The 60,948-nt window shown below is 39.9% G+C and overlaps 4 protein-coding genes and 1 non-coding gene across 14 annotated transcripts in view; all 5 read left to right on the top strand.

The window, feature by feature from the left end:
* Positions 1-683: 683 nt before the first annotated feature.
* Positions 684-12,811, top strand: LOC108435244 (calcium-independent phospholipase A2-gamma-like). 4 transcript variants are annotated; one of them, XM_037541214.1, is made up of 10 exons: positions 684-1,032; positions 3,449-4,907; positions 6,201-6,350; positions 6,438-6,595; positions 7,622-7,716; positions 7,902-8,073; positions 9,773-9,830; positions 9,916-10,110; positions 10,237-10,432; positions 11,921-12,811. In XM_037541214.1, the coding sequence occupies exons 2-10, from the start codon at positions 3,648-3,650 to the stop codon at positions 12,181-12,183; spliced, it is 2,547 nt and encodes an 848-aa protein (XP_037397111.1). In that variant the 5' UTR covers positions 684-1,032; positions 3,449-3,647; the 3' UTR covers positions 12,184-12,811. The 4 variants fall into 4 exon arrangements, with proteins under 4 accessions (XP_037397111.1, XP_017566433.2, XP_017566435.2 ...); XM_017710944.2 differs by having other exon boundaries at positions 3,449-4,934; positions 11,912-12,811; XM_017710946.2 differs by having other exon boundaries at positions 11,912-12,810.
* trnak-cuu lies at positions 6,692-6,765 on the top strand. The gene has a single exon. It is a non-coding gene; the product is annotated as a tRNA-Lys (tRNA).
* Positions 12,812-13,693: 882 nt separating the features above from the next.
* On the top strand, positions 13,694-38,709 carry nfascb (neurofascin homolog (chicken) b). 6 transcript variants are annotated; one of them, XM_017710937.2, is made up of 28 exons: positions 13,694-13,843; positions 18,881-18,947; positions 20,271-20,415; positions 21,003-21,108; positions 22,514-22,704; positions 23,162-23,284; positions 23,425-23,595; positions 25,168-25,279; positions 25,486-25,670; positions 26,055-26,186; positions 26,531-26,674; positions 26,760-26,871; positions 26,959-27,122; positions 27,327-27,474; positions 28,413-28,537; positions 28,615-28,716; positions 29,676-29,888; positions 30,004-30,080; positions 30,854-31,079; positions 31,244-31,359; positions 32,727-32,937; positions 33,033-33,155; positions 34,697-34,870; positions 34,984-35,115; positions 35,441-35,507; positions 35,763-35,774; positions 36,059-36,094; positions 37,589-38,709. In XM_017710937.2, the coding sequence occupies exons 3-28, from the start codon at positions 20,322-20,324 to the stop codon at positions 37,815-37,817; spliced, it is 3,525 nt and encodes a 1,174-aa protein (XP_017566426.1). In that variant the 5' UTR covers positions 13,694-13,843; positions 18,881-18,947; positions 20,271-20,321; the 3' UTR covers positions 37,818-38,709. The 6 variants fall into 6 exon arrangements, with proteins under 6 accessions (XP_017566426.1, XP_017566431.1, XP_017566427.1 ...); XM_017710938.2 differs by having other exon boundaries at positions 13,695-13,971; XM_017710940.2 differs by lacking the exon at positions 13,694-13,843 and adding an exon at positions 18,388-18,802.
* A 9,575-nt stretch (positions 38,710-48,284) lies between these two features.
* On the top strand, positions 48,285-55,596 carry LOC108435245 (acidic mammalian chitinase-like). Its single transcript, XM_017710948.2, has 11 exons — positions 48,285-48,372; positions 48,481-48,507; positions 48,904-49,108; positions 49,376-49,432; positions 49,520-49,685; positions 49,856-49,980; positions 51,719-51,842; positions 51,960-52,142; positions 52,700-52,816; positions 52,900-53,032; positions 54,886-55,596. Exons 1-11 carry the CDS (start codon positions 48,348-48,350, stop codon positions 55,185-55,187), a joined length of 1,464 nt encoding a protein of 487 aa, XP_017566437.2. The 5' UTR covers positions 48,285-48,347; the 3' UTR covers positions 55,188-55,596.
* A 4,363-nt stretch (positions 55,597-59,959) lies between these two features.
* The window catches only part of LOC108435246 (acidic mammalian chitinase-like), a 10,102-nt gene continuing 9,113 nt past the window's right edge, over positions 59,960-60,948 (top strand). Inside the window, exons 1-3 of one of the 2 annotated variants that reach the window (XM_037541037.1) lie at positions 59,995-60,104; positions 60,397-60,452; positions 60,557-60,583. In XM_037541037.1, coding sequence (XP_037396934.1) covers positions 60,431-60,452; positions 60,557-60,583 — 49 coding nt within the window. In that variant the 5' untranslated portion in view covers positions 59,995-60,104; positions 60,397-60,430. Of the gene's footprint in view, positions 60,105-60,396; positions 60,453-60,556; positions 60,584-60,948 lie in introns of both variants that reach the window. The other variant, XM_037541036.1, reaches the window with a different exon arrangement.

Here is a 60,948-nt window from a genome sequence, read left to right as displayed (position 1 = left end):
TGAATGTGAAATGTGCAATTCTGAAGAAATGTACCAATTCAGAACTGTTCACAGTAGTGGTGATAGGAACCAGACGTTCAGAGTGTTGACCTCTAAATCTGCAACACCTTATAACGCGAAAGGGTTATGACTGCATTGCCTGATGTCCGAGGCATTGCGTTTAAATCTTTTTGAGATAAGCAGTTGGGCCGTAACATATTTTTAAAATGCATTCATGGTGGAGAGGTACATGCAGGATGAATGTGTGGCAAAATAGTTTTCATTAAGAAAACGCAATTCAGATTTTCCAGTAATTCCTCATTGTCAACAATACATGTAAAATCTCAGAAGATGTGTAAGGTCACTGGTCATTTTGGATAGTAAATAAAATATTTGTGTTTGGTTTCTATCACCAGCAGTGTGAAAAAAACCTGAGGTAGAAAGTTTCTCTTCAGTGCACCATTTCACATCAAACCACTCTGAATGCGAGAGAATAGATGAGTTCTGCTGACTTGAAAGTCATTGCGGAGTTAGGATCAATGCATAATATCTACACAATATCAAGTAAAGTTTAGAAACTCTTCTTGAAACTTGATCTGAAACAAGTGCAGTGCTTTGTGACTCCCACCTCACCCAGCGGCACTAAAACGTGTCTGAATTTCCAGGAAAGTACGGAATTGTGTGCGTCTGTCAGCCTACAGGCTGTGCCCTCAGAACATTGAGGTACACTCACTAAATATAGAACGCACATAGACATGCATGCCTAGAAGCAGATGCTTATTTTGCACAGGAGAAAGGGGATTGGTCCATTGGAGTGTCACTTGGTTCTGCCCTCAGTCAGAAGAGCCAATACTATTGAACCCCTCAGTAAAGGTGGCTGTAGATTAACAGCGTCAGCTTTGTCACAACAGTAGCCAGTGTAAACACAACAAGAAGAAGGCTTGTAGTAGACTAAAATTAGGAAACTCTATATTGCAGTGTATATGACCTGTGAAGAGCAAGTGAGCAGGGCTTACATCAGCTTAAACTCTCATTCAGGAGGACAGTACACAGGTAAAATAAAGTTTCTCTGTGATTCTATGACCATGAGTCAAACTCAAGGTTAAAACTGAATAACTGGTCTGTGCTGGTAGAACCTCAAAAACATGGTGTACAACACCTGCTGTTTGTAAGAAAACCAAATCTCATTTAAGGCCATTTCCATTGGTCCATTCATCATGATTTGTTCACACAATGTAAACAGCAACATGCAATTACAAACAGCGGCAAATGGTATGTGATGTGAGGTTTTGATACGACAGTAATGACATGCAGTGATATATACTTGGTCATCGAATAGCCTTTTTTTGCTGAAAATGTGCTAATTTTGCTTTTTAACTTATTTCTTTTCTGCCTTAATGTTGCTTGTGTCTATGCAATTTGCCTACTCCATCTAACTTCACTGAATGTGACAAAGTGAGGGCATTAAATTAACTTCATATTACAGATACAGCATGCTGGTTAAAAAAAACTACCAGCTCAAAAAGCCAATTCTGTGTATTAGACCCGAATAAAACCTGAACAAACTTTGAATTCTTTATCATTCTGAGGGGGTTAATGCCATATGCCCAGTTCTCTGTTCTAGAGAAACTTCGAGTAATTCCTCTAAAAGCTCCCTCACAGAAAGCTATTCCATGAAATAGTTCTGAATACGCTGCCTGATGCCTGAGACGTCGTTTATGATAGTTTTGAGATAAGCTTTTGGCTTGAATAGTATTTTTTTTCTTTCTAAAAGACATTCACGGTGGAGGGTTACATTAAGGGACTGGTAAGGAAAAATAGTCTCTAAAACAAGCTTATTTTTCTGATCTACCACTATTTTATCATCAACAAATACGCATAAAAACTCAGAAGACACTTGTAGGTTAACTGATCACTTTCCTGGTTCCATCACCACCACTGTACAACGTCAGTAAGCTTCTTCCCTGTTACTGTTTTTAAAACACTGTGTGAACTATGACACTGTCATTAAATAGGACCTCTCCAGGGTGTCCTGCCTTCCACCCAGTGGCTGTTGGGACAGGCTCCAGCTCCCCCCGTGACCAAGAAGTATAAGCAGCTTAGATGTGTGTGTGTGTGTGTGTGTGTGTGTGTGTGTGTGTGTGTGTGTGTGTGTGTGTGTGTGTGAGTGAGTGAGTGAGTGAGTGAGTGACAGACAGATCATATCATAAATATCCTTCAAGACTAACAAAATTGTTCATGTTGCTTAAGAGGATTAAAGAAGAATCCCACTTTTTTTCAACACTTCTGTATAATTCACTCATTAAGATGTAAACAAAGTCAATTTCACATCAAACCACTTTGCATGACTTTGTTTACATCTTTTAATGACTCAAATTTTGGAAAATAGTGGGACTCTCATATTATTCTTAAGCAGTATAAAGACTTTTACCAGTCTTGAAGGATATTATACACACACACACACACACACATACACACATACACACACACACACACACACACATATATATGTATATATATCACTGCTGTCAGAAGAAAACTTCGTATCTCCATTTTTGTCATTTTTCAGTTTTTGATATAATTTGAAAATACCTGTTGCCCTTTACAATGTGTGTAAATTTCATGAAGAATGGACCAAAAAAACGTCCCAAAATGACTTGGAAAGATGTCTGGTTCCACTGACTTAAATTGAAAGTAACATATGTTTTTTCCTTCTGCTGTAAATTACACTGTGACGTGTGTTGGAGCTGTGAGAGGTATAGAAGTCTTTTCTCCTTGTGATTCTCCTGACGTCAGCTTTCTGTTATGTAGAGAAGCATGCTTGCTTCCACGTGGGTCAAAATATGGCAACAAGGCAGTGATGGGACAGTTTGTACACACACGATCAGAGACAGTGACCCAACAACAAAGATGAGAGGAGGGATCACATGTCCACTATGTGACCTGCTGTAGCAGAAATATAAGAGCTCTGAAAAGGCTACCTTGAAGACTTTGTTGAACTCTGGTGTCATGTTTCAGAGATGGGTCGACCACAGTTGCAACAGTTTGCTTCAGTTTTATTTATTCATATACATGAATAACTATTTCAGATTCTGACATAGTTATGTATGTATGTATGAAAACATCCCAGTTTCTTACATTTCTGCAATTCTACTATTGGCAAAAAAAGATTTATTCAAAATGTGTTCAGGAAATTATAAATCAGGATCTTACTTTAGCCAGGAGGGGGCAGCAAAATGCTAGCTAATTCCAAATAGGCCATGTGTTAACAAGTCACTTGACTCACCTATATTCAACGTAGGCCTACCAAGGCCACTTTCATCCAGTAACATTAACTATAAGAAAATGAATAGGATTAAAAGGAAAGAAAAGCCATATATCAGGCTCTGATTATGTACAGTGATTTTGTGCATCTTGAACTGACTGCAGAAATACAACTTTAAACATTCTTGTCTGTTTTGCTTTTTAGGCATCCAGTGGTTCAAGTTATTTGGCCCGACTCCATCCAGGCCCAGTTTCAATCCAGTTGTGTGTGCATAACATCAGTATAAACCAAGGTGTACCTCAGGGTGCGCCTTAGGGGCCAAAGAGGTTTCAGATACTGTACAGGATAAGGAACCTGGTTAGTAGCATCAGAAATTTGTCTCACCTTGTTAGGAATCGCTCCCATGAAGCCTTACTGGTCAAACATGAGCAGTTGCCTTTCACCCTGTAATTCTGCATGGACAATTTCTCTTAAAAGGTCAAAGTTGAGGCCACTGAGCTGCACCAATATCAGTCTAAAACATGGTGCTTATCTATGCTATGCCAAGGCTTCTCGGATTTATTCCACATCCAGCAGGGAGACATTTAAGGTGGAAGCTCCTATCGGAGTTTACCAGGACAGCAAGGCTGCTTTTAAGATACAGTTATTGCGAATGAGACTTGGGAGCTCTTTCAAGCGCCTATCTAGGCACATCAATGTGCATTTTAAGCAGAAGGAGATGGATGCATCAGTTTTTTCTGGTCAGGCTAGATTTGTGTCTGCAGTACAGGAGCCTGTCTCTAGAGTGCATAAACAAGCACAATGTCAGAGAGCACTAAGGGATAGGGCCTATATAGTGAGAGAGCCTAGAGAGGAAACCCTCATGAACCAGTCTGAGGAATCACCATTATTCTCTGCATACCCTAGCCTACAGCTGTTCCATATCAGCTCTTTAGCAACCAGGTTTGGGGAGTCCTATAGCTATGTAGCCAGTCACATAAATTCTGTGTTTTCTAAGAATCCAGTAAAGCAAGCCTGTGAGGTATTGCCAGCATCTGAAGATATAATGAGAACAACAAGAAAGAGAAAAGTTACCAAGCATCAAAGCACCATCAGCAAACAAAATACCCTTTTAGAAACTGGCTCAACTCTTTTTAATGCAAACCAAGCAGCAGCTGAAGAAGGAAACAACCCAGATCTTTCATGTTCCTGGGAAGAAGGGTACTTTCACTTTGCTCGTCATATCAACCAATACTTTGGAGCAAAAATGACAGATGCTGTTGAGGAATCACAGCATAGTCAAAGCGCATACTCTGCAAAACATGAGCAAAGTTGTGCAGCATCACAAGGCAGTTCTCCCTCAGAGAGCACACAGAACTCTTTACCCCTCAGACCTAAATCCCTCTTCCATATAAGCAACCTCACTACATGCTTCGGGGAAAACTATGCCTATATGAGCACACACATCAATCACTACTTCAAGGGCTCTGCAGCCACAGAAGAGGAAGTGGAGCGAGATCCATACAGAGGGCAGCCCGAATATAGTGTCGCTCTGGAGAGAAAACCTCTGTCCTTTTTCCAGTGCCTTCTAAACCCCTCAGCCATCCCCAGCACTGTGGGCAGCTACCTGGGAATGGCTTCCAACAGTCCAGCCAGCGCAAGCACTGCCCCTTTGGACAGAGTGGTGAGTCCTACTCCAGCGGATTCAAGGGTGAGGTTTCCCCTTACCCTAAAGACCCCAAAGAAGGTTTGGTGTCTGAGGTTTGCTTCTTCAGTTTTGCACTGGAGCTATGAGACTGAGGTAGCTTTGCTATTTCAACACTGTCCATCAGGGCTGATTCTGGTGATAAATCGCTATTCAGGGCCTAAAAATGTGGATTTAAAATGTATTTAATATTATTTCTCAAAGGCCTAGTGAGTCCAAAGACTTTCTTACATTGTTTCCTTATCCAGCTCTTTCAACTCTTTATCTTGTGTACAGAGAATATTATATATAGCATAGGATGTCACCTAACCCCCCCCCCCCCCCCCCCCCCCCCCCCAAGAAAGCAAAATGGACAAAATTTTATCTTGAAAGTGGTTTTTCTACTGTTTTTAACAATATGGCAATTCTGTCCATTTTGGAGCTGACATAGAAACCTAGTTACGGAACTAAGCAGCACAGAGCAGAGTTGCCTTCAGGCTCAGCTCATCTCTGGCTGTTCTAGTAAGGAGCTCGTCCCCAGAATCTCCTTGTGTGCTAGAACTGTGTAAAGATTTACAGCAGTGGTTCAGCCATTTTCCTCCTCATTTCTCACCTCATTTTACCAAATGGAGTCAATCAGCCAAGACATGCTTGCTTCTTTAGTTTGCCTTTGGAGCTATGAGGCTAGCTGACAAGGCAGATGTTTATAGCTACCTGTTTGCTTAGTGCAAAGTCATCATACCTTTTTTTCAAATTGCTTGTTGATCTTAAAGAGACTTATGTCTGTGGTTTCAGACACTGTATGACACAGTCATCTGACAAAAAATGGACAACATCACAAATGAGATTCAAACGTCAAAATGGGCTGCTACTAGCACATTAGCTAAGTGATGTACTTTCGTCCATTTTTAGGTAATAGTAGTACAAAGAGTCTTATAATCCACAAAAGCAAAGCTATTTGAGATGACCTATTATCTCAAGGTGGTCTAAAGCAGGTATGGGACGATTTAGACATGACGTTGTGTAGAAATGATGGCTGTAAGCTCTCAATACTTATAGCTACATTAGCCTCAGTGCAATTATAGCTACATTATATTATAGCTGTATTAGAATTATAGCTTCATTAGCCTCAGCAGCTCCAGTGTAAAACTAAACAAGCAAAGTACAGACACCTAAGATGTCTTGATTAATTGACAATATTTGGAGCAAGAGGAAAATTAAATGAATTTTAATTTAGCATGCTCATGCATACAGTATGAGCAATCAGATTCTGAGAGTGAAACTGCTCTGCAGGCACTGGGAAGGAGGCTGGCAGAGGAGAAGTCTCGAGTTCTGCTGGGCAGGCTGAAGAAGGCCAAAACACGCTCATCTATCAGTTCCTGTGTAGAGGAGTTGAACGCTCACCTCATTCTGCACCCAGCATGCAAGGCTGTTGTGTGGCAGGTATAAATCTCCTCTTCCTTTCCTCAGAATTCTAGACTCTATTTGACTCTTAATAGATTCAGCCTAATCGAATGCAACTGCCTCCAGGAAAAGGTATTGCTGCAAATGTTGAAACACCGGCAGATTTTTTGGATGGATGAGAAACTCCAAGGAGCGATCAGAGAAACCCTGGCTCTGATTGGCTATGTGGATCCACTTAAAGGTTGTGGAATACGAGTGCTGTCCATCGATGGAGGCGGCACGAGGTAACAGCAACTCTGAAAATCATAATCTCTCGTGTCGTGTTATTTTAAAGTTATTTGCAAAGAAATTACAGAATACAATTAACACCTAGAATAAGCGCCCAGCCAGCTCAGTTGATTAGAGCATGAGGCTCTTAATCTCAGGGTCGTGGGATCGAGCCCCACGTTGGGTGCGACTTGTAATCATTGTATTGGGCATTTGTGGGCTGGAGCTTTGGGAACCAGCCTTGCGACACTGAGCTGACAGTACATGACTGTAGTACCCTTGAGCAAGGCACCTAACCCTCAACTGCTCCCTAGGCACCATGGAAAGGGCTGCCCACTGCTCTAGGCAAGTGTGCTCACTGCCCTCTAGTGTGTGTGTATGTGGGTGTTTCACTGCATGGTTAGGTTAAATGTGAAAGTCAAATTTCCCTGTTGTGGGACTAATAAGTAACTTAGTTTCCTCATATTTGAAAAGTGGTGATCAAATCTCAAGACAGACGAAAATGGCTGTGAATAGATAATTACAGTACATTGTTTATCATTTAATAATATTGGTTTTTAAATACTGTTCCAACCAGACTGCACTGAGAATACTGTAAAGCACAGAGGTGGAAACATCAAAGTCTGGGGCTGTTTTTCTTACAGTGGTGTTGGTGAGCTTGTGTTCATTGATGGAATCATTAAGTCAGAGTGTGTGAAGGTATTTTAGAACCTGCAGAAGTCTGAAAAGAAACTGCTCAAACAATAAAGAACTGAAACTCAGGATCCTTTTTAAAGAATAGTTTTACAAACAGAAAATGACGGTCTGAAAATGATCTGAGTGGTGCAGTGGGTAGCACTGTTGACTCACAGCAAGAAGGGCCTGGGTGTGTGTGTGAAAATGGTTCGCTGGTTTGACATTTTGACATTTACTTACTTTATTTTGACGTTTTGTTTCCAAACACAATGAACTTCATATATTTTTAAGAATAGTACAAATGTGCAATACACTGTATGTCCTAGAGTGGCATGAGTGTGTCCATGTGATTAACCCTTCTGTTACAGAGGGATAGTCCCACTGCAGGTGCTGAAACAGTTGGAGGCCGAGACGGGACAGCGGGTGTACCAGCTCTTCGATTACATTTGTGGAGTCAGCACAGGTGACCTACTGTATGGCTAGCTAAAGTTCACAATTTAATTGAGCCTTTCCGCAGTTGGGATGCGCATAGTGGTCATCCATAAACACAGTAGCACAAATTGTAATGAGAAATTGGAACGGTCATCAGAAATGGCCTTTAACTTTATTGGAAGTCTCAGACTCTGCTCTCTCTGTTTACTCCACCAGGAGCTGTTTTGGCCTTCACTTTAGCCTTGGCTCGCACCTCTCTAGAAGAGTGTGAAGAGATGTACAGGCGCTTTGGGTCAGATGTTTTCAGACAGAACCCCCTGGTTGGCACTGTGAAAATGGGTTGGACTCATTCATACTACAACACTGAGACCTGGGAGATGATTCTGAAGTAGGCTTTTAAGCACACTAACAGAACCAATACTGTTTTCCAACACAAGCAGGAGTCAACATTTAAAGCAATTATTTAGAAACATGTCCCCCATTTCTCCCTGAAATCTTTGTGTCCAAAGTTTGCTTCTTTAGTTTTGCATTGGAGCTACAAGGCCAGGGATGTGGAAAGGGTAAATTGGGGTTACTGAAATTTTTACTTTACTGAACTTTACTTAAGTAGTATAAAGTATGTGATGTGAAAAATGACACCAAGTAAAATTATTAACTTTTTTCATTTGAATTTTTTTTGCTAATTCACATTAGAATGTGTCATATAGTGCTGTAATGGGATGAGAGAGGACAATATATACACATAACTAATACATCAAACCTCTGAAGCACACCACCACACTGTTCTTTAATTCTGGATGAATTTTATGCAAATGAGCTGAATAGCAACCAATCTGATTGTTGATATGTGGTGCAGAAACCAATTGTCTCATGCCCACAGTCACACAGTTAGATTTAATACCAGAACGCACACCAAGCAGGAGATATAAAAGTTGATAAAAATTTCATTATTACTTTTTTTTCAATAAAAAATATATTAGCCTGCTTTGGGGCTCACAACTAGCCTATAACTTTGTGTAGACTTTTTCTCTTTGCAACTCAACCTGCATGTGTCTTAGTGACAAGCCTGCAAAGCAGCCAAAGCTGTCAGCTCAATGTCAGGGCTACTTTAGATTTAGAAAATAGAAAAATAAGAAATAAAAACACAAATTCCACTCAAAAACAAGCACACGTGGGTCTCTATTATGCTCAAATTATTATAAAGTTCAGAACTTTTTTTATTATTATCATTATTATTATTATTATTATTATTATTAGCCGTTGCAATCCTGAAATCTGTGGGTGCTGCAGTCCCTTCAGCACCCGCCTTCCCCTGTCCCAGTACAAGACTCATATAGTTAACAAGTAATGGAAGCGTACATAGTTGCATGGTCACATTACATGTTTTATTGATTTTTTAGGTAAAAACAAAGTAACACATCCTTTAAAGACAACAATCTTAACTGTGGCACTTTTTCTGCAAAGTTTAGTGCACAACTAAAATTAATTAAAATTAATGTGCCATAACTTTTGCACAGGCCACATTTCATATTTTATTTTTATGTTACATTTAGTAAACACACAGTAATTGTATAATATTAAAATATAAGATGTTAACTTATTTTCACTTAGAAAATCAACAGAACATGATATTTGACCAGAGGCGCCCAAACCTTTGCATACAAATGTGTGTACCATTACGTACCATGCATGTTAACACTGTATAAACTACATGCCTATAGCATCACATACTTGCCTTCAACTGTGTTGAGTTAAGCAACCTCCAATTGATTTGTTTAAGTGGTGTCTGATGCTGTATGACATACTGTTATCTAGAAAATGGTTACGTAGCATAGCTAGCAACACTAGTTGTAGCCATTGTGAAGTCTGAAATGAATCCGCACATTTCTCTATTTTTATAGATAATGGTGTACCATGAAGTATCGGAAACCACATAAGCAAGGCCTCATGGTTCCAATAGAAAGCTAAGGAAACAAACACGATTTTTGCTGACTGACTTAATTTGGTGGAAGGGGAAAATTGTTTCAGTCTGATTTATGGCCAAACCTTCACTTTAATACTTTGCTCAATTCTTGACTGGCACACAGAGAGAAGATAGGGGACAGGCTCCTTATTAGAACAGCCAGAGATGAGCTGAGCCCCAAGGTAATTCTGTTCTGTACTGCTATGTAGTTCTGCCGCTAGGTTATGTCAGTGACCAATGTGCTAAACTCTCTCTTTATCCCTGCAGGTGTCTGCGGTCAGTGCGGTGGTGAACTGGGGGACCAGTCCCAAACCCTTCATCTTCAGAAACTACAATCACTCTCCAGGCCGCCTCAGTCGATACGCAGGGGGGTCTGGATATCAACTTTGGCAGGCAGTGCGGGCTTCTTCTGCCGCTCCAGGATACTTCCAAGAGTTCCCTCTGCACAATGATATACATCAGGTCTGACTGCACTTTGATTGCATAGTGTGAACTCACCTCGAACAGGGGAAAATCTGCACAAATACTAGCACCGTGTTCAGCACTGGTTCAGGTAAATTCTCAGTAACCTCCACTGCTATTTTCCAGGACGGAGGCCTCATTCTGAATAATCCCTGTGCCCTTGCTGTTCATGAAAGCCGGCTGCTGTGGCCCAATCAGCCATTCCAGTGTGTTCTGTCTCTAGGAACCGGTCGATATGACAATGCTAGAAGGGGGCCGGCCACCTCCACCAGCCTGAGAGCCAAAATCAGCAACCTGATCAGCAGTGCCACAGATACTGAGGGTTAGTCTGCAGAGCGCTAATGTAATCTATTGGAATCTATGTAATCTATGTTATTATTACCTGAATTTACACTTAGAAGTAATTAATCCAAAGGTGTGACAGGTACTGTCACTGGGCCATCATCTCTACTTCACATTGAATTCTGTATTTTTCTAATCAGACCCATTTTGAAAGTGATTCAAATTGGATTTCTGGATATGTGACTCAGACAGTCTGTTTACACCTTTTCATTAACACGCTTTTTGTGTCAGATGGTATCTGGATTAACTTTAGCCCAATTTAATTTCTACTTTTCACTAACACGTGTCCCCAGTTTGGCCAGATAAGATCTGAGTGTACCTTTTGAGTGTAAAAAGCACATCAACACCTAAGGTGTGTCCAGTTTACTTTTGTTTACTTTTTGCCATTACGGAACACATCGACAAGCTTGGCTTGGATGCTTTCATCAGTCTGAAGTGCATTTGGGGCTACCTTCAGCCTCGTGGGTCCTCCATCTTTCATTTTGTTGTTTATCCTCTCACCTGCTAGTCAGTGCTCAGCAGACTCATTTCCATTCACATCATTGTATAGGCATAACGATCCAATTGTAATCTAACAATGCGCCCCGAGGGTGTTTATGCCTGGCCTGTCAGGTCTTACTCCTTCTATGTAGTTTGCACCACATAGGACAGGATATAACAGCCTCTACACACAAACAATGCATTAGATGCCTATATAAAAGTCATTTATATTCAGTCTCAGTTACACAACATCTGGTCTAACATTAATTGCACTATTTGGGTGAAAAAGACATAATTTCATCACCTATGTAGTGCATTAAATATGGAATGGGGAGATGTTTGAGATGCACAGACATGCAAAATGATGGCCACAGTGACTGGGGTCCAGATAGCGCATCATCATAAAACATAAAGGAGTATGCTCGTGTGACAGTGGTGCTCGTGCACAGTGCAAACCAGGCAGGGGACACAGCTCAGTAGGGTAAATTCATATATTGCAGCTAAAACGCAGGAGTAGAAGCCCTTAACACACAACTACACACTTAAAAATGGGTTCTTTAGCAAAGAAAATGTTTCTGTGTAGAACCATGAATACTCAAAGAACTCAAAAAGAATAGCTTGAAGTACACTCAATGTTACAAAATGTTCTTCCACACATTGTGTGCAATAACACATTTTCACCAGAGAGGTCTCCAAATCCCCAAAATGTACATAGTGTAGCTTTATGATTTTTGGGAACAAGATGTTATAACATGTTCAATCTTGATGCCATACAGTCATCTACAGCTCTGTTCATCATTCCTGACACATCTAAAAATGTCTTAATTTGATGTCGAGTTGCTTATACAGGAACAGTCATCACATTAGAGTGGTTTTATACATGTACCTGCAACAAAATTGGTTTTATGTTGTTGAAAACAGTGATTCTAAATGTTAGTGTACATGTTATTTGCTTCTGCCATGAAAGTGATTCCCTCAGTTGTTTCAGGTGTGCACACTCTCCTGGATGATCTTTTGGAGCCAAATGTGTATTTCCGCTTTAACCCAATGCTAAGTGCTGAGGTGTCGCTGGATGAGAGTAGGCCTGGTGCTCTACAGCAGCTACAGGAGGACACCCAGCACTACCTGGAGCGGAACCGACCTAAACTGGTCCAGCTGGGTAAAGTTCTGGGGGAAGAACGCACAGCACTGGGTAAAACCTGGAACTGGATTAGTGAGAAAGGCTGGAAGCTGCAGCAGCGCTGGGGCTGATTGAGCTCAAGACGTAAACTGTAATCTTTCTTCTATCAAAAATCATCTGCTTTGTTTACTGCAAGATCTACAGGTGAAGAAAATGCAAACATTTTGCACTTTGGTAGGAGTATTTTATAAAATACATTTTTTAACAGTGTAATAAGTAATAGGGATGAGCAATATGGGGCAAAGATATCGTGTCACAATATTTAAAGATGTTTTATTTTGTGTTTCGCATACTGTGCTGCACCATATCCACTTAAACAGGCTTAATTATGCCTGCTTTATAATAAAACATGTAGTGGTCAGTGTTCTATGTATGGACGGTGTCCGCTATATGTTGAGAAAAGCACAGTAACAAAATTTATCACAATAACCATAAAATAGAAAAATGTTGCCCACCTCTGAGTAATATGAACAAACCTGCTATCTTGTTCTTGTTTCATTTATATGAAAATGTCTGTACTCACTGTACTCAGTTTAATTATGCATAATTTCTGCACATGACAGCTACATATCAGTTATATATTGCATATATATTATCTTACAGATATCACAATCTAATTATATTTACTGCATTAAAAAAACAGTTTTCTGCAAATGTTAACCCACAATTACTGTATTTAATTAGCTGAAAAAAATAAAGTAGTAAATGGTTCATGTGCAAATGTTTGGACACCCTGTTAATTATCAGCAGCACCGCTTTTTCAGACAGTTTGGAGTCTTTCAAGTCTTGTTTTTACAAATTTTCACCGGCTCTTATATGCAGAATACTTGTAGTTCTGCAATATTCTTGGGCCATCTTGCATGCACAACCTGTTTAAGATCTATCCACAAATCACTCTTACCACATGTTGAAGGCACGGTCTGAACTCACAAACAAATTTGTTTAGATTTATTGGATGTTCCTGCAACTACAGTCACTTCTAATTCCCAAAGAGCTAGATAGATAGATAGATAGATAGATAGATAGATAGATAGATAGATAGATAGATAGATAGATAGATAGATTCAACTTTATTGTCATTACTCAGTACAAGTACATGGCAACGAAATGCAGTTAGCATCTACCAGAAGTGCAAATAGTAGCAATAGTGCAAAAAGAGACTGTGCAAGTGTGCAATAAATAGACATAGTGCAACAAATTACAGTATATAGAATAGATTACTATTATAGATATGCAAAAATAGATTATAGGTGTGTAGATATATACATGAACATGTTGGAGATGTACACTGTATTGAATAACTGTTGCGATGTGTTATTTACATGGCAGTAGAAACAGTGATTCTGAAAAAAAAAACATTGAAATTCCCCTTTGAAGTCATTCATTAGTTAGAAGTGTTATCTACACACTTTTGGACATACACAGTAGTTTTTCTGAATTCACACATACTATTTCTAATAATTGACGCTATTTGTGTATGTGTTGGGATTGTTGTCACAGTACGCTGAGATCTGTGTGTGTGTGTGTGTGTGTGTGTGTGTGTGTGTGTGTGTGTGTGTGTGTGTGTGGGTGTGTGGCAGTCACTGCCTCTGAGTGTGTACGTTCTGCTCACACTCGACCTCTGTCTACAATGTCTCAGAAGGAATAAGTCAAGGACTTCTTAGCGTCTTTGTGACATTACAGTTTCTTAAACAACATCTGAATCTAATGGATACGGAAGCCTCAGCCCTGGTAAGAAAGGGGAGTTCAGAATTGTTTGTGTGGTGTTACTGATGGATTAAAGGTATGGAAATCAGAAGAAGAGAAGGTTTCGTAAATCCACTGCACTGACGTTGATGGGCTCTGAAGTGTCACCTTGTGTAAGTGTAAACAAAGTGATGGCTGCCATTGTCATACACTGTCATCTTTGCTGATGTCATGGTCTTTTCTGACTTTGCGAGAGATGTTTTTGTGAGTCAGCTGCTTTGTGTGGCATGTAGGAGTAGGGCTGATCCTGTCTCCAGCAGTAGAATTGGTTCATTGAGTGACACAGTAGATACTGCGTACTGAAATCTTTGGTACTACTTACAAAAATGTGAATGTTGCCCTTTGTAAATGTTCATACATGAGTTTTTAGAGAAAAAGGCCTACTAGTATTCCTAATAGCAACCAAATCTTCTGTTTAAACTTGAGTGAAGTGCTCAGTAGTGCACTTGTGCAGATGTTATGCTCACTGTTAGGTATGGGTGATAGGGCAAATATAAAATCATAATACTTCAAAACAAATTCTCTATATACCACACAGCACCACACCATGTTATTAAAACTATAAGTACAATGATTTTTATTCCCCATCACATACTGCACAGCATTAAAATAGAGTGGAATATGGACTCTTTGTAATGAGACATGCAGTTGGTCAATGTTCTTTATAAAACAGATCTGATTGGCTGAGCCGTGTTCGAAGCCATTGTAAAATCCATTATATAAGCACACCTATTACCGCCTCACAGTGACTGAAGAATGCTACTATGGTACAGCACGAAAAAACCCTTGTGCTGTTAATGGCATAATCTTTGTGTCACGATTGGCCCCTCCGAGTCCTCCATGTGCTTTTGTTTTGCTTCCTTCTTGCTTCCCTGTGTTTTTCCCTAGTTGGTTGCTGGTCTTTGTAGTGTATGTATTATATTGTTTGGTCTTGTTTCATCTGACGTCTGTTGTGTGTTTAGTCTGTGTTTCTTTTCATCATGTCTGTCCCCCAATCTATCCGTGTTGGCTGACCTTGGACCGTTTTGACCCTGAATCTGGATTTGCTCGCTTCTCTCAGCGTATGCCTCATTATCACTCGTTACACTTTGACTCTCATGCTGCTCACATGGCCCACCAAGTATATTAATGAAGTAAGAATCTGTTTTTTTGTTTAAAGTGAGGGGCTGACGACTTACGTTCTTAACTAGAACTAGGGTGGTCATTTAGCTAACAGGCTAAAAGATAGCCAACGTCCTAAACAGCACCATCATTAACATCACAGGCTGGAATTTAAGTACTTATAGTATGATTAACTGTAAAACAGCAGTAAAAAAGTCACTTAAATGAATTACATGCTTCAAACGTCCGTGTTTCAGTCAGAAGTAGCATCAAACCCAGGCTGAATCTCAAATAGTGTGCTAGCTATGAAAGTTTAGAAATTCTAGCCTCCAAAGGCAAACAGAGCATCATTTATCAAGTATGGATGCGAATGAATCCCAAATGACTGTTTCTTAGCTATATTTTGCACGGTTGGGTTGCAGGATCCAGTATTTAAATTCCTACGTAGTGCACTATGTAGGGAGCAGTGAGCCATTTGAGATTTAGCCCCAGCATGAGAATTGATGAATTGATGCCAAACAACACTTGGCGGTAATGTGGTGACCAAAAAGTGCTTATAAAGCGAAGGTATTTGTGTTAAATAGTGTTGTGTTACCATATGTTCATTGTTGCATGACAGAAAGTTAAATATCACAGGCAAGGGAGTTTTTTTGGCACTCTGCTTGGTGTCGCACCTTACAACACCCTTCCCGTGATTTAAAATTGCAGTGACTCACAGCCTGTCATGGCTTTTTATTTTATTAAATACGGATTTCAGTACCAAGCCCTGAATTATATTTTTTCATAACTTCCTTTAAATGATAAGTGCTGATGTTAGTAACATGCTTACAGAATGTAATTTAGATAGCCACTCAGCAGACTGGATTTTGAATCATTGACACAGACAAGACTGACTGCTTAAGTTTTGAAATTTTGCATTGAATTATTTTTAATGCTCTGTATTACTGTCGGTAAGTCATTTGGTTGCTACCATAAAAGTGTAGTAGCTTCAAAATCCTGTTGTCATCCAAAGAAATGTGTTTCCCACACTGAATAATAGTATAACCCAGAACCTTCTATCACAGGATAAAGCTGACCAAAAATCCTGACTAAAACTGCAGCTACTGTGTTTTGCCTTTGTATAGCAGTGTACGTCATGGCTATCAGTTGGGAACGATCATGTTTCCGAGCGTACACTAAGTGCTTCTTTGACCACTTTAATTCCACACATGCTGACCGAGAGCTGAATGGCTGGAGAAGCTCTGCTGCAGGGGCTGAACTGGGCCGAGAGGATAGAGGCCTTGTTGTCCTGCCCTCAGAGGAAATGGCTCATTGAGCGCTCGTGCTCAGTGCTCGGTGCTGTGCAGTCTGGTGCATGGCACTGCCCCGCCGCTGATGTCATGCCTGCTGTCCAGGATACTGTAGGGCTAGGAACCATCAGCAGGGTTAGATCACTCCTCTGCTTCAGGTCCATAGCCAAGCATCCTGAGACGTTATTCTGTTCTGTCATGACACTTGATGTCTTATTCATGAAGTATTGTATTAGTCTTAATGACATGGAGATTTCAGAGGGTTATCTCTGAATGTCGGAATTGAGCTGGTTTTAGTGGTTCTTTTAATGACACACCTCATCATAGAACCCAGTCATATTCATACTGCTTCAGATTTGAACACTTAGAATAAATGTGGATGAGCAGCATCATGGTGCAACCAACTGTTGCTACTACAATCTCCCTGGAAGCTATGTGTCAGGATGTACTGGATGTTCCGATGGGCTGATGTCAGTACATATGTACATATCTACATATGTAATATAACCTGCCCAGATTAGCATGATGGAGACATGTAACATTAGTTTCTGTAGTGTTACAAATGTGCTAAAAGACAGTAAGACAGTAGCATCTGAATATTCTGCTCCTCCTGAGTACAAAAAATATATAATCACATATTCAGTTTGAAAATTCAGTGAAATGATTTTGATATTATTGTGCATCCGTAGTTCTAATCTATTGTTTTTTAAGCAAATATCGCTGCTGTTGGAACAAAACCACACATCTCCAAAATGAGAACTTTACAGGAGAAGCAAAAAACCGGCTTACAATGGGGCAGTTGAGGGCTGGAGGTTAAGGAACCAGCCCTGTGACCGGAAGGTTGCCAGTTCAATACCCTCGCCTGACAGTCCATGACTGAGGTGTCCTTGAGCAAGGTGCCTAACCCCCAACTGCTCCCTGGGCCCTGAGCTCACTGCCCACTAGTGTGTGTGTGTGTGTGTGTGGGTATATATGTGTGTGTGTTCACTAGTGTCCATGTATGTGGGTGTTTCACTGCACAGATGGGTTAAATGCAGAAGTCTAATTTCACAGTGTACAAAACGACAGCGAAAATTCAATTCATGTGAGTCAATGGAACCAGAATTTTTTCCAGTAATTTTGGGTCATTTCTTTTGGTCCGTTCATCATGAAATCTACACACAATATAAAGAGCAACAGGCATTTTCAAATTACGTCAAAGATTGAAAAATGATAAAAATTGAGATATAAGGTTTCATTCCGACAGCAGCGATGTACTGGGAACCATGATTGTTTTGGTCACTGATATCATGACAGAACATTTTCATTCTGTCCCATCCATCCCCAGCTCTGAACTGTATTTTCATACAGGAGGGCGACAGGCAACTTTTTCAGATGGCCCTCAGACAGTATTTACAGAAGGTTTGTGTACAGTAAGCCTTGATCTGGCAGCACAGTGAAATGCTCTTTTTGTCCACAAATGAGCAAGTGTGGGTTAGGAATGTGTCTCTAGGGTTGAGAAACGTTTTTCTCCCACACTCTTTATCTCTCCTGAGTTTTTCCTCTGTGGTTGCGCTGTAATGGACTATGTAAAGCCCTTAAATGTCCATTTTGGGTGCCTGCTTGGGGTGCCTGCCTCAGTTTCCTCAAATATAATACATATTCATGTGTATTCATTCAAATACATATGTGTATTTGTGTACATTCATTCAAAACATAATCTCAACCCAGTTTATACATGCAAATCATAGATGTACAGTTCTCTTTGAAAATCGCTTCATCTAAAGCTAAAAACTCTCCCTGTTTTGGGAAGAGTCATGGGATTTTTGCTGCATTTTAATTCCGCAGAAACAAACATTTCATTCACTGAGCCAGCTCCATTTTTCAAAACCCAACAATGAGGCCCACACATTGATGTCATGATCAAAAAGAATGCTACATTTTTTTTTTGCCGCATGCTGTTTTGCTGTCAGGAGTGGTCTACTATTTTGAAAATGAGGACAAATTAAAGTGATTTATCATGGAATTTATAGAATCCTGACAGTATTTTTTCCTCTTTGTTATTTTCTTCTGGGGATTTACTTACAGAAGTCTTTCATTTTTACATTTACTTTCAAAAGTTAAGTCTTACGCATCAGGTAATACTGTGAGAGATGTTGGGAATCAGAACTATTTTTTCCCAGATGCTGTTATAAGCAAATAAAGAGGATGCAAAGTATATGTAAATCAGCCTTCTGGATTTCAGGCAGTCAAATGTTCACGTGAGAATGAGAGAGAGAGAGAGAGAGAGAGAGAGAGAGAGAGAGAGAGAGAGAGAGAGGGGGATGGCATGTCATTCATGGGGCATGAATAGGGTGGGTAAGAGTCAGGAGACAATTGCAAACAGAGAGCATTAGTCTGAGTGGCTTACAGTGAAGGATCTATCTGCTGAGACATTCATTGTTTTCAGGCATTATCTTCATTGTAATGGTGGCCATGGTGGAGGTGGATATCTATGACAGGACTACCATGAAATGAGGAAAAATTGAATATTAATATAAACATTAATTACACCTGAGGACACTTGGCATCTAAGGTAAAAAATCTGAACCTGCACAACTATGACAACTTTTTTTTGTCATTTTTATAACAATTATTTTTCTTTTTCCTTCAGTATTGTGATGGGCTGGAGGCGTAGATGGGCCACGTGCTCTGAAATCTGAATGCTTCTGTCTAAACTGGTAGGCCTTTAACTTCCACACTTACTTTGTACAGTATTGATGAGTGAAACCCGCTTAATCAGGATTAACAAGAGGCTTTTGCAGTAGAAAATAAGCAATACATATATCCAAAAGGAGATATTTGACATGGAAGGTAGGAAAAAGGTCTAATTTTCTGTGCGGTTGAGTGTTGTGCGCTCTTGTTTGAAGAGGTGATCACAGTTGACCGCAGTAGTTCATAAACATATGTAAAGCATGTGCTTACATAGGGTCTAGAAATGACAGTCAATAATTTTCCTTTACATGTATCTATTTATCACATCTGTCCCAGCGATTTAGTGTCTAGGCAATATATGGTAAGTCCTCTCCCTACAATCTAAACACAGGAACTTCAACAAGCTATCTAGATAAAATGTAATAACTCATGTAATAATTTTCCTTCTTAAAAAGTGTCTGAATACAAGTATTGTTTGGAGGGATTAGTTTTAAAGCTGTGCCAGAAGGAAGAAGGGAACAGGGCCATTCTAAATGATGTGGGAAGCTCATTCCTTGACTAAGGGTCGATCATGCCAAATAGTGGGAATCTCATCCTACGAGCATGATCTCAGCAGAGGAGTCACGCTGGAGAGTTTAGAGGGCTGATAAGCTTTCTGAAAGCTTTGTAGGGTAGAAGTCACATGTGGAAGAATTCTTTGTCAGATGGAAATGTAGTCTTGGAATGAGCAATATTTGAAGGCCTTGGCTAATATTGGTGATCAGAAATGATCATTTGTTTAGGTGTTGGAGATGAGGGGCCTGCAGGATGTGGTAGTGCATGTAATTTACTCAAAGGCAATTTGAGCTATGGGGAACGGTCTACGCTGAATGGATGGTAGAACTACGAGATACTAGACATTTAATCTGATATCTTGACAAAATCAAGAGAAATAGAAACGCATGTCATCTCAACAGCAGTGGTCAAGCAGGCACATCAAAATACAGTGACTTACTATCTGTGGACATTAGCAGTGAGCAGAGAATTCATTTCTGGTGGGTTGTAGTGTAAAGTATAGTAGTGTTTTGTTCTTGGCTGATATTCTCCAGGGTACACGGTTGAAAGGACTATCCAAACATGATGCAAAGCATTAAAGGGCAAGTTCTCAAGAACCAGTTCAGACTCTATATCAACTATATCTGTTGAATCTGAGTAGATCAGATCTGAAACATTTCTCAGGCTGAATATTCTTTGTTTCAGCAACTGACAAAGAAGGACACGTTTGCCTGTTTTTGGCCTCAGATTTTTTGGTGTGAGGTTAATAAATGTTTATAATTGTTAATAATTGTTATTAACTGTCTTTTTGTTAGAGCTGCTAGGCAGTGAGTTGGTGGTGTCAGTGCTGGGGGCCCCAAACAGAAATGAGGACTAAAATTTGGCAGGGATTTCTGGCCACATTAACAGTCCTACTACCTTTATGGAGGGATGTATCTGCCGTGGAAATCCCTCCTGATGGTGAGCCAATAGACTCTGGAGATCTCTGTTACATTCTAACATTACATTCTGTGGCCTTTTCAAGCTGGATTAGTTTCCCCAGGGGTGGTATTGTAATTTCAGTGATTATTGACGAGATTTGCGTTTTTCATTCATTAAGAATGCGCACTTTCTATATTTTTCACAAGCCTGACAGTAATAATTCAGAACTTAATCATTTTCTGTGACTCGCTCATCCCAGAGCTGAGGAGCACCAGTGGTCATGTTTGGACTGGCATCAGGTTGTAGCAACAAAAAAGGCAAGAACATGGCACCGTTCTTATTATGGAGTGTTGCATTGTCACTTAATGCTGGAATAAATGACCCATGACGTTTCAGTCTATTCAGGGCTATTTCTAGTAACTTGGTGAAATTACATAGAAATGTTATCCTGTATGAATCCCTAACAATAATTACATTATAGAACCTCCCCTTGTAAAAGTAATCCAGCTTGACAATGTGCTTGTCTAAGTTGGTGATATTCTTATGATGATGTCCATGCTTTTAATGTTGTGTGCATGCGTGCTTGCCTGTCTATGTATCCATGTGTGTATAAACCTTTGTCACAGTGAGACAGCCTCCAATGATAACTAAGCAGAGTGTCCAAGATCACATTGTGGAGCCAACTGACCCCATCACCGTGGAGTGTGAGGCCACAGGAAACCCTCCTCCAGTGTATGTGACAGAATATGTTTATAGTATTTTTATATATACTATATTTATTGATCTCTTTTTATCCTGCCCTTCAGTTTAGTAATATAATCTTTATACTGCTTTTAAATCATTATTATAAGAAAGCCTTGTACCTTGCTTTTCAATATTTCCGTTAGTTCATTTGTCACTAAGGCCTCATAGTGAAAGAAATAAAAATAAATAAATACTGAAATGTGGAGTTACAAACATTTCTCATGACAGAAACATCATAATCATTGAAACTTCATAAATTAGATTGTTTCGTGAACATGCAGTAAAGACTGGTGTATTGAGATGCACTGGTGGATGAAGTACACAGATCATGCACTTACGTTAAAGTAGAGATACCCAAGGTAAAATATTACTCCAGTAAAAGTAGAAGTTCCTCCCTTTAGACCTCCACTTGAGTAAAAGTACTAAAGTATTTGCCTTCAAATGTACTTAAGTATAAAGTAAAAGTACTAAAACAGTAATTCTGGCTCTGATGTCCTGTTATCATTTTTATAACCAGACTGGCTTCATGAAATCATTTCAGGTGAAAGTCCTCCAGCGTCTCTCTTGGTAAACCAGTCTTTTAATAGAACGTCATTAATTAGTGACGCTGACGTCTATTAAAATGATCAGAAGCACAAAACACTGAAGGTAAACAGTTTCCATCAGGGAGAACCGAGTGGCTCTGAAATCACTTTTTACACACAAGCAAAGTTTCAGCTTCAGATTTATTTACAACTTAGTTCCAAGTTTAAGTTGAATAAAAACTGGCTTTAAACTCAGGATCACAGATGAGCTCCTTTACTATGTTGATCTGTAGGCCTCTGTTCATAAACATAAACCAGCCCAAACTAATTTACTATAAAATGAAATGGTGTTTGTAGAAATTCAGAAAAAAGCCGCGTCAGTCTCGACTGCATATGTGGACATATTTCTATATTGTGATCTATTTACACAAAGTTAGGTTAGTTCATCATTTATGTTGAACAGACTCTCCCAAAGTTTTACGCTGCTGCGCTGACGTTGAACCGTGTGTTGCACTGGGTCGGTATGACCAACAGGTCAAAACCAGCTCTAAACAAAGTGACCGCTGGGCCCTGATTGGTGCTCTGGCTTTGTGCTTCTTTCGTTTTGACATGTTACGTTTTTATACACACAGAAACCAAAAGGAACGACAGATTTCTCAAAATGTAGTGGAGGAAAAAGTCAGATATTAAACTCTGAAATGTAGTGGAGTGAAAGGAAAAAGTCGTCCAGAGTGGAAAAACTTCAGTACAGATACACTAAAAATACTTAAGTACAGCAACAAATTACATTTACTCAGTTACTGTCCACCACTGTTGAGATGTACAGCACAAATTAAGCTCTTCTGCACTACCTCTGCCTGCTGCTGTAGATTCACATGGACGCGTGATGGAGTCTATCTAAATGTGGCGCGCGACCCTCAGGTCTCCATGAAGAGACGTTCTGGCACACTGGAGATTTTTTTCTGGGGACGGCCAGAAGATTATGAGGGCGTGTACCAGTGCACCGCTACTAATGAGTTTGGCTCGGCTGTGTCCAGTCACATTCGTTTGCGCGTCTCCAGTAAGTCTGAACAATACAAATTTATGTTGCTGCTGTCAGAACAAAACTTCTTATCTCCAAACAGGGAACTTTACAGGAGAAGGAAAAAGGTTCTTAACATTTAATGGAAGGAAATGGATAAATGTCTGTTCATCTGTTCATCATGAAATTTTGACACATCACAAAATGCAAATGCTTTTTCAAATTATGCCAAAAAATGAAAAACAACAAAAATGGAGATACAAGGTTTTGTCCCTGACACAAAATTTCAAAATAAAAGTTCCTAATAGATATTGGCTTGTACATATGGTTATAGGAAAAATGTAAATCAGAACCTTTGCAAGGGTTTTTATTCTCACACATCTCAGTTGCGAAACTTGACACATTTATGTTTAAGAGTCAGAAATAGAACTGAACATTTTAGTATATGTCTTTGTCATCTTTGTCCTTCTTTCCCTCTCTCCGGCACTGTGAACAGAGGCTCGTACGTGGCTGAAGGAGTATTTGGAACCGGTGTCCGTGTTTATTGGACTTCCTCTTATTCTGCCCTGTAATCCTCCAGCTGGCCCACCCAAGCCCCAGACCTACTGGATGAACAGCTGTGAGCACCAACTGCCTCCACTGTGAAAGAACAATGGTCACAGTCATGTTCAGAATAGCGCCAAGTCATTTCAGATAGGCCCAGAAAACTCTACAAAGGTCGATTAAAGTGTACTAAACATTTTCTTTCTGCCACACTAGCAATGGTGCCAATCCGACAGGACCGTAGAGTTTCAATGGCAGAGAACGGAGATCTGTACTTCTCCAGTATCGTAGCCGAAGATTATCTCACAAACTACGTCTGCACGGCCCGCTTCCCCAACTCCAATACCATCCAGCAGAAGCCTCCTCTCATCCTTCAGGTGCTCACAGGTGAGGGGAGCTCAATAGCACTTATTCCTCAGCAGCCTTTTGTGCCTTCTTGTCATTATTGGCTTAAAGTTTGATTAGTGATCCGAGGAAAACCGAGCTGAGTGATGCCATCATAAGAGAATGGCTTTTCGGTGGAGTGAATTGTGATATGCAGTGTTCATGTTTCTGTTCATATATAATCACTGAGGGTAAAAACCGGTCACTTTACTTGTGAGAACACTTCATGACAATTAGATCAAAATGGTCATCGGGTTCCAAGCCATCCCTGGGAATATTTCTTTTAACATTAAGCTCACTGTGCACCCATTGCCACTTCTAATGGCACAGCTAAGGCATTTTGCAGAATCTAAACTAGAACATATACACATCTCTGTAATGCAGTATTACAGCTTTCACTCACAGAAATGAACAAAACAGGCTTCATCTGAAGGCTACCTACATAAGGACACATGAATAAGCATTGAATAACATATTTATAGCTTATGTTATTAATCGCAAGATGACATAAGTTATTTTATGAAGTGAATGACATTGTACAGGCATAAGGGACCTTAATCTGACTTGATGCACAGTTTGTTTCATTTATAGCACAGTTATAACTATGTCCTTCTCAAATGATGGAGCTTAGACCAGGCTTTGCAGAGGCCTAGATAAAAATGCTATATCAGTTGTACATCTTAAGTGTACAACTGTCTTAAGTACTTAAATCCTGTGTACATACTGTAAAACTCTCTATATTGTCTTAAATTATTAGTAAAGTGTTTATTCTTACATAAGTGGCTGCAACTGTAACAACTGCAATTTCCCCCTGGGATCAATAAAGGAATCTGAATCTGAATCTGAATCATATTTATAAGTGCAAAAGTTCAGTTTTTAATGCTTTACAAAAGGAAAACATGTTTGTCGGTGTTATGTCAAAACCTTAAAATGCCAGGCTTACATTTCCTTCATAAAACATCATTTGTTATCTTGCAATTAATGGCATATGCTGGTCATTAATTTGCAACTGCTTAATAAGTGCAAAATTCAATACTAATGCATGTGTTTTAAAGTATTTATGCATGTAGCACTCAAAAAGTCTTCTGTTGTCTTATGTTGTTTATCTTTTGTCTCTATGTAAACATGGGGGGGGGGGGGTGATATACACTGCGTATGTCTCTCTGCTGCAGGATTAGGCACTCAGAAATGATTAAATACTGGAATTCCCATTGACCATTGGATCCAAAGGGATGACCCTCACAGGGCTGTGAGGGTTTGTGTACATTAAACTTCAAACTGTTTTCTTTTCTTCCGCTGAGTTTTCTTTTGGTGTTATGAGATTTTGTTATGACAGAGATTATATCCTTCAGAACTGTGTTACTATTTTTTTGAGGAAGACACATGATTTTCTATTCCTAACCGTCTAACACAATACAGGTACAGCTTCCGGCCTAAGCCGTCAGAAACCGTCCAGCACTGAATGTTCCTCCTCCATGCTGGTACTGACCCACTAACTTTCCTAATTTTTGGTTGACTTGCACTCTGATTGAAAGTTTCAGGTGTGTGTTGATGAGTGGTTTTTTCACTGTTCAGCGCGTATGGCGGCTCAGATTGCTCCCAAATTTATGAAGCCCAAAGGAACAGCCAGCACTCAGATCGCCATGTTGGGGGAGGAGCTTGTCTTGGAATGTTTCGCCTCTGGAGTGTGAGTCTTATCCTGTAGAACTGTTACTGAAAACTTCACTGTTGTTGAGCTCCTCAGCTGACGGTTTGTCACATTAAATGTGTTTATTTTTTAAGTTATTTTAAGTGAGTTAGTAAATCAGACTATTTATCCTGTCAGGCACAGAAGCAACAGTAATATTCAATAATACAGTGATCCTCAGCTGGTCTCTCTCTGTGCTGTCTCAGTCCAGCTCCCTCCATCAAATGGACTAAAGACTGGGAAGCATTGTCCATGCAGGGCATGAAGCTGGAGAACTTCAATAAGACTCTCCGCATTAAGAAAGTCTCTATGGAGGATGGAGGCGAATATATCTGCACTGCCACCAACAGGATGGGGAGCCTCGACCACATCATCACTGTCAGAGTTAAATGTAAATTCATTCACATCAATTAATTGTTACATTCAGTACCACTGATTATCAAACACTGCACTCTACCACACTATAGAGAGACTGTACTGAGAGAGATTAAGAGACACTTTTTAATCCCACAAACAGGGGAATTTCACCTCCGCATTTAACCCATCCGTGAAGTGAAACACCACATACATATAGTGAGCACACTTGCCCAGAGTGGTGGGCAGCCTTATCCACAGCACCCGGAGCAATTGGGGGTTAGGCGTCTTGCTCAAGGACACCACAGATTGAACCGGCAACCTTCCGGTCACAGGGACAGTTCTGCCCCCTGTTTTGCTGTCTCTCACGGTCTGTTTCTGTCTTTCTGTCTCACTTTCTCTCTGCCTCCCCATTTTGCAGCGGCTCCATTCTGGGTGGAGAAGCCAGAGAGTCTGGTTCTGTCTCGAGACGACAGTGGGCAGATAGTGTGTCGAGCTGATGGAATCCCCAGACCTCAGATACGGTGGCTAGTTAATGGAGAACCTATAGAGGGTAAGAGACAAAGTTATAGTCTATGTATGATAGTCTATATCATAGTCTATCTGTCTGTCTATCTATCTATCTATCTATCTATCTATCTATCTATCTATCTATCTATCTATCTATCTATCTATCTATCTATCTATCTGTGTGTCTGCCAGTCAATCCATCCATCTGTCCGTCCATCCATCTATCTATCTATATATCTATTTGTTCATCCATCTGTGCATCCATCTATGTCTTTGTCCCTTTGTCCATCCATCAGTCCATGATTGTCTATTCATGCATCTATGTATCATCTGCTTGTCTGTCTGTCTTTTAAAAGTGTTTTTTCCATTTGCCCATAATTTTTTTAGATGCTCCTAAGAGTCCAGGCAGACAGGTATCAGGAGACACTCTGATATTCCGCTCTGTGGTACCAGACAGCACAGCTGTGTTCCAGTGTAACGCATCCAACCAGTATGGCTACATATTGGCCAACACCTTCCTCGCAGTCATGGGTAAGAGTTTTAGAACCCAGATTCATATCAAGAACCTGTAATCAGCTTATTGTTCTCATATACAATCTTCATATCTCCTCTATAGATATGAGGCCTCGATTGCTTGGCTTCAGAGACCAGCTGGTTAAAGTGACAGAGGGGTCACAAACTCATCTGCACTGTCCATATTTTGGATCCCCAAAACCAGATTTGCGGTGGTAATAAGCCTGTTATGGACTAGTTATTTACTTAGGAAAAGAGAGATGTTTGTGTACCAATAATGTGTTTGTATGCTTTGTGTTTAGGTCTAAAGGTGGGCTGGGTGCGTTAGAAGGAGGTCGTTATAGAATTCTTGCTAATGGAACGCTGGAGATCAGACGCTCCAAACTCCAGGACCAGGGGACGTATGTCTGCGTTGCCAGTAACGTCATTGGGCGGGATGAGATGGAGGTACAGCTGGAGGTCAAAGGTGAGCCCGTGAAACATTTTGGAGTTGTTAATAGTTAATCACTGGGACAGTCACAAGAGAATTGCTCTTTAATTCATGCTCTGATTGTTTTAGTGGATGTGGAATTGTTTAATAGAGTCGTAACTCTTTTGATGACTTGACGTTTATTATCTGTAGCTACTGTATTTCTGAATGTATTGATATTCATAAATGTGTTTCTTCCAGAACCTACTAAAATCCTGCGTGCCCCACACAATGTGATTGTGATAAAGGGGAGCTTGGCACACTTTGATTGTAAGATCCAAACTGATCCAACTCTGGAGGTGACTGTCACTTGGCTCAAGGACAAAAAATTCCTGATCTTAGGTAGAAGGTACATGCAGCCACTTGCAATCAATGAGATATACACTGTGAAGCCATAACATTATGAGCATTATGATTACCCTTGTTTCTGCTCTCATTGTCCATTTTATTAGTCCCACTTACTATATAGGTGCATTTTGTAGTTCTTCATTTACAGACTGCAGTCCATCTGTTTCTCTGATACTTTATTAGCCCCCCTTTTACCCTGTTCTTCAGTGGTCAGGACCCCCATGGACCCTCACAGAGCAGGTACTATTTGAGTAACGAATCATTCTCAGCACTGCAGTAACACTGACGTGGTGGTGGCATGTCAGTGTGTGTTGTGCAGGTACAAGTGGTTCAGACACAAGTGTCCACTCACTGTCCACTCTATTAGACACTGCTACCTTGTCAGTCCACCTTGTAGATATAAAGTCAGAGACGACAGCTCATCTTCTGCTGCACAGTTTGTGTTGGTCATCCTCTAGTCCTTCATCAGTGGACACAGGGCGCTTCCCACAGGACGCTGTTGGCTGGATATTTTTGGTTGGTGGACTATTCTCGGTCCAGCAGTAACACTGAAGTGTTTAAAAACTCCAGCAGCACTGCTGTGCCTGATCCACTCAGACCAGCGCAACACTAACCACCACGTCAGAGCTGAGAATGATCCACCACCTAAATAGTACCTGCTCTGTGAGGGTCCATGAGGGTCCTGACCTCTGAAGAACAGGCGAAAAGGGGGCTAACAACATATCAGAGAAACAGATGGACTACAGTCTGTAATTGTAGAAGTGCACCTATATAGTAAGTGGAGCTGAAAAAGTGGACAATGAGTGTAGAAACAAGGAGGTGGTCATAATGTTGAGCCTGATTGGTGTAAATAGATCAGGTCTTCAATGAATTGTCACTGTTACTTTTTAGCACATGTCAAAATATACACATGACTTTCATGGCTGTGTGTATGTGCAGGATGACGAAGGATGAGGACTCTCTGAGCATTGCTGATGTGTATAGAAGGGATGAGGGCATTTATACATGCAGGATTAAGACAGAAGTGGAGGAGATCAGTGTATCAGCCAAACTCACTGTCATGGGTATGCATACGCAAAAGAAATACAATTGTAAAGAGGGAATGTGAACACTGACCTTCTCTTTTCTCTGCTTCTGTCAGACCGTCCTGACCCCCCTACTGACCTAGAGGTGTCAGATCCATCAGAGAGAAGTGTCAGACTGACTTGGGTACCAGGACTGAGCAACCACAGCCCTGTTAAAGGTAAACACACATATTATGCTTTTTATCATTTGGATAGAGTTTTTCATTACTTAAAACAGTGGCTCAGCCAAACAAAATCCTATTCAAGCTGGATTAGTTTTACCTGGGCAGGTGCTATAATTTAAGTAAGTACTGACAAATTCTGTGATTTTAATCAAGTATGAATCTGCAAAGTCCATAGGTTTTACAAGTCTGCTTAATAGTAATAATAGACCTAATTACCTTCAATAATTTGCCAACCTCTGAGCTCCCTCAGTAATAATTATCCTGCTCAAATTGGCATCACTGTGAAGGCTAATGGCTAAAATAAAGTTTGATTTGACTGAATTTCTTAATCATCAAGTTCAGGACTACAGAAACTGAGCCCATTGATAACCCCACATGACCCCACAAATGAGATACAAAGTCTTTCTGCCATCCTATTTATTTATTTATTTATTTTTATTTATTTTTTTGCCACCATATTTGCCATTTATCTGCACAACATTTTGTATTTTATATATCATATAAAATATATATATACAAATTTCCCCTTACCCCAAATGTAGTCCATCAACCAAAACATATTTGGTGTCTGAAGTCGTAGTTTTACACTGGAGCAATGAGTCATCAGAAGCTGGATTTCCTTGTCAGGGCGCTTTGAATCAAACATACAGGACTGAAGCTGATTAGTGACAAAAATGTGATACCAAACTATTTGCTGTAAAAGAAAGTGCTTCCACCTTCATGATGGATGCTCGCCTGGTGAAGTATAAGCTTCTGTTACTTGTTGCTACTTTAGCCTCACAGCTCCAGTGCAAAACTGAAGAAGTGAACCAAACATATTGACACAAATCAAATCACAAATTGGTCTAACATATGATTTTATATAAATTGATATTATAAATGAAGCTCATGTGCAGTAATATTCATATATGTGTATGTACAATGGGCTACATGCAGTGAAATCTCTCTTTCAGAGTATCTGGTGCAGTATACTGAAGATCTCCTTGCTGACTATTGGCTAGTACCAAGTGGCTGGAAGAACTTGACTGGCTACCCTGGCCAACTGAATTCTGTTGTGCTGAAACTCACACCATTTGTTGGGTACCAGTTCAGAATTATTGCTATCAATGCCATTGGCCCCAGCAGACCCAGCAAGCCGTCCATCTATTATGAGACGGGTGGAGCTGGTAAGCAAAAACTACCAATGTGGACAGACATTGCACTGGACTATCGATTGAAGCAGTAGTTGTCTGTGGTGCTGGAGCAGTAGTTGAGGTAGTAACTCTCTCTGTGTTTCTTCAGTGCCGGACGCCATTCCAAGAAACATCAAAGGAGTGGGAACTGGACTGTTCAGAAATAACATGGAGATCAGCTGGGAGGTGATGGATGGATGGGTGGATGGAAGGAGAGAAGGAGGGAGGGAAGAATGAATGGATGGACCAAATCGGTTTTATTTTTCATTTTGTAATATTGCCAACCCAGTCAAAACTACGAAAGCACACAATCATACAAATGATATCAGTTCAATTTCAGCAGTCAGTGTGGTCAGAAAATGACCAATGATGAATGGGGTAGAGGGTGGCTATGAAATTGTGCATGACACCAGATGTGCATGACACTTATAACGTAAATAGATATAGGGGTTGGCGATATGGTAAAAATATAACATTAAGACCACCTCTTTGTTTCTACACTCACTGTCCATTCTATCATCTCCACTTACTATATATATATATATATATATATATACATATATATGTTCACTCACAACAACACACACTAACCCACCACCACCATGTCAGTGTTACTGCAGTGCTAAGAATGATCCACCACCCAAATAGTACCTGCTCTGTGAGGGTGCATGGGGGTCCTGACCACTGAAGAACAGGGTAAAAGGGAAACAGAGAGTATCAGAGAAACAGATGGACTACAGTCTGTAATTGTAGAACTACAAAGTGCACCTATATAGTAAGTGGAGCTGATAAAATGGACAATGAATGCAGAAACAAGAAGGTGGTGTATTATGACCTATGAACAACTATGAATACTATTGAAAACAATGTTTTTATTTATCATTTTACATACTGCACTGCACTAAACAGGACGAATTGTGCTCTCTTTGTAATGACACTGTGTTGTGTTGTGTGTAAAGCCGTTGGAGTATAGAGAGTGGAACGGGCCAAAGCTCCGCTATATGGTGTGGTGGAGGCGGCAACACTCCAGAGAGGAGTGGAAGAACTACACCACCTACTGGTGGTGCAGTCACATCATCTACGAGACGGACACCTTCACTCCCTATGAGATAAAAGTTCAGGCTGTCAATGACTTTGGCCTTGGGCCAGAATCCCCTGTTGTTATTGGCTTCTCTGGGGAGGATCGTGAGTGAAGTTTTTGATGCTTAAACATACAAACACAGTAAAGACACTCTGTCTGTTGTTGCACTGCTGATGCTCCTTTAAATCAATGTAATACTCAAAGCATATGGAATCATTATGCAACTGCAGTTAGCAAGAGACTCACTGATACTGACATGGTTTAACAGGTCCCACTGTTGCCCCAACTGACCTGCGAGTCTCTGATGTTGAGAGCACAAAACTGACAGTGCACTGGCAACCTGTGCCCCGAGCCAGCATCATGGGAGAGATTAAGGAGTACACGGTGAGACCCGGGCAACCCAAAAAAGCCTGGTTTTGAGCAAAACTTACAATAGGTTGCACTAAAAGGCCTATAGTCTACATTTTTCATATTTTTTACTTACAAGTCTATTATTTATCTGTTCTATTTATCTATCTAATATCTATTCAGTTATTTATGAAGTCCACTTAAAACATTTGTATACTGAGAGCTGTTGTAATTCATTTTTATGTCTTACTGTGACGGGGAGCAAGGAGGCGGACGCACATGTGGAGATAAGCGAGATTATTATGGGCAAATCCAGGGTCATAGTCTAAACGGTCCAGGTTCAAATAGCCAATACGGGGAGCAGGAGAGACAGACATGACAAAATGAACACAGGCATAAACATCCAAACAACACAGACAGAGATTCAAGCAAAGACCAGTAACTAGACAGGGGAAAACACAGGGCTTAAATACATAAGGGTAACGAGGGACAGGTGCAAACACAGGTGGAGACAATCGGGGGTGGAGTCATGAAACAAGGGGGCAGGACTAGAAAACCAAAACAAATGCACATGGAAGAGCAAAACAAAAAGCATATGGAGTAGGAGGAGCCAATCGTGACACCTACAATTAAACAGGCTGTTTTGTGGCTTTACCTTTACAATTGATATACACTGTAAAACATTCTGCAGTTTTTAATCTTGAAAAATACACAACTGGCTTAATCTGAAGTTGTGAGTTTATTGTACTTGTAATATTAAGTTAATAGAAGAATAGTTTGTAGAAAAACCCAGGTTAAAATATCGCCGCTGTCTAAAGAAAAACAATCATCTCCAAAATAGTAACTTTACAGGAGAGGGCAGAAACACTCTTACTTTTTAATGTAAGTCAGTGTAAAGAGATTATATTCCAAGTGATTTTAGAGCATTTCTATTGGTCCATTCATCATAATGTTTTCACAGAATGTAAAGGAGAGTTGGTATATTGAAATGATATAGTAAAATAAAAATCAACAAAAACTGGGATGATTTCTAATTACTTGCCTCCTGATAGCCATGAACAGCACAACGCTGAAGTTCCCATGCATGAACTGTGTGGAATAAGAAGTGAGACATTGAAACTTCAGCGTTAATATTTACATAGTACACTTTTATTTTAAAATCAGATCACTCTGGTGTAGCTTTCATACATATCCACTTGTGTGTTCAAGTCCGATTACTGTACTATTGTATGTCATTGTCTTATCAATGCACTATAAATAGTAAAGCTATTAAATAGTAAAGTCCCACAGTTGTAGAGATGTGCTTCCACAGTCTGAAACAAACAGTAGAGCTCAAACAATATTAAACCTTTGTATAAGACTGATATTTCTCCTGTTGACATGCTCTTTATGGTGTTAATCAGGTATATTACTGGCGAGAGAGCAGCCGTCTGCCTCATCACAATGTTGGCCGGAGGATCAAGTCTAAGAGTTTCAAAGCAAATGGGCCACGGCTTTCCGGTACCCTCACTGGTCTGATCCCCTACAGCAACTACATGATATACATTGTAGTGGCCAACAATCGTTATGAGGGTCCACCCAGCAACAGGATTGAGTTCCAGACACTCGAGGGAGGTACTGTCTGCTGTTGTCATTTCACCACTCGAGTCAGTAATGATAGATATCAACATACACACAGTCATACTCATGTTCTCTTTCTCTTTCACTAGTGCCCTCTGCCCCGAGGTCGTTTAGGATCATGCACAGGCATTATGACACCATTTACCTGGACTGGGAAGAGCCTGCAGAACCCAATGGCCTGTTAACTGGATACATCCTCAAATACCAGACATGTGAGGACACATACACTCTTACGAATGAAGGCTCCTAAATGATTCTTGGCTTGGATGTATGGTTGTTGTAAAAAAAAAAAGTGGTATTACATCTTTACAGTATTCTGGAAAATAATTGTGGTCAGCTTAAATAACTTTGATGAGTGATTTATGTGACAGTTTTGACAGGCCGCAAAAGTTCAAAATGATGCTAAAAAAATCTGACGTTGTGTGGAATTATGAGGGACTGGGGGTTTAGTGAAGCTTTCTGTTGGACCAGATCAAATGGCAAAATAAAACAAGAGTATAAAAGTTTAATTTTCTGTCTTTAGTGCACTTGGTCAATAGACAGCCTTTAGTGCACTGCCACAGACAGCCTGGTGGGGCGTAATAAACTGTTAGGGCAGCAGCAGACTCGTCAATGAAAGTACACGCAAGCTTAATTCAAACACAAATGCACTTTATCAATGAAATCACAAATTCACAAATTAATGTAACGTTGTGCAGGAGTTAGTGGAAGTGGAGAATATGAGTGATATGATAACAACATTTCACACAACCTTTTTATACAGCATCACATTACAAATCCAAAGTTATCTAGCAGTAACGATCATTGTGGTCTGCAACTACATATCCAAAGCAATATATTAGAGCAGGGAACCATGCTTTCCAAACATTAGTAATAACACACCTTATAATAATGCAAAAATGACACATCAGCATAGCAAGAAAAGCAGAGGAGTTAACTATTTAGCTACACTCACAGTTAGCCATGTTTTTCTCTTGAACTTCTCTGGACTGAAGGAACAGTTTATGTCCTTTCAAGACTGAATAATGTTGAAATCCTCTGGCTGGTGTGCCAAACATTTCATCTCTAATTTCTGCTCTAATGGCTGGTTCCAAATTTAACTTTTAGTAGGCTATCACAACTGATGAGGAACATTGGCTGTGTAGCAACACGAATACTGTAAACAACTGTTACTAAATGCCTGGACGTATGCAAATTTATTATGTTTTTTTGGCTGCTCTCTGCATGGGGCCAACGTGATTGCGCCCCACAGCTGGTAATTGAAAGTACGTGGAACTTTTTTAACTGCTCACTTGATTAGACAAGCACTGATGTCGGCCCCGCACTCACCAAATGAGGCCTGCTAAGAGAAATAGGTAGCCTACCGGCATTTACACAACAGGTACAGGAAGATATTTGAAGTGTCTCGGACAGCCTTAACAGTGTTATATGAAATAAATGTGCAACAATATTAGTTACGAAGAAAAAATATCTGTATTAGTTATTATACTGAATTATTGGTCATGTCATGTACTGCTCCACAGCGACATCTGGTGGGACCCCACCAGCGCCAAATGTAGAGATGTCACTGTTGGTCAATAAGATGCAGATACAATCAAATTTATTTTGCAGATTTTTTGTTAAAATTGGTTGCGACTCTCATATATAGCTTATATCCCCCCTCTGGGATGCCCTCCTTTTTGAGGCGTGATGTCCTTTTTGAGGTCATAAAGTGGCCACCCTAGTTTTACTGGTAATGTTTCTTTATGTGTAGTGAATGTGTCTGTGGGAGAGAGGATGCAGGAGGAGCACATTCCCCCCAACACGACCTACTTCTCACTGCGTCGCTTCGACCGCTACACTCGTTACAAGTTCACTCTGGCAGCCCAGACGCAGATCGGAGTGGGGGAAGCGGTCACAGAGGAGTCACCCCATTTCACCACTGAAGGTAAGAACATATACTTACATACATTAAGACAAAGTCTAAGTTCTATAGAAACTCATTTGTGTTATGTGTGTGTGTGTGTGTGTGTGTGTGTGTTTGACCGCATGCTTGAACAGAATATACCCGGGAGCAAGTGGATATAGCCACTCAGGGATGGTTCATTGGCTTGATGTGTGCCATTGCCCTCCTGGTTCTCATTATGCTCACGGTCTTCTTCATCAAAAGGAGTCGTGGAGGAAAGTACCCAGGTACAATAAATGCGCCATTATACGGGCTCTTTAAAGTAAATCTCTTGGGTGCAATAAATGCACCATTAAATCAGATCTTTAAAGGAAATCTCTCACATTCAACCAATATAGCATGTTATAGGACGTTTAAAGTAAATGCTTTAATGTGTCATTATACACGATCTTTAAAGTGAACTGCTTAGGTGCAATAGATGAACCATTACACAGAATCTTTAAAGTACGCATCTCATGTACAATAAACACACCATTAGACAGGGTCTTTAGAGTATAGCTATCGTAACAGGATATCTAAGGTACATTAACTTCATTGCTTTTCTTTTTAAAGTACGGGATAAACGAGATTTTGCACTTGAGCCAGTGGATGAGAAGGATGAGGGGACTTTTGACTACAGGTAAAGCAGTGTGGTAACTTAGCATAATGTAATCGTTATTAAGGCCCAGTTAAGTGTTTATATCATCTTTGTAAAAGAACGTTGAACTATATGTAAATAATGCAATCTTGTCTTGTACCACATCATGAGTTAACCCTATTTTACCACGTTATTTTGAGAATATACACCACACTAACTTTCATCATTCAACTATCACATCTCTGTTCATTCTTGCTTATTTTTCATCCCACATCGTTTCCAACTGCGCTCCTGAAGGTCTCTTGAAAGGTATGATGTATGTCATACATAACAAGAGTTAACCACTTTATCAAGTCAGTTTCTTTGTGTAATACTGTCTTATACTGCATAATAACCAACTGCAGTATGTAGTCTAATAAAGCCATTTAAAATTGCTTCACTAGCAGAACAAACTGACCTGCTGTCTGCTATCTGGTTGTATGTTGTACACGTGCCGTGCTTGATCTAAATGTTACTGCAATGAATGCATGTTTATCACGACAAGGTTTTGCGCCCACATTATATTGTTTATTGTTTATTGTTGTTTGCTGTAGGATAACGCGAGTGACCACCCTACCTTACTCAAGACGGTAGGTATTTGCTCCAGGCTTTCAAGAGAATTACAGAACATTATAGAGACATACAGTAGCACTAAGCTATGCCACTATTTACTTCAACTGCCCATCGATAGTTTATGAATTCTGCATTGAGAACATGTACAAAAATGATGCTTGATGAAAACAAACAAACAAAATAAACATCCAATTAATAACAATTAATCCAGCAGATGTATGTGCACTGAAGCAATAGAACCATGGGAAAACTCTGGGTCTACAATAACAGTATTTTTTTATAAATTCATGACATGTGTAGGTCTAGGTTGCCATAAAATCCAACAGTAAACCCACCAAAGAAGAAGGATGTGACATGAGATTTGAAATATTTACTGGCAAATATTTATTTGGGACATAAAGCTGTCCTTCATCAAGCTCTTTCACTGCATCCACAGCAGCTATTCTCTATATGGTTATGTTTACGCATATGCAAAATTGCATTAGTAATTAATTGGTAATTAGTGCTAAAACACAGTGAAAGTTTGAGAAAAATCTAACTTAACTGAAGGCAATTTTGTCTAAGTAAACAATTCAAAAACACTTTTTAACAAAACCATGTGTCACCTTCTGCAAGAGGCGATCCTTGGAGATGTTTTTGCCTTTCTAACCATGCTCCTCATTGTGCATGAAGGTACAATGAACATGTGTCCTCTTCCAGGCAGGTTCGCTACAGCTCCTGTTGTTCTAAACTTGCTCTAAATCATTGCTGTAAAAGTGGATTTGAATGTGTAGCAGTTTTTATAGCCCTTGCTTGATTTATGAAGATCAATGCACTATAGTCTTAGCTAATTTATGAATTATCTAGTCTTCCCTCTAAGACTAGAGTTTATTATATTATAGTTTTACTATACATTTCGATAACATAAGAATAGCTCAACCAGTTTACACTGAAGTCCCGGTAGTTACTGAATAATAAGTGTGACGTGGAGCGATGAGGCGGATGCATGTGCTGAGAAAAGCAAGATTTATTGAGGGCAAATCCAGGGTCATGGTCAGAACAGTCCAAGGTCAACGAGTCAAAACGAAGAGAACGGTGGGCAGACATAACACAAAGAACATACAATAGAGGCTAGCAAAGGTAACACAACACAAAGCAAACAATCCATCAAACATACAGACCATTGAAAACAAGGGGCAAACACAGGGCTTAAATGCGGGCTAACGAGGGACAACAAGACACAGGTTGAAACACAGGTGGCAACAATCAGGGGTGGAGTCAGACAACAAGGGGGCTGGACTGAGACTCAAAACAAAGAAAGCATGTGGACTAGACCAAAACACAACATGCACACATGGACAGGACTGGGAGGGGCCAATCTTGACAATAAGCCTTAATATGTTATAAGCCTGTGATTTTAAGGGGTCAAATGATCCAGAATCTGATAATGATCATATTGTTGGTGTGCACACAACATTCATTTGCATGTATATCAATGTATAGCATTTGATCCAGTGTGTGTGCTTCTCCAGTGAGGAGGAAAGCCGCCAGGGCCGTAGTCAAGGTGCTATTGAACACATGCAGAAGATGACAAACAGTGATGACAGCCTGATGGAATATGTAGAGGAGGATGAGATCGAATTCAATGAAGACGGCTCTTTCATTGGAGAGTACACGGGAACCAAGAGAGACAAAGACAGCAGCCAATACCACGAAAGCTCTGAGGCCACCTCACCTGTTGCCATCTACTCTTTTGCGTAAAGCGACACTCATACATAGTAAAGGAGAGTAATGTGTGATGCCCTACACTGGAAAAAAAGCACAATTATACCATCAAGACAGCTAAGCATGGACACGTGCTGGCCATTTTCAGTCATCTGAGAAGGAGACAGGACTGTTGGGACTTGGACTGACACCAGACGTGTTTAGCCACTGACTACTTCATGCAGTGATTCAGCATTTTGTATGTAGGTGGAAAGAATTATGTTGCTATGGCATTTAACAGTTGATGCTGATTGAAGGAGTGTCCTTTAAATACCAATCAGAATTGATTTTCGTGTTTGTGAATGAACGAGTAGAAGTCAGTGACAGTATGGAGGACGAGTCTGTTTATCATGTTGATAAGAGAAAAGAAGTGAACATGATTTTGACTGCGGGTGTTGACGAGCTGACTGGCAACTTTCATTCTCCGGGAATTTCGATTGACAATGTTTTTATTTCCGCAATCTTCACTATCTGCTTATAGAAGGTCTTCCATTTAGATGTTAACACACTGAGAGAAACAGCGGACGTATACAGTGTATGCAAGCCAGTTGAACCACTATGACATCACTAATGTTACTTTTGACACTATCGCTACTAAAGGCTCACCACTATGAGTCTGCTGCTACATTATTTACACCTGCATAGATGTGAAGCTCAGTACAACTTAACTGCCAATATTTGTACTTTGTATGTTGGTTCTCTACTGGTATGATCATATATTACAGCACTTCATATCAGTGCATCTCCTTTATTTGAACTGAAAAAAAGGAATCCTTTGTCTGCATGTCTTGTGTCTCTAATACTGTAAATAATGTTTTTTTGTCTGTGCAGTAATATCTTACGCAAACTTATTTCATCATCTTAAATAAATTCCAACTCTCCAAATATTCTGATGGGTCTTGTTAATGTTTGGCAATAAAAGATATGAAGAAGAAGTCAAGCAGTATGAACTCCACTTAGCCACTGCCATTTTATTATTAGGCAATTATAGGACTGCAAATGAGTGCACACCATGCACTGGATGGTTTTTATCAGTGTGATAACCCTGATTCAACTCATAATGGCTTTGATAATTGCCTGATGACTTGAGGCAGTTGTGTGTGGAGGGGGGGAAACACTGCACTACAGCTGATTCAGACGCGCTGTCATTTGAACATGGCAAGACACGGATTTTATGTATTGCCTTGAATGAGACATGACAATGCATTGCTTATTTTGTGAAGCTACAGTCGTGTTAGCTCTTTTGAGATATGATGAGCCAGTTATTATTCACCGAATTACTGAGCTCATTTGAGAGATGGTCAAACTGAAAAACATGTTACAGCCGTCGAAAGAAGCATCCATCCATCCATCCATCCATCCATCCATCCATCCATCCTCCAAGCCGCCTCTCCGTCAGGTTCGCGGGGGGGGGGGGGGGGGGGGTGCTGGAGCCTATCCCAGCAGTCTTCAGGCGGAAGGCAGGACACACCCTGGACAGGTCGCCAGTCCATCGCAGGGCAGACAGACAGACACAGACAGTCACTCACACCTAGGGGCAATTTAGCACATCCAATTGGCCTGACTGCATGTCTTTGGACTGTGGGAGGAAACCGGAGAACCCGGAGGAAACCCACACAGACACGGGGAGAACATGCAAATTCCACACAGAGAGGACCCCGTTCACCCAGCCAGGGACTCAAACCCAGGCCCTCCTTGCTGTGAGGCGACAGCGCTACCCACCACGCCACCGTGCCGCCTGGAAAGAAGCAGTGGAATGAAATCCTTTCAATTCTATGCAAATGTTTCATTAAACATACCAACAGAAGAAAAACATGAAGAAACCTGCCACCCAGGAACAGCGAGGAACAGTATGCATTAAACAGAAATTAACAGCAGAGTTTTCCCTATGCGCCTTAACAATATGTGAAGTATTCTGAATACGTTGCTTTTAGTGTCTTTTAATGTAATACATTACTGAGCACATTAAAGACAGACAATGTATTCAGTACTCAGCCATCATACACAGTATTTTGGCCAACTGAATGAGTGTGTCCAGCTGAAATGGAGAGTATATGCATGACAGGGAAGCTGAAATCCACCAGTGGCTGAACATTACATTGTAAAACCTCCATGTGGTCAGTTGCACACCCTTAGCTTCCCTTTTGTGTTGTGTGCTCACATTTGTTTGTGGCTATATTAGAATTATTTTCATCACTTCGGTCAGGGCTGTTGTCAATATGAGGAAGTGTCATACTGTGATGGGAATGAGTCACAACACTATGTGACTATGTTTATACTTGTTTTTTTTTTTTTGCTTCATATAAATACACACATAATGACTTTTCCCAATTTCATGGGGACAGCTGGGTTAACATGATAATATGTTTTCAATGCTACATAACAAGAAATATTTTACACACATTAAATTTATTTGTACCTGTCCAGGGTGTGTGTGTGTGTGTGTGTGTGTGTGTGTGTGTGTGTGTGTGTGTGTGTGTGTGTGTGTTTTATTTGTTTTGGGTGATCTTGAGGCCACTATAACATGAAAATGTGTGTAATTATGTTTGTGATGTCAAGCTTGAAATAACAGAAGAACCCTACTGTCTAGAACCTTTTTCAGAAAGAGAATCATCTGCAGCACATTTTCTATAAATCTGTAGGACCTTTTCGCAATGCAAAGAACCCTTTAATCATACAAAAGGTTCTTTGTGTGTTCATGGTCATAAATAACCATTTTCTTTGATAAAGAACCCTTAAAGAACCATCATTTTTATTTGTGTATATATTTTATGTGTATTGATGTGTATGGGGAAGTTACACCATAAGTTCCAGAAAATTACATAGTAAATAAAAAGGAAGTTACACTGTCAACTGCAAGTGTTACCATCAATTTCTCAATTTTTGCCAGTCAGATAAAGTGGTAAACAACTGTGGTAAACAACAAATGCCATTAAAGGTGGAGAATGACAGTCTGATGTCCTGCTCTGCCAAAAACAGTCATATCACCATATAACCGCATTTATGCGTGAGACTTCGAAACACAACATTGCCTTCATATTTCACAGAGCCTCTGCTCCTTGAAAATATCTGTGCACAGGCCTGATGTCAGTGACACTGCTGTGCCGAGAATGGTCCACCACCTCAATAATATCCGGTCAGGAGTCAAGTGGTGGTCTCTTTCCTCTATTGTAACAAATGGGCATCGGTCATCAGTAATTGTAAACCTACTAAGTGGACCTATATGACAGATGTTTCTGATAAAATGGCCAATGAGTGTAGGGACAAGTTCTAATAAACTAAACTGTCTGTGAACTAATGCTCTTATGGCCTTTTGTTATACAAGACATTGACCCTTATTGCAAGTGTCTCAAGGTTGGCGTTTTACTACCTCATAACCGAAGATGTGTCATGACTTGTTTAATGTGGCTTTTATAGGTCAGGGACATAGCAACGCAAATAATAACACAGCTGTCTGATACTGTGTTAGACCATAAAGATAAACATACTTATACATTACAGCAGAATTGTTCATGTTATCGGTTCAAGCAGTGCATGATGAACTGACCATCACATATCTGTAATACATAAATACAGATGCTGCACATCTGAATAGGCCTGTCATCTTCATCTTATCAGACTTGTATAAACTATCAGGTGTGAAGGCACCATTCAATAGAGCACTAGATAGACGAGGAAGCATAATTTTTTATTGCAGTAGATAAAGTACTGTACATTTATCTGGTTGTGCTTATTAAATTTTGGCACTGGCTCATTTATAACTAAACAGACCTTTGATACATGCTCATGGCACACAGCAGTGGACCACTATCACGACGTGTACTATCACAGCTGAACTATGACACAGATGAACAGATTAATCTGAGTCTGCATGCTTAGCTTTCTTTAGAGTAATCATCACCAAATCAGTCAATGTGTTTTAGGACATCTGTAGCCTATTTTAATGGAAATGCCATGATACATACATACATCTGATCCAGATAAACATTGTCATTCACAGCATCATAACCGAGTAGGCTCTATATCTTGGATGAGTAACTGTTAAGCTACTATTGAGACTCTTTTTTGGGGGTCAATCGCAGGTAAAGATGAATGTTATTATCTTGGCAAATTAGAGCTCAAAGACTCAAAAGGTCATTTCTCTTTGCTGTGTGTTTGCACAAATTTTCTTTATGAGAAAACATTTATCAGAATCATTTGTGCCCAAAAAAAGTTCACAAGAACATAGTGATATCAGAAAATAAATATGAAAGAAAAAGAAATTGGACCTAAAATACACCCCTGGGGTACACCACGACGAACAAACTTAAAACAGAGCTCCACCAACATCCACCTGTTGTTTTTTATCTTCCAAACAAAAAAACATACAGTTACAGTACTGTTAAGCATAATGTGTTTTAATCTAATGGACAGTGTGGATGTGAATCACAAAAATACCCAAAAAATGTATTAATTTCTCAAAATTTTGTACATTTGAATGATATATCTTTGTTGTTGTGTTTCAAATTAGATTGTTTGGACAGTCCTTTTCCTCTTTGGTCCAGAGGACACGACGTCCATGATTTCCAAAAAAAGTTTGAAATGTGGACACTTTTCCACTCTGCGTCAGTCCATCTCAGATGAGCTCGGGCCCAGAGAAGCCGGCGGCGTTTCTGGGTGGTGTTGATATATGGCTTTTGCTTTGCATGGCAGAGTTTTAACCTGCACTTGTAGATGGAGCGATGAACTGTGTTCACTGACAGTGGTTTTCTGAAGTGTTCCCGAGCCCATGTGGTAATATCTGTTACAGAATGATGTCGGTTTTTAATGCAGTGCCGCCTGAGGGATCGAAGGTCACGGCCATTCAATGTTGGTTTTCTGCCTTGCCGCTTACTTGCAGAGATTTCTCCAGATTCTCTGAATCTTTTGATGATATTATGGACTGTAGATGATGAAATCCCTAAATTCCTTGCAATTGCACGTTGAGAAACGTTGTTCCTAAACTGTTGGACTATTTGCTCACGCAGTTGTTCACAAAGTGGTGAATCTCGCCCGTCCTTGCTCGTGAACGACTGAGCCTTTCAGGGATGCTCCCTTTATACCCAGTCATGACACTCACCTGTTTCCAATTAAGCTGTTCACCTGTGGAATGTTCCAAACAGGTGTTTTTTGAGCGTTCCTCAACTTGCCCAGTCTTTTGTTGCCCCTGTCCCAACTTCTTTGGAACGTGTTGCAGGCATCAAATTCAAAATGAGTGAATTTTTGCAAAAAACAATAAAGTTTATCCATTTGAACATTAAATATCTTGTCTTTGTAGTGGATTCAATTGAATATAAGTTGAAAAGGATTTGCAAAGCATCGTATTCGGTTTCTATTTATGTTTTACACAACGTCCCAACTTCATTGGAAGTGGGGTTGTAATCTACAGTGGTACGATTAGAAGCATAATGCGATTTAATCTCTTTCTGCAGGCCCCTGAGTGACCATTCCACTGGCAGAATGGAACCTGACTTATATCCTTTCATTGCCGAGTTGAACAGCTGCCCACCCTGTGCTTCTGATGCTGTTGGCCCTTCTGCCCTGATCGGGTGCCATTGCTCACCAGCCATCAGCTTGACCACCGCTGTTGCTGCTGCTGCGTAAACATAAACTAATCAAATTAGCCACTGTTTTCATTTTTTCCACACTTTGTCCTGCCCTGTGATGGACTGGCGACCTGTCCAGGGTGTATCGTGCCTTTCGCCCGAAGACTGCTGGGATAGGCTCCAGCACCCCCCCGCGACCCTGACGGAGAAGCGGCTTGGAAAATGGATGGATGGATGGATGGATGGATGTCCTATAATACTTCATAGTAACAATGTTTGCTATCTGTTGTCGACCAGAGGAGGATGGATTCCCTTTCTGAGTCTTGGTTGCTCTCAAGGTTTCTTCCACTGGCCTTAGGGAGTTTTTCCAGGCCACTGTTGCCATTGGCTTGTTCATGGGTGAGCTCCCTTTTGAACACTGGAATGAGAAACAGGACACCCTGCTGCCTCATGACCTTGTGTGCATGTACATTTGTGGACTGTAGGACAGTCAGTGCCCTATTTGGGACTGGGCTTAAGAAACTAATACAAAAGTCAGTGAAATGAGAGAAAAGTTAATATGCTCTATATGTCTCCAAGTTTAGGCAGTTGGAGATACCTGGACACGAACCATGCAATGTCTTTTGACCTCCACGAAGCCTAGAAACAATCCGTTTCTACAACAGAGAAGCAGGACTTTGAGATCTATCTCCAATTTACTTATGCCAATTTTATCACAGGCAAATCAGTTTCACACCTATAGAAAACTTAAGTGACCTATACACTAATGACGCACACCTGTATCTCTCCACACTGCAGCAAATATCTTATCACTGTGCGAATACAATGATCAGAAGATTACGCAACCTTTACTCCACCAGGGCTGCGCATCAAAGGGACTTCAGTCTAGTAGAATAATAATTTCCCCTCTAGCATTAAAGCCAGTCTGGGTTTGATTTGACAACAAAGGAAGGACAAAGATGAATTAATAGCAGCAGAGTTTCTATTTTAAAAAGGTATCTTTAAAGTGGCGAGGCCAAAAACAGTATTTATTTTAATGCAAATTAATAGACATTTTATTCCAGCCATTTCTATTGCTCCATTAACCAAGCTATTATAGACAGTCTTCAGGTAAATGCTCTGCTGTGTCTGATCCACTCAGACCAGCGCAACACACACTAACAAGTGTAACAAGTGTTACTGAAGTGCCAAGAATGATGCACCTCCCAAATAGTACCTGCTCTGTGTCCATGGGGGTCCTGACCACTGAAGAACAGGGTCAAAAGGGGCTAACAATGTATGCAGAGAAACAGATGGACTATGGTCTGTAACTGTAGAACTACAAAGTGCAGCTATATAGTAAATGGAGCTGATAAATAATGGTCATAATGTCATGCCTGATCAGTGTACTTTCCAACACACAAACAAAGTCTCAGGGGTATATACCTTTTATCAATGATGCTCTCTTTATTCAGCATCTTCGATAATTATGTTAGAAGTTTTCATTTTATTCCTTTATTTATTTGCATTTTTTCAGATGTTCTAACCCAATGACAATAATGTTGTGTGAGCTGAATGACTTTGGAGGGCATTCAGTTTAAGCTTGTTTGCATAGTATTTTTTACAACTGGTGTCATCACAAAGCAGCTCTATGGAAATCTGGCTCAAGGCCCCAAGTGAGCAATCAAAGTGACAGTGTCAAAGAAAAACATACGAAAATGCAAGCGAAAAAAAACCTTATAAAGAACCAAGACCTGAAAAGGGGAACCCATCTTCTTCTAGCTGACACCAGATTGCAGAACAACAACACAACAAGAGCACTAAGAGGTGGGAAGTGAATAAGGAAATGACTAATGAATATACAATAATGAATACAACAAAAATGGGTTTGAGACTTTAATCCACGGCTGCAGTGAAGACTTTTTAGTGTGACCAGGTAAGTGATGTGTACTGTAAGATGCCTTTAAGTAAGCAGTTCCGGGGCTCAGTTGACACTGGCCCAAACTGTCCATCTCCTCAGCCACTGTTCTCTCTGTTTGTCTCTGTTAAATCCAGCCATCCTTCTTAGAATCAGCATGAATTGGAAATCATATGTTCCTTCTGTATAGTGGGCAGATTTCTGTGTGAAATCCACATTAGGGAGAGTCTCTAAAGCAGATGAGCGTTTTGCTCAGTGTTAGGGTGGAGTGGGAGATGAAACATGACATATAAACTATATTGGTTAGTATTTTTCCCTGTGATGTGATCAAATCACAAGATGTTTTAGAGGCGGGCAAACGTTACTACAATTCCATCAAAGATCCTGTTGAACTGCAAATTTTGGCAATGTCATGAATTAACAAAGTAAAAAAATCTATTTCAGGCCAATTTTAACAAACACACACAAAAGCAACCAGTGCTAGTCTAAATTAAGCAAGTTGCACACTTACCTGCACCACTGAGGCATAATATTATGGAGGCATACACTTATTGTCCATTTTATCAGCTCCACTTACTGTATAGCTGCACTTTGTAGTTCTACAGTTACAGACTGTAGTCCATCTGTTTCTCTGATACTTTGTTACCCCCTTTTACCCTGTGCTTCAGTGGACGGGACCCACATGGACCCTCACAGAGCAGGTACTATTTGAGTGGTGGATCATTCTCAGCGCTGCGGTAACACTGACGTGGTGGTGGTGAAGAGGTGGTCATAATGTTCTGCCTGATCGGTGTATTAAGGTGCAGCACAGGCCTCATTTTTCAGCACTAAAACAGGAAACTACAGCTGCTCCTTCATGAGTAACAGCTCAGCGCAAATCAATGAACTCCTAACATGAAAAGCAAAAATCACTACTACTGTATAATGAGTGTCTGGCTGCTGTCTACTCATTACAATTATTAACCACTCTTAAGCACAAGCCACTTTAATAGAGAGTGGTCAAATCAACATTTTTTTCATTGAGTTTCCTTATATAGTGTTTATTCAAGCTGCAGCTGGTTATCAGAAAACCAAAGGAATATGTTCAATGTATTGACATATGCATCACAGATGGCCTTCAGTTCCATTCATGGCACATTCTTTTACTGTAATTCTGGGTAAATGTTAGTTCCCTAAATGCAGAAATAAACTGATTTTTTTCTGATTTTCTGTCTCTACAGGTCTTAGTGTGCCTCCATTACCTCAGGTCATGAATACATGTATGTGGATCTTTCTACCAAACTGTTCGAATCATAGTTGAAAACACATTTTGGACTTTTAACTGACGGGTTATAGACTAAAATTCTTTCGCTTTGAATGATCCTGTACCTTAATTATGTTTATTTTATTCAAATAAATGATTGAACAGTCCATTTTTTCACTACCAGTGCAATAATTGCACTGAATGACACATTTTTCCACGATTCAGTAGTGACTGTTTCAGTAGTGACAGTTTTAGCGAATTTGTATAATCCTTAGTTAGTTTGTTAAATCTAGTAAAGATCAGTTAATATATCAGTTGGATACGTTGTAAAAAATAGTCTTGCGACCAAGAAACTTCCCAGCATTCTTATCGGTTTTGTTGGTTTCCATTTATTAACTCTCAGTTTTCTAATTTATAGATATGATTCTCTTTGTAAAATGATGTGCAGTGGTGGACAGTAACTAAGTAAATGTAATTCGTTTCTGTACTTAAGTAGTTTTTTCGTGTATCTGTACTTTACTTAAGTTTTTCCATTTTGGGCAACTTTTTACTTTCACTCCACTACATTTCAGAGTCCAATATCTGACTTTTTACTCCACTACATTTTGAGAAATCTGTCGTTCCTTTTGGGGAATAAAAGTGAGGAGGTGCTGTGTCCTTCACTCTGTTCTCCTCCTACATAGCCTGCCGTTAGTGTGTGTTTGTCTGTGAATGTATGTGTTTGTGTGTGTGTGAGGGTGGACAACATGGACAGGCTGCTGACTGGCTACAGCTGCTAAAGGACAACCCTATGCTGGCCACTTGTGATTTTCGAAACATCTGGTATTTCTAACTATAACTGGTATAACTATATCTGGTATTTCTAACTATATCACAGATATAAAGTTAATTGGGCTTGAACCTGTTAAGTAACTTTTTAATGAAATGTTTTTTTTTTTAAATAACATCAATTAATTTAGGTTTGCAGTGCAGACCACCAGTATGTCTGGTAGGTAGATTGGAGAGGGGCATAAGCAAGTCCTTATCTCATGTAGATGTAGGTGGTTTTGGATAGTAAACAAAATGGCATGTTTACAATGAACATATCGTGACTTCTGGTTCTCGACTCAAACCACTGTAAGGAAATCTGAGTCGGTTTCTCTGCAAATAAACTCAACCCACTCTGAATGACTGTGTACATCAGTGACTATGCGAAAATGTTGAAAAACCAGTGGAGTTCCGCTAAGTGAGAAAAACTGGTAAGTGGTTGTGATAGAAACTGTATGGGAAGTGATTTATAGAGTATAGAGTATAGAGTAACTCTCAGCCCTTGTTCTTTCGGCTGGTTGATTTTATACAAACACCTGTGCTGTTTGATTTTTAGCTTGACAACCAAAGTATGCCACTTGATAAATTGCTATTGTGTTATCAATTTATTATATTTTGTTGTTTTGTTTTAGGTAATAAGAGGTTAAAAAAGGGGGAATGCTGATGCGCTCTGTACTGTAATACTATGATAAATACTGATGTTTCCTGATGTAAAGTCAAATGATAGTCTATTGTGTTGATAATATGCTTAGATTAGTAAGTAATAATGTGGACTAATGTAAAGTTATAATTACCTTTAGACCCTGCATTGTTTCATTTAGAGTCATGATTGCACAACACTGTATTTTTTTGTTCTTCGTATGACGTGTGCAACACAGAGAGGTCATATGACTGCTTAAGCCAAATCAGGCTGTGTGTCATGGTTAATCATTGCAACATGTAAGTGGGTTAAATATAACCAAAGGATTTCACCTCATTCTTGCAGAGGCTGTGGCAGGACTAATACTGAGGCTACAATGTCGAGACTTACTCTCCTGGCAGGTAGATACTGTGTAGCTGGATTTGGCTGAAATGTTTTTGCTGTTTATTTCCTATGAGCTTTTGTGCATTTCTTACTTTAACATTTGCTGTTATTGCTTTACCTTTTAGGCCTTTGCCTGGTACTGTGTCATTTTGGTGAGTTTCTTATACATATTATTTCAGGAATCAATTGATGAAGGATTAATATATTTGCATTTAAAATTAAGTGATTTTAATCCCACCTCCACATTTAACCCATCCATGAACTGAAACACCACATACACACTAGGGGGTAGTGAGCACACTTGCCCGGAGCAGTGGGCACCCAGGCACCCAGGGGGTTAGGTGTCTTGCTCAAGGACCTTCAGGTCAGCACTGGGGATCGAACTGGCAACCTTCCGGTCACAGGGCCGGAAGGCCCTAACCTCCAGCCCACGACTGCTCTAAATACATTTCAATATATCTACACAAATGTTTATATTACAATGCATCTCTCGCTCTGTATGCATATAACTGATAAATATGTTTTTTTTTTGTTTGTTTGTAAATTAGGTTCAGCTACTGATCTTATATGCTACTTCACAAACTGGTCCCAGTACAGGCCTGGTACTGGGAAGTACATGCCTGATAATGTTGATCCCCAGCTGTGCACACACCTGATCTACGCCTTCTCAGTCATTAACAGCGCAAATGAGCTGGTCACTTTTGAGTGGAACGATGAGACTCTGTACAAGTCTTTTAACGGTCTAAAGCAAAGGCAAGTTTTCCTTAGGGGAGCAGATGATTTGACCTGTTGATTTGAGTTTTACTGCGAAATACTATATATCCATTTAGTTTTAATCATAATACAGCACTGATATTTCTTATATGTATATGGCAACTCCAAACAATATATATCACAAAAGAAAATCTTGAGTCTATAATATGTTTTGAAATGAAACCCTTCATGTTCATAATGTATTTATTCTGGGTCATTTTGTCAAGCCTACTTGCTAATGCTAGATATAAATGTCTGATTTAACAGAAACCCCAGCTTGAAAACACTTCTGGCTGTTGGAGGATGGAACTTCGGTTCAGCTCAGTGAGTGATTTGAAATACTTCAAAGAATCTCTGCAGAAGCACATATCACAGATGTCTTATCATGGAACTACATGCTTATCTGTCCAGGTTCACCACCATGGTGTCCACTCCAGCAAACAGACAGAAATTTATCCAGTCCTCCATCAAATTCCTGAGAACTCACGGCTTCGATGGGCTGGATCTGGACTGGGAGTATCCTGGAGGCCGGGGCAGCCCAGCGAAGGACAAGCAGAGATACACTGTGCTCTGCAAGGTCAGCACTCCAGCTGTTATGTAGTGACTGGCTTCTGCAGTGCTATTCAGGCAGCTAAAGGCTTCAATAAGAACTGCATGAAAACAAGTTCAGAATGAGAAGAAACTCTGACTTTGATCACATATTGTGTTTAATTATAGATGTTATGACCTGTTCATATGTTCCTGCAGGAGCTTCTGGAGGCCTATGAGGCTGAAGCCAAGGCTACTGGACAGCCCAGACTATTGCTCACAGCTGCAGTGGCTGCTGGGAAAGGAAATATAGACAATGGCTATGAAATTGCTGAAATCGCCAAGTAAGCTACAAATTAAAACAGTTTCATTGTATTCAACATAGTATGCAAAGTTTGGACACCCCTGGTCAAACGACATGATTTGTTGATTTTCTGAGTGAAAATAATTTAACACATCCAGGGCCGTAACTAGGATCAAAATATTTGGTGAGGTTCATTTTGTAGAAGTGTGACTTGCATCCCATAGCAAGTAAAAATAACTGCTAAATATGAGATTCACACCAACTATAAATTTCTCCTTCAGCATAAACTAAACTAATGTTATAAAAGGCTGTCTGTACAAAACCCCAGGTAAAGGGAAAGTTAGCTACTCATACAGTTGAAGACCGTTGAAGACAGTTGAATACAGCCTAATGTATCTGATGATTTCTTAATAGTCTTAGCTAAATGCTGGTATACCATGAATATGCTGGTTAACATTGAACTGGCTCATGCTGATTGTAGTATATTATGTATAGACAACACAATACAACTTTAATTTCTATTGCCTTTGCTTATATAGCCAACTACAGAGCCAGTAGCCCAAACTGAGCAGCTACTGAAACTTGACTAAAGCAACATTACTAGTGGTCCAAATAAAAAAAATAATTATGGACTTTGCATTTTACCAGCATAATTTGTAAATGATGCTCATAAACTTTTACATTTTTACCATAGCAATGTTACATGTTTGCCTACAGCTTGTGTGCTGCATACCTGAAAACGTCAAGAAGTCAAAGTAACCCTGGAACTCCGGGCAGTGTAGCATCTTGTACAGAGATTAACATAGAGGGCAGTTAAGTCTGGAGTCTTGGAGTTCCTGAACTTCAAAGGACCTTGTGTCCCTATGCTAATGACCGTTGGTAATGTACTGCGATTATGTAACAATTGCTAAACCGAAATTGGAGAGCTGAGAAAATAAGGCGGAGCTTGGCAGATTTTGATTGGCCACAATACATTTACTGCTTATTTGCTGAATATAACATAGTGGGAAGCGGCATGTGCAAAATTTATGGTACATTTCATATTAAAATAATATGGTTCTTTTTTCCAAAATGTTAATATGCTCAAATACACAGACATACTGTATTAAAATCTGCAAGAAAACGAAACACTGTTGAGGATATGCTAACTTATTTTCACTTAGAGCATCAATAAAATATGCAATGGGATGTTCAAAACTTTGCAAATGACTGTAGATCTAATTCACTTAGAAATGTATTATATTTGATAGAATTTAAGTAGTGAATCAAAATAGTCCTTTAATAGTATTAAATATTATTATCCAAAAGCTTGAAATATTTTCTTACATTCATAATTTGTTGTTTTATATACTATAAAAACTTAAAACTCAATTATGAAGAATTTCATTGTTTATGGCTATTTTAGAATAATCCATTCATCAGCCTAGAAACACAAACATTATTAGAGCTTCTAGGCTTCCAACTAATTAAACAAAACTGAGGTAGCATAGGGCTAGCATACTACACCCATTACATTATTACATAATAATATAATTTTATATGTAATATGTATATATATATATATATATATATATATATATATATATATATATATATATATATATATATATATATATATATATATATATATATATATATATATATCACATGTTTAATGGTACATGGCATATGTAGCTCACCCATCTGTTTTTGCAGCTGAGAGTAAAAAAGTGATGCTTTCTTCAAAGATAGATTACCAGCATCACCCAAATGATTACAATGACTTATTTCTGAAACAGGTATCTGGATTTCATCAGCGTGATGACCTATGACTTCCATGGGGCTTGGGACAGTTTCACTGGGCACAACAGTCCTCTGTACCGTAGTTCCCATGACCGAGGAGAGCTCATCTACTTTAACACTGTAAACAAATGCCTTCTGCTTCTTTAGTAGTACATTACTACATTAACTCCACACTAGGAGCAATAAGAATAACAAATATGAAACACACACATGCTCACTCTCATGTTCATTTTTCAGGATTATGCAATGAAGTACTGGAGGGATCAGGGAGCCCCTGCAGAGAAGCTGAGGATGGGTTTTGCCACGTATGGTAGGACCTTCCGTCTGACATCTACAGTCAGTGGAGTTGGAGCTCCAGCCAATGGTGCTGCTTCTGCTGGGACTTATACCAGAGAGGCAGGATTCTGGTCCTACTACGAGGTCTGTCCACAGCTCAGTCAGCCACACTAACACATGCTTCATCATCTGCTGTAGCACCTCATATAGAGCTCATAGCAGTCGCTTAGTGAAGCATCAAGTGGACACACTGTTGGCCTTTATTTCAAATGTAGTTGATCAGCTGAAATACATTTGATTGAGTGTAGTTTTGCACTGGAGCAATGAGGCAACAATCAGCGTTGTGCAAACTGCGTCCCGAATTCACCTCAGACTTCCCTCAATCTGTGCTGTTATGTAACGTCAAATAGACTTGCTTGTGTGTTTTCTGACACTGCACGACACACTGTTAACTGTGAAGGCAGATATCTATTTTTATAGATAACAGCATGTCGTACACTGTATGACTGTTTTATGGATAACAGTATGACATAACAGCATCAAGCCATAAGCATGTCTATCTGCTAAACTAAAGCAGCGCACTTCAGACACCTTATCTTTGCTGCTTGAATAAATTTGGGGTAAAGGGAAAATTGTGTCCATTAGATTCTGGCCAAACTATCACTTTAATAGCATTTTAATAAATGTTTCATCCCTATTAGATCTGCACCTTCCTTCAAGGAACCAGCGTACAGTGGATTGAAGATCAGAAAGTACCTTATGCTACCAAAGGAAATGAATGGGTTGGATTTGACACTCAGGAGAGCTACGAAACAAAGGTATGTACAAAAGTTTGTCTTCTGCAATTTTATGTTTTTTTACTGATTCTAGGAATGTCTTAATGGTTCCTGTCCTGTTTCAGGTGCGCTATCTGAAAGACAATAATTTTGGAGGAGCCTTCGTCTGGGCTCTGGACCTGGACGACTTTGCGGGGCAGTTCTGTAGGAAGGGAAACTATCCCCTTATCAGTCACCTCAAGAAACTCCTGAATTCAGGTGCACTATATAGCTTTAATTATTAAGTAGTTAATTACACTAAAGTATATTAAGCACATTCATTGGTGGAGAAAGAGGGAAAACATTCAAATGAGCAGGACCAAGGTTGGGAATAACTGATTGAGTAGAACGTTTAAGGGTCACCTTAAACACCCTGTCTCATCTCTAGACTTTGTATTTGACTGTTGTATTTTTAAAACATTATGAAAAGGTACAAGTATCTATTTTTCTACTGGGATAAACATATTTAAGGGACTCAGTTGGAACCTTAATACCACTGTTGTATCTTTGAGTTTACATTTACATTGTTTGCACCTTGAAGGACTAAAAATACACCTGCTCAGAACCATTTCTAACAGTGTAGGTAGCCTAGTGGAATCTTAGGAAACACTTTATGAAACATTCTTTCTGTAAGGTGAATATTAACTAAGAGCCATTCTGGCCTAATACTCGAGTTTGTTGTGTTATATAGTATTCTGTAACACAGCATCATAACAATCTATGTTACAGCTGATAGAATATATATTAGGAATTCCTGCAGTACTCAACCAAAACTGACTGCTACCGTGGCTACTGCTTAAAGGGCTAAACAGAACTGAGCTTACATTACTGTAACTTTTACTTTGATCATCTAACAAGGTTGTAAAGAAAACAGCGCTTCTAAATTTATTCAGGGAAAAAAAAAATTTTCAAAAGGTTTTCCAAAAGTTTCTTCCACTTTCAGGATGCATCATCAGAAGAGGGGCTTTCAATGTTGCTAAACCCAAAAATCTCACTGTAGGAAATGAATAACATTTACAATTTACAGACAATTTTTCATTTTGGTTGAATGAAAGAAGAAGCAGCTTTACTGAGTCAGGACAAAAACACATGCTAACATATGGTGTCTGTGCACTGCTACAAGTCACCCTGCAAAACCTGAAACTGAATTTACAAATAACTGTAGCCTCTTAAACTCCTTGGAAACGCCAGTGGTTCCAAAATGCACAGTCATATTATTCATATCTTTCATATTTCATAAGCTACATTCAGAAGCTGGGCATCAAATGAGGCTGTGTCTTTTTTCCAGTCAAATTGATGGTGACGTAATTTAAACCTTTATAATAAAAGAAGCTGAACTTTTCAACTGAAAGTCAGCCTGTTTTTCCACAAAACTGGGCTATAAACTATAAACAGACTCCGTCTCTTCAGTGATCTGCTCTGTAAAAATTATTTTTTATAAAATAATACAAAGAGCATCATAGATTTTTGGCTTTCAATTTATTTTTCAGTAAATTGTAAGCATATAGCAAAATGTACAGATCATAAAACGTGTTAATTTGGGGAGCTTTTAAAAAAATAAATAGAAATTTAAATTTATTTCATGCAGTTACTGAATAATTTGCCTTATAATTTGCTCATGTAAATTATGATGGAAAAGCCAAAATAAACCCTGTAGCATCAGAGGATAAAGTCAGAGGTCTACTAAGTCATACTAAGTCCTTCACCATGTTTGACTACGTTCTCTTTGAATACTTTCATTGTGCTCACAACCATCAGATTACTTGGAGAAGGAGTCCAAAGCACAACCAATGTTACAAAATGTTCTTCTCCTCTGATCGTGCAATTATACGTGTCTACCAGAGAGGTCTCCAAATTCCCAAAACTTACATAGTGTAGCTTTAAAGTAGCTCAAAATAATTACCAAAGCAATTTTTCAGCTGACAATTTTTCTTACTTTTTTTCATTTATTTTTAAGAGTAACGTCACTACAGGAACAGTACTCTTGCTTACGTACATTTCTAGCACTGTTTCTTCTTACGGTTTTGAAACTGTGGATGACTAACGCCCTGTCTCTCGGCTGTTCTTGAAAGACCTGCCACCTCTGCCTTCTCTCTCACCAAACCCTACACCTCGGCCCGGGACCACAGAAACCACACATGCTGAGCCTCCTAAAACTTCTGGACCTGCTGAGCCTCTTAAAACTACTGCACCTCCTGCTCCTCCCACTGAAGCTCCAGGCTCTGAGCTCTGCACAGGCAAGCCTGATGGTGTCTACCCAAATCCTGATGACCAAAAGTCCTTCATCCATTGTGCCAATGGCAGGACATTCACACAGTACTGTCCTTCAGGAACAGTCTACAATGATAAGTGCAAGTGCTGCAACTGGTCATAGAATTGTAACTGGACGCTGTAAGCATAACTAAACACAGCACATTAACCTGATATGCATTTACAAGCACTTTGTATGAGTATATTAATATATTTGCAAAACATAAGTTACATTCCTGGCATATATTAGTCACGGCTTACCTACTGGCTTGATACTACTATAGAAAGTATTGCATGTGTACTACCTAATGGTCATTTACATCCTTTAGTGGAACGAATTGTGTTGCTTGCCATTCACTGTAAGGTATAGACTTACACTGTTGAGCTAACTGCACTTAATAATTTTGTACTGTACAGAGATATGTTGCGTCTACAGTGACATCTGTACTAATGAATGTTAAAATGTTAGCATTCAACCAGAGTAAATTCTGAGACATATGCATCTGAGTCAATAAATATCAGTTTACTGTCAATTGTCAGTTCTTTCAGATCCAGCAATATCACATACATGAAAGGATCCCAAACAATTTATTTGATGAGCTTCTTTTGTCTTTGATATACTTAACAAAAGCTGCAGCACTGGTCTGCCTTCGGGTGGCGCTGAAACAAACTGCTTCACTCAGTTGGTCCTTCATAGACTAGCAGGTGTAGCTATGCCCATGTCAGCTCTGAAAACTTTACAACATGCTGTGGCATGTTTGTAAATCTTAAAGCTTGCTCAGTTTCAACTTTGGTTGAAACTTTGGTGGGAACAGAAAATTGTTACTCATGTCACAAACCAGAGACAAAGAGGAGACCTGTGAAATCTGGAAGGAATTCTATTTAATTCTATTTAGGAATTGTACTCGTGTACTGACAGTATCTTTGAATTCAGCTTTAAATGATAGACTGTCCCTACTTTCTTCAAAGACAAGTTTCTGTGAAGTCTCCAGATGATGGATTCACCCCTCTTAGGCCCAATGTCATTTCTTCTTTATACCCCTACCCTTTAGAACTGAGTTACAAGGGGAAATGGCTGAAATATTGCCCTATGAAATGGGACAACCCTTAAACTAAAACTGCTTCATAAAGAGCTACTAGCGCCGTTTCCTCTCATCCACATCACAGTTCAAACTCACTCTTCATATTGTTACGGCCTGACCTAGACCGGGTCGTAATACTCTATTGTACTAGCTTCCATCTCCTAGAAAATGGAAAACTGCATCATTTTCGCTGAAAATGGAATCCACTCCACTAAAATGCCTTTCAACATCTAATATGAATTACTCTGTATATTCAAGCCAAGTTCTGCCTACTGTCTTTACCTTTTAACCATCATGTCAGAGAGATATCAGCAAAATTTCAGTTGGAGCAATGTGAACAAAGCCATAAGCAGATTTCTCTTTCTGTTTGTCTACATCACAGATCTATTTTTTTGCTTGAGGGTCTTTGTTCATTGATTAATTGATTATCATTTTTGAATATAGTTTGTTCAAGATCTCAGTAAGTGATCTTGTTTTGATTTCGGAAGTTAATTTCACATGAAACTGAGGAGAGAGTGCAGTACAGTATCACATTTAATGCACTGTCATGGACATTGTGATAATGTCAGTGGCCAGTATGCTTCATAAAGACTCACTACACTGACTGTTCCATGGAAATGGTGGAACATGGGCCTCTGTCCTCCTACAGTGACTGGGTGATGTCACAGCTGTCCTTTAGAGGGAGCAAAACTTAAATATAGCTATAGCTAAATGTGAATGTAATTACATACAGAAATGAGAAATGACCATGTAAACAATGTTGATGTTGCATATGCATATTTTATTAGTTAATAGTAAGCCAAAGGTGCGTCATCACCACTGCAATCTGTGTTGGTGTGTTCCAGCCACAGTTAGGATGGGGCTTAGACTAGTGTGTGCTGCAGCTGTGTCCTCACCTTAAGGTTGCACTGTAGCTTCAGCTGGAGGGACACGTAGTGCCCTAATGAGCCTGACGTGTCACTCAGGTTAAGTAGTGCCTGAACTGGAAGACAGAGAAAAACAGCGATTAGAGACCTTTATTTCTAACACCTTAGCATCCCACCTCTAAACATCTACACTATAAACAACTGCACTACAATTCCCACAATTCACCCAGGACTAACTTTAGATGATGCAGCCTCTTCTCCTCCAGGTTGTGCTGTAGCTCCTCCATCAGCTCAAAGTGTCTGAAGAGGGTGTCACTGGGCCAGACCACCTCCTGCTAGTCCTCTTCCTGCTCCTTGATCACTTCTAAGTACTGCATCACTGAACAAATCTGCTTTCTGATGTTGCTCAATTGACTGAACCTCTTTCACAAAGTCAATCCTGATGGTTTTGTATGACCACGATTTTTAAGGACAGCACCAAGTCTTCTAGGCATGGAATGAATAAGCTGCAGATATATTAAAACATCAATCTTTTTCCATTCTTCAAGAATTACCTCTTTTAGAGCTTGGATGCTGGATGGAGAGTGATGCTCCACTTGTATCTTCCGAATTCCCCATAGGTGTTCCACTGGGTTCAGATCAGGATACATACTTGGCCACTGAATTGTTCTCACCCTGTTCTTCTTCAGAAATGCAACAGTGGCCTTAGACGCGTGTTTTGGATCATCGCACAGGGCACAGAGTGATAGTAGCATCTTCTCTTTTAATCTAGAGCAGTACATCTGTGAATTCATGATACCATCAATGAAATGCAGCTCCCTGACACCAGCAGCACTCATGCAGCCTCACATAAGGATACTGCCCCCACCATGTTTCACTGTAGGCACCATGCATTTTTCTTTGTGCTCCTCACATTTGCGACACCACACAGTTTGGAAGCCATCAGCAAAATCTAGGCGGGCTTTTTTGTGCATGGGCTTTAGGAGAGGCTTCCTTAATGGACGACACCCATTCATGCCATTCCTGTGCAGTGTACGCCTTGAGCAAGACACCTAACCCCCGATTGCTCCCCAGGCGCTGTGCATAGGGCTGCCCACCGCTCCGGGCAAGTGTTCTCACTGCCCCCTAGTGTGTGTGTATTCACTAGTGTGTATGTGGTGTTTCACTTCATGGATGGGGTAAATGCGGAGGTGGAATTTCCCCGGTTGAGGGATTAAAAAAGTATCACTTAACTTAATTAGAACTTTGTAGTCTAAACTTTAGCTGTGCTCCTAAGGGTTTCATTGGGGTGTACTCATTTATGCAACATGCTCTTGAATGAATTTGTTTGGAAAATTACTTTTTTGTGTGTGCAAATTAACACATCTTGTTTGCAATCAATGACCCACATTTGTGGGAGTATTTTGTAGTAAAGTATCCCATAGAAAATGTTGGGGCTAAGTGGTAGGGGCGAGGGGTGAAATGGGATTGGGCCTTAGTATTTTTGAATGAACACGTTTTGATATATTAGAGGCAAACAAAACGTATCAACTTCTTGTAATGTATTTTGTTGTTTACTAAAGCCCATGAGGAAAGACTTCAGGGGTATTATTAATATCAATAAATAGTTTAAGCTGCTAGTAATGTATTTTAGAAACCTACATATTTAGAAATCTACATTCTGGAGAAGAAACACACTGAAACGCCACCTTTCAAAATGAGAAGTTGTTAGATCTACAGGGCTATGGTCTGTAGTAGTAGCTACCATAAACCAGCATGTGGATAAAATGTGCAAAAGAGGCGTTACTAGTTTGTCCAAAATCCAAAACGGAAGTAAAAAAACATAGAAAAGAATTCCCAAAACCTCCCAACTAGCCTATCCTAAACCCCGGGCTCACAAACTAACTGGATCTAGTCACATGACATACACAACAACTGAAAAACATCAATAGTCAGGGGAAGCTGATAGGTGGAACCTGGTGATCTTGAAGTCACATGCTCACGCAGAGGGTTCTGGTTCGATCCCTTCTGCTGCCAGTCCTTGAGCAAGGCACCTGACCCCTAATTGCTCCCCGGGTGCCGTGGATACGGCTGCCAGCCGCTCTGGACAAGTGTGCTCACTGCCCCCTGTGTGTGTGAGTGTGTGTGTGTATGTGTGTGTGTGTGTGTTCACTAGTGTGAATGTATGTGGGTGTTTCACTGTGTGGATTTTCCACAGTTGGCAAATGGCTCTAAAAAAAAAAGAAACTGGCCAGGACATAAACTTAGCTGCCCTACACAACCTGGTACAGGAAAATAAGTCAAGTCAGCTTTATCATCAATACTACAATATGTACAGAACATACAGTGTACTGAAATTACTCTCAGACCCCATGGTGTAGCAGTAACATTAAATAGATGGTAAACAGGAAAAGTGTGAATTTAAATAGACACTAAAAAATGCTAAACCCTGATTGTAAAAATACACTAACTGTAGAAAATAGAATAAAAAAATCTAAATATAAGAAGGTCCTGAAATGAACACTAAAGTGACATAAGGCACATACAGATTAAGGTCTGTGGGTATAAATGGTGCAAATATAAACAGTAAAATATAAACAATAAATTAAATAAAATATAAACAGCAAATATAAACAATAAATAAATAAATAACTTTACTGAAGCTGAGCCAAGAGGCAACCTAACCCCTCAACTCTGATTAAAGCAAACTCTTACTCTTACAAATTTCTAAAGAAATTTAACAGCCAGAAAATACCCCTAATTAAACATGGTGGATGGATCTGTGCACTAAAGGTCCACCAAGCTACAATATAGAGTGCCCTCCACAAAGGTTGGACCAGACAATGTCCAGTTGGGGTCATATCAAAATGATTTGTTGGGATTTTTTTATATGGCCCTTTTAGTGGTTGAGTTGCCACCCCTGCTCTACACCCCTGCCATGCCGCACTTTCAGTTTCACTGGATATGAAAGGAAAGACTGCAGACACTTGTTTTTGCTGTAAAGTGAGGGCAGATAGAAAGGCTTTGTGACACATCACTGTATGGAGTCCCAAGTTAATCCGAGAGAAGCGCTGACCGAGCTAGGCCATGAGCCACCTGCACTCTGGACTGCTGGTAAGCTTTGGGTAGGATGTCTTGCCTTTTGTTGCAGTGCAGCAGCTTGAGGGTCAGTACGTGTGACTAATTTGTGTTAACATCTGGTATAAACTCGACGGGCTCTCTATCTATAACATCTCGATACCACCACATCCTCCTTCCTTCTCTGGTGGGTTCACCAAACTAAGACTGGAAGTGCGATTGCAGTCTTCCACTTCTCTGTGGTTTAGAAATGCTGTCGTTAGCCTCTCGATACCATCCGGGTTCTGTGTCTGGGCTGCTTGAACATTTCTCGTCATTCTCACTGCAGAGGCTGTAGCAGGGCTTACACCGAGGCTCCAACGATGAGACCTGCTCTCTTGGCAGGTAGATACTGTGCAGCTGGATTTGGCTGAAGTGTTTTTACTGTTTTTCTTTCATGTGAACTTTCCTTGCCTTGACATTTTCAGTTTTTTGCTTTACCTTTTTAGGCCTTTGCCTGTTAATGTGTCATCTTGGTGAGTTTTTTCCTTTTCTTTTAGAAATCAATTAAGGAAGGATTAATATTTTTATATTCCTATATATTTATATACCCTGTGATGGACTGGCGACCAGTCCGGGGTGTATACTGCCTTCAGCTGGGCTAGGCTCCAGCACACTCTGCGACCCAGAAGGAGAAGCAGCTTAGAAGATGTGTCAAGAGTCAAGAGGCTTTTATTGTCACTCCGTCTATGTAGAAGTACACAGTGGAGGGAAATTACGTTCCTCCAGGAACAACACAGTGCAACAAGGAACAAAATGTACAAAGTGTGAACGTGCAGACATCGTGTGTGAAGCTAGACACAATATAATACATACGATAAATTAAACAGACAGGACAGTG

This window comes from Pygocentrus nattereri, chromosome 9 (genome assembly GCF_015220715.1).
Source record: "Pygocentrus nattereri isolate fPygNat1 chromosome 9, fPygNat1.pri, whole genome shotgun sequence".
Lineage (NCBI taxonomy): Eukaryota > Metazoa > Chordata > Actinopteri > Characiformes > Serrasalmidae > Pygocentrus > Pygocentrus nattereri.
This window is presented reverse-complemented; position numbering and strand designations above follow the sequence as displayed.

Bases quoted from the DNA above. Each gene is read 5' to 3' on its own strand.
- LOC108435244 (XM_017710944.2), top strand. From the start codon at position 3,648: ATGAAGCCTTACTGGTCAAACATGAGCAGTTGCCTTTCACCCTGTAAT. The intron at 8,074-9,772 runs GTAGGCTTTTAA...ACTGGCACACAG, and splicing joins ACCTGGGAGATGATTCTGAA to AGAGAAGATAGGGGACAGGC. The intron at 10,111-10,236 runs GTCTGACTGCAC...GCTATTTTCCAG, and splicing joins TGCACAATGATATACATCAG to GACGGAGGCCTCATTCTGAA.
- nfascb (XM_017710937.2), top strand. From the start codon at position 20,322: ATGAGGACTAAAATTTGGCAGGGATTTCTGGCCACATTAACAGTCCTA. The intron at 22,705-23,161 runs GTAAGTCTGAAC...CACTGTGAACAG, and splicing joins CATTCGTTTGCGCGTCTCCA to AGGCTCGTACGTGGCTGAAG. The intron at 34,871-34,983 runs GTAAGAACATAT...ATGCTTGAACAG, and splicing joins ACCCCATTTCACCACTGAAG to AATATACCCGGGAGCAAGTG.
- LOC108435245 (XM_017710948.2), top strand. From the start codon at position 48,348: ATGTCGAGACTTACTCTCCTGGCAG. The intron at 49,109-49,375 runs GCAAGTTTTCCT...CTGATTTAACAG, and splicing joins TTTAACGGTCTAAAGCAAAG to AAACCCCAGCTTGAAAACAC. The intron at 52,817-52,899 runs GTATGTACAAAA...GTCCTGTTTCAG, and splicing joins AGGAGAGCTACGAAACAAAG to GTGCGCTATCTGAAAGACAA.